Raw genomic sequence first — 72,089 nt, 5'->3', positions numbered from 1 at the left:
ACCTCTGCACCCTGGGTTCCAGGGGGATCTCCTCAAGCTGCTGCAGCCAGGGTTGAGGGTACTCTACCCTCCAGGGGCGAGACCCCTCCACCCTGGGTGATGGAGGAGCTCCGCATGCATGCTGCTGCCATCACATCCAGGCTCCAGGGGACTCCCTCCTCCAGGGGCAGGACCCCTCTACCCTGGGGTCTTGGGTTCGCTCAGCATGCCACTGCAACCAGGATCGAGGGGACTCTCCATTCCAGGGGCGAGATCTTTCCATCCTGGGTCCAGGGGAGCCCTAAACGCCACAGCAGCCATGGTCCAAGGCACTCCAGGCTCCAGTGGCGAGACCTCTCCACCCTGGGTGCCAGGGTGAGCTCTGCACGCCACTGAAGCCAGGGTTGAGGGGACTCCCCACTCCAGAGACCAGACCCCTCCACCCTGGTTACCTGGGGGAGTTCCCCATGCCACTGCAGCCAGGGTCAAGGGGACTCCTTCCTCCAGGTGCAAGAGCCCTCCACCATGGTGCCAGGGGTAGCTCCGCACACCGCTGCAGCCAGGGTCGAGGGGACTCCCCACTCCAGGGGCGAGACCCCTCCACCCGGGTGCTGGTGGTCGCTCTGCATGCCACTTCAGCCAGGGTCGAGGGGACTTCCCCCTCCAGGGCAGGACCCCTCCAACCTAGGTGCCAGCACAAGCTCTGCAAAGGCACTCCCCCCTCCAGGCTTGAGACCCCCTCCACCCTGAGTGCCTGGGGTCGCTCAGCAGCCATTTCAGCAGGGTCGAGGGGACTCCCTTCTCCAGGGGCAGACCTCTCCACCCTGGGTGCCAAGGGGGTGCTCCACAGGCCAAGGCACCCAAGCTAGAAGAGACTCCTCCCTCAAGGGGGGAAAGCCCTCCATCCTTGCTGGGGGAGGCTCCCTTCCTTGCCCCAGCCAGGGTGGAGGACACTTTCTCCTCCAGGGGTGGGACCCTTCCTCTCTAGGTGCAGGGGGGAGCTCTGCAGGACCCCTCCACCCTGGTTGCCTGAAGGAGCTCCACATGCTGCTGCAGCCAAGATCGAGGGCACTCCCCGCTGTATGGGGGAGAACCCTCCAACCTGGGTACCAGGGTGAGCTCCACACCACTGCAGCCAGGATTGAGGGCACTTTACCCTTCAGGGGTTAGACCCCTGCACCTTGGGTGTTAGGGGGAGCTCTGCATGCAGCAGCACCCAGGCTCCAAGGGATTCTCCCCTTCAGGAAGGAGACCCCTCCAACCTGGGTGTCAGGGGGAGCTCCGAATGCTGCTGCAGCCAGGTTCAAAGGGACTCTTCCATCCAGGGCCTGACACCCCAATGCTGAGTTCCAGGAGGAGCTCCTTACTCTGCCCAAGCCAGATTCCAGGGTACTCCCCGTCCCCGCCCTGAGACTGCTCCACCTTGGGTGCCAGGGGTAGCTCTGCACACTGCACACCGCACACCACTGTAGCCAGGGTGGAGGGGACCCCCCACCTAGGTGCAAGACCCCTCCACCCTGCATGCTGAGGGGAGCTCCTTACTCTGCCTTAGCCAGGGTCAAGGGCACTCCCCAATCTAGGGGTGAGACCCCTCCCCCCTGGGTGCCTGGGGTAGCTCCGCACACCACTGCAGCCAGGGTCCAGGGGACTCCCCCATTCAGGAGGTAGAACCATCCAGCCTGTGTGCCCAGAGGAGCTCCTTACTCCACCCCAGTCAGGGTCAAGGGCACTCCCTCCTCCAGGGGCAAGACCCCCTCCACCCTTGGTGCCAGAGGTAGGGAGCTCCACAAGCTGCTGCAGCCAGAGTGGAAGGGACTCCCCTCTCCAGGAGGGAGACCCCTCCACCCTGGGAGAAGGGGGAAGCTATGCATGCTGCTGCAGCCAGGGTCCAGGGCACTCCCTTCTCCAGGGGCCAGAAGACTCCAACCTGTGTGCCAGGGGAAGATCCTCAAGCCTCTGCAGACAGACTCAAGGGGACTCCCATCTCCAGGGGCAGGACCACTCCACCCTGAGTGCCAGGCATAGCTCTGCATGCTGCTGCACTCAGAGTTGAGGGCACTCCCCTCTCCAGGGGACACCCCTCTACCCTGGGTGCCTGGTGGAGCTCCACACACTGCTGCAGCCAGGGTCGAGGAGACTTCCCCCTCTAGGGGTGAAACCCCTCAACCCTGGGTACAGGGGAGATCTCCACACGCTGCTGAACCCTGGCTGGAGGGGACTGCCTTCTCCAAAAATGGGACCCCGCCACCCTGGGTGCCGGGGTGGGGGGAGCTCCACATGATGCTTCATCCAGGCTCCAGGGGACTCCCCCCTCCAAGAGCTAGACCCCTTCACCCTTGGTTCCCGGGGGGGGGGTAGCTCCACAGGCCGCTACTCCCAGTCTCAAGGAAACTCTCCTCTCAAGGGGTGAGTCTCCTCCACCTTGGGTTCCAGGGGTAGCTCCACACTCAGCTTCATCCAGGGTTGAGGGGACTCCCCCCTCCATGGCATGACCCCTCCTCCCTGGGTGCTGGAATGAGCTCCTTACTCTGCCCCAGCCAGGGTCTGGGGCACTCCCCGCTCCAGGGGCGAGACCTCTCCACCCCGGGTGATTGGGGCAGCTCAGCAATCACTGTAGGTGCCTTGAGGAGCTCCTTATTCTTCCCAAGCCAGATTCCAGGGTACCCCCCCACCTCCAGGGGCGAGACCCCTTCACCCTGCTTGCCTGGTTGACCCTTCACCCTGCTTGCCTGGTTGAGCTCCTCAGGCAGCGCAGCCAGGCTGAGGGGACTTTCTCCTCCAGCTGCGAAACCCCTCCAACCTGGGTTGCAGGGTGCGCTCCACAGGCCACTTCACCCAGGCTCTAGAAGACGCCCCCATCAATGGGCGAGACCCCTCCACTCTGGGTTCGAGGGGAGCTCCGCTTGCTGCTGCTGCCAGGGTTATGGGGACTCCCCCTCCAGTGGCAAGACCCCCTCGCTCCGCATGTCACTGCAGCCAGGGTCCAGTGGACTCCCGCATCCAGGGGCGAGACCCCTCAACCCTGAGTGATGGGAGAGCCCTGCACGCCATTGCAGCCAGGGTCCAGGGCACTCCGGCACCAAGGGCAAGATCCCTTCACCAGGTGCCCTAGGGAGCCCCGCACATGCTGAACCAGGCTCCAGGGGACTCCCCCTTCCATGGGCTACACCTCTCCACCTTGGGGGCTAGGGGGAGCTCTGCAAGCTGCTGCAGCCAGACTCCAGGGGACACCCTTCTCCAGGGGCAGGACTCCTCCACCCTGGGTGCCAGGGTAAGCTCAGCACGCTGCTGAAGCCAGGGTCAAGGGCACTCTCTTCTCTAGGTTCAAGACCCTTCTGACCTGGGTCCCAGGAGGAGTTCTACACACCACAGAAGCCAGAGTGCAGGGTACTCCTCCCTCCAGGGGCGGGTCCCCTCCACCCTGGGTGCAGGAAGGAGCTCCACATGCTGCAGTAGCCAGGGTCAAGGGGATTCCCTCCTCCAGTTGAGAAACCCCTCTAACCTGGGTGCCAGGGAGTGCTTCCGCATGCCCCTGCTCCCAGGCTCCAGGGGACTCCCTGTTGCAGGAGTGAGAACCCTCCACCCTGGTTGCCTGAGGGCGCTTCTTACATCATCCAAGCCAGGATGGAGTGAACACCCGAGTCCAGGGACAAGACCCCTTCACACTGGGAGCCAGGGGAGCTCTGCATGCTGCAGCCAGGGTCCATGGCACTTCCCCCTCCAGGGGAGAGACTTCTTCACCCTGGGTGCCAGGGGAAGCTCAGCACGCTGCTACAGCCAGGGTCCAAGGGACTTCCCCCTCCTGGCGTGGGACCCCTCCAACCTATGTACCCAGGGAATCTGTGCATGCTGCCTAGCCAGACTGGAGAAGACTCTCTTCTCCAGGGGCAGGACCTCTCCACCTTGTGTGCCAGAGGGGAGTTCCATATGATTATGCACCCAGGCTCAGTGGACTTCCCCCCTCCAGGGGCAAGACCCCTGAACCCTGGGTGCTGGGGGTTGCTCTGCACGCTGCTGCAGCCAGGGCAAAGGGCCCTCCCTACTCTAGGGGAGATACCCCTCCACCTTGGGTGCAGGGGAAAGCTCCTCAGGCTGCTGCACTCAGGCTCCAGGGGAATCCCCCATCCAAGGGTGAGAATCCTCCACCCTGGGTGCAGGAGGAGCTCCACAGGCAGATGCATCCAGGGTCAGAGGGGACTCCCTCCTCCAATCACTGGACCCCTCCACCGTAGGTGCAATGGGGAGCTCTGCATGCTGCTGCAGACAGACTCCAGGGGACTCCCTTCTCCAGGGGCGGGACCCCTTCACCCTGGGTGCCAAGGGGAGTTCAGCACGCTGCTGCAGCCAGTGTTGAAGGCACTTTCTTCTCCAGGGGTAAGACCCCTCCAACTTGGGTGCCAGATGGAGCTCCACAGGCCACTACATCCAGGGTCCAGAGTACTCCCCCTTCCAAGGGGGAGACCCCTCCAGCTTAGGTGCAGGGGGCGCTCTGCATGAGGTCACAGACAGACTGGAGGAGACTCACCTCTCCAGGGGTAGGACCCCTTCATCCTGGGTGCCAGGCGGGAGCTCCGCAGGATTCTGCACCCAGGGTCAAATAGACTCCCCCCTCCAGGGGCGAGACCTCTCCACCCTGGGTTCCAGGCAGAGCTCTGCATGCTATTGCAGCCGGAGTCTAGGGGACTCCTCTGTCCAGGCAGGACCACTCCACCCTAGGTGCAGGGGGAACTCTTTATGATGCTGCAGCCAGACACCAGGGGACTCCCTTCTTCAGGGGCGGGACCCCTCCAAACTGGGTGCTGGAAGGAGCTCCACATCACGCTGCTGCAGCCAGGATCTAGGTCATTCTCCCTTCCAGGGTAGAGACCCCTCAATCCTCGGTGCCAGGGGGAGCTCCCCACGCCACTGTAGGCAGGGTTGAGGGCACTTTCCCCTCTAGGGGTAAACATCCCCACCCTGGATGTTGGGGGGAGCTTCGAACCCAACTGCAACCAGGTTCGAGTGGACTCCCCATTCCAAAAGGGAGACTCCCCTCCACCCAGGGTGCCTGGGGTCTCTCCAAAAGTCGCTGTAGCCAGGGTTGAGGGGACTCCCCCCTCCAGGGGCAAGACCCCTCCACCCTGAGTGGTGGGGGAGCCCTGCAAGTCCCGCTCCATGGGTGAGACCCCTGGGTGCCAGAGGGAACTTTGCATGCTGCTGCTCCCAGGCTCAAGGAGACTCCCACCTCCACAGGCGAGACCTCTCTATCCTGGGTGCTGGGGCAGGAGCTCTGCATGCTGCTGCAGTCAGACTCCAGGGGATGCTCCTCTCCAGGGGCAGGACTCCTCCACCCTGGGTGCAGGAAGGAGCTCCACATGCTGCAGTAGCCAGGGTCAAGGAGACTCCCTCCTCCAGGTGAGAAAGCCTTCTAACCTGGGTGCCAGGGAGAGCTTCCGCATGCCACTGCACCCAGGCTCCAGGGGACTCCCTGTTCCTTGGGCGAGACCCCTCCACCCTGGTTGCCTGAGGGATCTTATTATGTTATCCCAGCAATGGTGGAGTTTACAGCCCAGTCCAGGAGCAAGACCCCTTCACCCTGGGAGCCAGGGGAGCTCTTCATGCTGCAGCCAGAATCAATGGCACTTCCCCCTCCAGGGTTGAAACCCCTCCACCCTGAATGCCTAGTGAGGTATGCAGGTTGCTGCACCCAGGGTCCAGGACACTCTCTTCTCCAGGTGTAAGATCCCTCCACCCTGGGTGCCTTGGGGAGCTCCAAACACCACTGCAGCCAGGGTTGAAGGGACTCCAATCTCCAGGGGGGAGATTCCTCCAACTTGAGTGCCAGGGGGAGCCCCACACTCTGCTGCAGCCAAGGTGGAGGGGACTCCCCTTCAGGGGCAGTACCCTACCAACCTAGGTGCCAGGGCAAGCTCTGCATGTTGCCACAACCAGGCTCCAGGGGACTCCCCCTCCAGGCTCCAGGCCCCTGTGGGAAACCATTCTCACACCTGACTAGATACCTCCCTGATTGGGTGTGAGGCACTCAGACCAGCTGTGACAGAGCTTTCCCCACCCTTTCCAGGTGCAAGGGCTTGTCCATGTGGGGGTGGGGCTGACCATTGACCTGGAAACCAACACTGACCCTGACTTTGGAATGCTGTCTCCCTTCACCTTCATTGGATGGAATTTTCCCCTGAATTTTTTGTTCCCCAATAAAAGCCCACTCTCTGGTGTGCTTCTTCCTCTCCCCTGCTGGTCTCTTGTGTAAACCTCACTACCGCCAGGTGGCTCCAGGCATGAGCCAGGAGAAGCCATCTCTGAGCTGGGCAAGAAAAAGGTAAATTGAGTTTTGTGTGTCTTTATTTTGATCTTACTAGTTAACTTCTATGTTTGGAACCTCTAGTATGAAGCTAGCGTGCTGGTTGCACAGCAGAGCCCCTCCACCCTGGGTGCCTGGGATCGCTCTGCAGCCACTTCAGCCAGGGTTGAGGGGACTCCATTTTCCAGTGGCAGGACCCATCCACCCTGGTTAGGGGGCTGGGGGAGCTCCGCATGCCTGGGTACCCAGGCTCTGAGACTCACCCCTCAAGGTGCAAAACTCCTCCAACTTGGGTGTGGGTGCAGGGAGGGGGGAGATCCATTCGCTGCCCCAGCAAGGGTGGAGGGCACTTTCTCCTCCAGGGGCGGGACCCCTCCACCCTGGGTGCCTGAAGGAGCTCTGCACACTGCTGCAGTAAGGATCCAGGGCACTTCCCTTCCAGGGGAAAGACTCTTCCAACCTGGGTACAAGGGGGAGCTCTACACACCACTGCAGCTAGGGTTGAGGGCACTTTCCCCTCCAGGGGGTAGACCCCTCCACCCTGGGTGCCTGGGATCTGTCAGTATGCTGCCACTGCACCCAGAGTCCAGGGGAATGCCCCCTCCCAGGAAGGGACCTCTTCACCCTAGGTGCCTGGAATAGCTCCCCATGCAGCTGCAACCAGGCTGGAGGGGACTCACTGCTCCAGACTTGAGACCCCTCCACCCTGGGTGAAGGGGGGAGCTCCACAAGCAGCTTCACCAAGGCTTCAGGGGACTCCCTCCTCCTAGGGCTAGACCCCTCCACCCTGGGTGCCTGGGGTGGCTCCACAGCCACTTCATCCAGGATCCAGTGGACTCCCCCATCTAGGGGTGAAACCCCTTCACCCTAGGTGCCTTGGAGAGCTCTGCATGTTGCCACAGCCAGACTCAAGGGGACTCCCTCTACAAGTGCGGGACCCCTCCACCCTGGGTGCAGGGTGGGAGATCCGCAGGCCTAGGCACCCAGGCTCCAGGAGGTTCCCCCTCAAGGGGCGAGACCCCTCCACCCTGGGTGTCAGGGGGAACTCCGCATGCCGCCCCAGCCAGGGTTGAGGGCATTCCCTCTCCTGGGGCAAGGCCCCTTCACCCTGGGTGCCAGGGGGAGCTTCATATACTGCCCTGCCAGGATGAAGGGCACTTTCTCCTCCAAGAACGAAACCCCTCCACCCTGGGTGCAGGGGAAGTTCCCTATGCTGCCCCAGCCTGGGTGGAGGGCACCCCTCTCCAGGGCGAGACCCTTCCACCCTGGGTGCAGGAGGGAACTCCATACACCTCCCCAGCTAGGGTGGAGAGCACTCCCCCCTCCAGAGGTGAGACCCCTCTACCATGCAAGCCAGGGGAGCTCTACACGCTGCAGCCAGGGTCGAGGGCACTCCCCTTTCAGGGCGACACCCCTCCACCTTGGGTGCTGGGGGAGCTCCGCATGCCTCTGCACCCAGACTCCAGAAGACTCCCCCTTTCAGGAGTGCTGGGGGAATCTCTGAACACGGCTGCACCCAGGCTCCAGGAGACTTCCCACTCCAGGGGCGAGACCCTCCAACCTGGGTGCTAGGGGGAGCTCAGCATCCCACTGCAGCCAGGGTTGAGGGCACTTTCCCCTCTATGGACGAGACCCCTCCAACCTGTGTGCCCAGAAAAGCTGTGCATGCCGCCATATCCAGGGTCAAAGGGACTCCCCCTTCCAAGGGGATATCCCTCCACCCTGCATGCTGTGGGGGGAAGGTCCATATGCCACTGGAGCCAGGGTCCAGGGAACTCCCTTCTCCAGGAGCAGGACCCCTCCACCCTGGGAGCTGGGGGAAGCACCCCACGCTGCTTCAGCCAAGGTCCAGGGCACTCCCCCCTACAGGGGCAAGACCCCTCCACCCTAGGTGCCTGGGGGAGCTCCACACACCGCGCAGCCAGGGTCAAGGGGACACCCCCACCAGGGGCGAGACCCTCCAACTTGAGTGCCAAGGGGAACTCAGCATGCCACTGCAGCCAGGGTTGAGGGCATTTTCCCCTCCAGAGGGGAGACTCCTCCAAACTGGGTACTGGGGTTGGCTCTGCGTGCTGCTTCAGCTAGGATCAAAAGGAATCCCCCTTCCATTGGTGGGACCCCTTCTCCCTAGCTGCCTGGGGAGCTCCATGAGCCACTGATCCCAGACTCCATGGGACTCCCCCCCTCCAGGCTTGAGACCTCTTTACCCTGGAAGCCTAGGAAGCTCTGCATGCTGCTGCAGCCAGGTTGGAGGACACTCCCCCCCTCTAGGAGCTTTCCTGCGTTCCCAAGAAAGCTCTGCAGCCATCAAACCCAGGGTCAAGGGCACTCCCCCCTCCAGTGGAGAGACCCCTCCACCCTGGGAGCCAGGGGAAGCACCCCTCGATGCTGCAGCCAGGGTCTAGGTCACACCCCTCTACAGGGGCTAGACCTCTCCACCCTAGGTGCCTGGGGGAGCTCTACACACCAGGGGACTCTTCCCTCCAGGGGGGAGACTCCTCCACCCTGGGTGCCTGGAGGAGCTCCTTACTCCACCTCAGCCAGGGTCGAGGGCACTCCCTCCTCCATTGGCGAGACCCCTCCACCCTTGATGCCAGGGGGAGCTCCACACGCCTCCACAGTCAGGGTCCAGTGCACTCCCCCCCTGCAGGGGGGAGACCACTCCACCCTGGGTGACATGGGGAGCTCTCCACACTTAGCCTCAGCCAGGGTCCATGGGACTCCCCCACACACAGGGGCGAGACATTTCCACCATAGGTGCTGGGGGTCGCTCTGCATGCCACTGAAGCCAGGGTCAAGGGAACTTCCCCCTACAGGGGCGAGACCTCTCCACCCTAGAAGCCTGGGGGAGCACTGCATGCCACTGCAGCCAGGGTCCAGGAGACTCCCCCCTCCAGGGGGGAGACCCTTCCACCCTGGGTGCAGGAAGGAGCTCTGCATGCTACTGCAGCCTGGTCTAGGGCACTCCCCCCTCAAAGGGAGAGGCCCTTTCAACTTGGGGGAGCTCTGCACGTCACAGCAGCCAGGGTTGAGGGCACTTTCCCCTCAAGGGGGAGACACCTAGACCTGGGTGCTCTGGGAGCTCCCGAGCCGTTGCACCCTTGGTCGAGGTGACTGCCCCCTCCAGAGTTGAGACCCCTCCACCCTTGGTGCTGGAGGGAGCTCCGTACTCCCTGCAGCCAGGGTCCAGGTGACTCCCCCCTCCAGGGGCAATACCCCTCCACAATGGGTGCCTGCAGGAGCTCCTTACTCTGCTCCAGCCAGGGTTGAGGGCACTCCCCCCCTCCAAGTGGGAGATTTCTCCATCCTGGGTGCTGGGGGTTGCTCAGAAAGCCGCTGTAGCCAGGGTCCAGAGGACTCCTCCTCTCCAGGAGGGGGACCCCTCCACCCTAGGGTCCTGGGGGAGCTTCATATATTGCTGCATCCAGGGTCGAGGGGACTCCCCCCTCCAGGGGAGAGACCCCTCCACCCTGGGTGCCTGGAGGAGCTCCTTACTCTGCCGCAGCAGCCAGGGTCGAGGGCACCCCCTTCTCCAGGTGCAGGACCACTCCACCCTGGGTGCCTAGGGGAGCTCCAAACACCACTGCAGCCAGGGTGGAGGGGACTCCCATTTCACTGAGGAGACTCCCCCCTCAAGGGGTGAGACCCCTCCACCCTGGTGCCAGGGGAGCTCCTCAAGAAGCTGCAGCCAGGTTTGAGGGGACTTTCCCCTCCAGGAGTGAGACCCCTCCAACCTGGGTTATGGGGGGAGCTCAGCACGCCTGCAGCCAGGGTGGAGGGCACTCCAACCTTGGTGCTGGGGGAGCTCTGCAGGCTGCTGCAGCCAGTTTCAAGGGCACTCCACCCTCTAGGGACAAGACCCTCCACTCTGGGTGCCAGGGGGAGCTCCGCATACTGCTGCAGCCAGGGTCCAGGACACTCGGTTCTCCAGGGGTGAGACCCCTCCAACCTGGGTACCTGGAGGAGCTCAGCTCCCCTGCAGCCAGGGTGGAGGGCACTCTCCTCTCCAGGGTGGAGACCCCTCCATCCTTGGTACCAGGGGGAACTCTGCATGCCGCCACATCCAGGCTCAACTCCCACCTCCAGGGGTGGGACCCCTTCACCCTGGGTGCCAGGGGAGGCCCTCAAGCCACTTCAGCAAGGGTTGAGGGGTCTTCCCCCTCAATGTCCGAGACCCCTACACCCTGGGTGTGTGGGGGGGGAGCTCCATACGCAGCTTCAGCCAGGGTCAAGGGGACTCTCCCCTTCAGGGGCGAGACTCCTCCACCCATGGTGCCTGGGGTCACTCCACTCTGCATCCCACTGCAGCCAGGGTCCAGGGGAATTCCCCCAGCGGGGGCAAAATCCCTCCACCATAGGTGCCTGGGGGAACTCCCCATGCCTATGCACCCAAGCTCGAGGGGACCCCCCCTCCAGGGGCGAAACCTCTCCACCCTGGGTGCTGGTGGGAGCTCTGCATGTTGCTGCAGCCAGACTCCAGGGGACTTCCTTCTCCAGGGGCGGGACCCCTCCACCCTGGGTGTACGAAGGAGCTCCACATGCTGCTGCAGCCAGTCTCAAGGGGATTCCTACCCCCAGCGGCCACAACCCCTCCACCCTGGGTGCCAGGGCCAGCCCCACATGCCTCCCCAGCCAGGAATGAGGGGAATCCCCCCTCCAGGAGAAAGACCCCTCCACCCTGGGTGTCGTGGGTGTAGTTCGCCATCCAGGGACGGGACCCCTCCAACCTAGGTGCCCAGGGTAGCTCTGAAAGCTGCTGCAGACAGACTAGAGGAGACTCCCTTCTCCATGGGCGAGACCCCTCCAACCTGTGTGCCAGTGGGAGCTCCTCAGGCTGTTGCAGCCAGGCTCCAGGGAACTTCCCTCTTCAGAGGTGAGACTCCTCCACCCTGGGAGCCTGGGGGAGCTACAAACGCTGCAGCAGCCAGGGTCCAGTGCACTTTCTTCTCCAGAAGTGAGACCTCTCGAACCTGGGTGCCAGGGACAGCTCTGCAAGCCCCTGCAGCCAGGGTCGAGGGCACACCCCCCTCCTGATGTGAGACCCCTTCAACCTGCGTGCTGGAGGGAGCTCCGCAGGCTGCTGCAGCCAGGGTCCAGGGCACTTCCCAATCCAGGGGATAGATCCCTGCACCCTGGGTGCCAGGCGGTGGGGGGGGGGAGCTCCACAGGCTGTAGCACCCAGGCTCCAGGGGACCCCCCCTTCCAGGGGGAAACCTCCCCGCCCTGGGTGCTGGCAAGAACTCTGCATGCTGCTGCAGCCAGATTCCAGGGGACTTTCTTCTCCAGAGGCTGGACTCCTCCACCCTTGGTGCCAGGGGGAGCTAAACACACTGCTGCACCCAAGGTCAAGGGCATTCCCTTCTCTAGTAGCGGCACCCCTCCAACCTGGGTGCAGGAAGGAGCTCCACATGCTGGTGCAGCCAGGGTCCAGGGTCGACGGGACTACCCCCACCAGGGGAGAGACCCCTTCAACCTGTGTGCCAGGGAAAGCTCCACATGCCGCTGCACCCAGGCTCAAGGGGACTCCCTCTTCCAGGGGCGAGACCCTTCCATGCTGGGAGCCAGGAGAGCTCTGCATGCTGCACCCAGGGACGAGGGCACTCCCCCATCAAGGGGCAAGACCCCTCCACCCTGGGTGAGCTCAGCAAACTGCAGCAGTCAGGGTCAAGGGGACTCCTCCCTCCAGGGGCGGAAACCCTCCAGCCTAGGTGCATGGGGGAGCTCCCCACACCGCTGCACCCAGGCTGGAGGGGACTCCCCCCTCCAGGCGGGAGACACCTCCACCTAGGATACTGGATGGAGCTCCACACACTGCTGCACCTAGGCTTGAGGAGACTCCCCCCTCCAGGGGCGAGACTCCTCCACTCTGGGTGCCTGGGGTCGCATGGCACCTGCTCAACCAGGATCCAGTGGACTCCCCCTTCTTGGGGCGGTACCCCTCCACCCTAGGTGCCCTGGGAAGTTCTGCATGTTGCCACAGCCAGACTCCAGGGGACTTCCTTCTAGAGGTGTGGGACCCCACCACCCTGGGTGCCAGGGGGAGTTCCGCAGGCCGCAGCACCCAGGCGCAAGGAGACTCCCGCCTAAAGGGGGGAGATACCTCCACCCTGGGTGCAGGGGAGGAGCCCCTTACCCTGCCCAAGCCATGTTCAAGGGTACTACCCGCTCCAGAGGCGACACTCCTCCACCTTGGGTGCCCTGGGGAGATCCGCATGCAGCCCCAGCCAAGCTTGATGGGACTCCGCCCTCCAGAAGCGAGACCCCTCCAACCTGGGTGCCAGGATGAGATCCACAGGGTGCTGCACCCAGGCTCGAGGAGATTCCCCCCTCAAGGGGCTAGAACCCTCCACCCTGGGTGCCAGGGGAGCTCCTCACGCTGCTGTAGCCAGGGTTGAGGAGACTTTCCCCTCCTGGGGCAGGACCCCTCTAACCTGGGTTGCGGGGGAGCTCAGCATGCCTGCAGCCATGGTGGATAGGACTCCTGCATCCAGGGTGGAGACCTCTCCAACCTCGGTGGTGCTGGAAGGAGCTCTGCAAGCTGCTGCAGCCAGGGTCCAGGGCATTCCCTTGTCTAGGAGCGAGATGCCTCCAACCTGGGTACCTGAGGAGCCTCATAAGCCACTGCAGCAAGGGTCCAGTGGTCTTCCCCCTCCATGGGCGAGAACCCTCCACCCTGGGTGTCGAGGGAGCTCAGCACACAGCTGCAGCCAGGGCTGAGGTAACTCACCCCTCCAGGGGTGAGACCCCTCCATCCTGGGTGCCTGGGGTTGCTCCACATGACACTGCAGCCAGGGTCGAGGGGAATCCCCCCATCAAGGGCGAAATCCCTCCACTAGGTGCCTGGAGGAGCTCCCCACGCCGCTGCACCACCCAGACTCGAGGGAACACCCCCCTCAGGCGTGAGACCCCTCTACTCTGGGTGCCTGAGGTCACTCCGCATGCCACTGAAGCCAGGGTCAAGGGGAATAGCAGCTCCAGCGGCAGGACCTCTCCACCCTAGATACCTGGGGGAGCTCCTCATGCTGTCGCACCCAGGTTCCAAGGAATTCCCCCTTCCAGGCGTGAGACCCCTCCATCTAGGGTGCTGGGGGGGGTGGGGGAGCTCCGCATGCCACTGCACCTAGGCTTGACTGGACTCCACCCTCCAAGGGTGAGGCCCCTCCACCCTGGCTGCCTGGGGTTGCTTCTCAGCTGCTCAACCACTTTCCAGTGGACTCCCCTGTCTAGGGGGGCGGGGTACCCCTCCACCCTAGGTGCCCTGGGGAGCTTTGCATCCAAACTCGAGGGGACTCTCTTCTAGAGGTGCGGGACCCTACCACCCTGGGTGCTGGGGGGAGCTCTGCAGGCCTTGGCTTCCAGGATCAAAAAGACTCACTACTCCAGGGTCAAGACCCCTCCACTTTGGGTGTTAGGGGGAGCTTCCCACATTGCTGCAGCCAGGTTCGAGGGGACTCCCCACTCCAGGGGTGAGACCCCTCTTCCCTGGGTGCCAGGGGTAGCTCTGCATACCTCTGAAACCCGACTCCAGGGGACTCCCATCTCCAGGGGCGGGACCCCTCCACCCTGGGTGCCCAGAGGAGCTTCTTACTCTGCCCCAGCCAGGGTCGAGGGCAGTCCCCCCTCCAGAGGCAAGACCCCCGCCATACTGGGTACCAGGGGGATCTCCGCACGCAGCTGCAGCCAGGGTCCAGGGGACTCCCTCCTCCAGGTGCCGGACCCCTCCACCCTGGGTGCCAGAGGGGAGATCCACAGGCCGCTGCTCCCAGGCTCAAGGAGACTCCCCTCTCAAGGGCCGAGTCCCCTCCATCCTGGGAGTCAGGGTGATCTCTGCATGACACTGCAGCCAGGCTTTAGGAAACTCCTGCCTCCAGAGGCGAGAGCCCTGGATCCTGAGTGCCAGGGGGAGCTCCTTATGCCGCCCCAGCAAGGGTGGAAGGCACTTTCTCCTCCAGGTGTGAGACCCCTCCACCCTGGGTTTTAGGGATAGCACCGTCCAGGGCAGGACCCCTTCACCCTAGGTGTGGAGGGGAGCTCTGCACAATGCTGAGGGGGGTGTTCCGCAGGCCGTGGCACCCAGGCTCTATGAGAATCCCCCCTCAAGGTGCGAAATCCCTCCACCCTGGGTGCGGCGGGGGGGGGGGGAGAGCTCCACACGCAGACGCAGCCGGGGTCAAGGGGTCTCAATCCTTCAATGGCAGGATCCCTCCAACCTGGGTGCCAGGGGGAAGTCAGCACGCTGCTGCAGTCAGGGTGGAGGGTACTCCCCCTCCAGGGGCGAGACCCTTCCACCCTAGGTGCCCAAGGGAGCTCTGCAAGCTGCTACAGCCAGACTGGAGGAGAATCCTTTCTCCAGGGGTGGGACCCCTCCACCCTGGCTGCAGGGGGGAGCTACTCAAGATGCTGCACCCAGGCTCAAGTGGACTCCACCCTCCAGGGACTTGACCCCTCCACACTAGGTTACTGGGGAAGCTCTGCAGGATGCAATACCCATGCTCCAGGAGACTTCCCCACTCCAGGATGAGGCCCTTATACCTTGGGTGCTAGGGCAAGCTCCGCATGCTGCTGCAGGTAGGCTTGAAGAGACTCCCCCCTCCAGGGACAAGACCCCTCCACCCTAGGTGCGGCGGGGGTGGGGGGGAGCTCTTCAGGAAGTCTCAGCCAGACTTGAGGGGACTCCCATCTCCAGGGGCGGGACCCCTTCACCCTGGGTTCTGTGAGTAATTCTGCACAACCCTGAAGCCAGGGTCGAGGGGACTCCCGCCTCCAGGGGTAATACCCCTCCACCCTGGGTGCCAGGAGGAGTTCCTTATTCTGCCCTAGCCAGGGGCAAGACTCCTACACCCTGCAAGCCAGAGGGAGCTCCTCACACTGCTGCGGCCAGGGTCATGGGGATTCCCCCTCCAATGACAGGGCCCCTCCACCCTAGGTGCAGGGGGAAGCTCTGCAGGCTGCTGCAGCCAGACTCCAGGGAACTCCCTTCTCCAGGGGCAGGACCCCTCCACCCTGGGAGACAGTAGGAGCTCAGCATGCTGCAGCCGCCAGGGTCAAGGGCACTACCCCCTCCATGGAGGAGACCCCTCCATCCTGGGAGCCAGGAGGAGCTCAACCCCGCTGCTGCAGCCAGGGTTGAGGGCACTCCCCTCCTCCAGAGGAGAGAGAGCTCCAACCTGGTTTCCTGTGGGAGCTCCACAAGCCACTGCAGCCAGGGTTGAGGGCACTTCCCCCTCCGGGCAGGACACCCTTCCAACCTATGTGCCAGGGGAGCTCCACAAGCTGCTGCAACCAGGGTATACAGGACTCCACCCTCAAGGGGCAAGACTCCTCCACCCTTGGTGTCTGAGGGAGCTCAGCAAGCAGCCACAGGCAGGGTTATGGAGACTTTCACCTCCAGGCTGGAGACCCCTCCACCATGGGTGCTGGGAAAGCTCTACAAGCCACTGCAGCCAGGATCCAGAGCAGTCCCCTTTCCAGAGGGGAGACCTGATTAACCTGGAAGCCAGGGGTGGGGGGAGATCTCCATGCTGCTGCAGCCAGGCTGGAGGGGACTCCCCCCTCCAGGGGCAAGACTCCTCCCCATTTTGTGCCTGAGGGAGCTTTGCACACAAAGGCAGCCAGGGTCGAGTGCACTCCCTTCTCCATGGGCAAGACCCCTCCAATCTAGGTGACAGAAGCAGCTCTGCAAGCTCCCAAGCCAGGGTTCAGGGCACATTCCCCTCCAGAAGCGAGACCCCTTCAACCTGGGTGCCAGAGGGAGCTCCAAACGCTGCAGCAGCCAGGCTTGAGGGCACTCCCCACTCCAAGTAGGAGATCCCTCCAACCTGGATGGGAGGGGGGTGCTCCGCAGGACAATGCACCCAGGCTTCAGAGGACCACCCCTCCAGAGGTGAGACTTCTCCACCCTGGGTCCCAGGAAAGCCCCTCACGCTGCTGCAGCCAGAGTCCTGCTGACTCCTTTATCCAGGGGCGAGAACCCTCCACCCTGGGTGCAAGGGGGTGCTTCATATGCCGCCCCAGCCAGGACCCAGGTCACTACCCCCCTAGGGACTAGACACTTCACCCTGGGAGCCTGGTGGAGCTCTGCATGCTGCTGCAGCCAGGGTCAAGGGCACTCCCCACTTTAGGGGCCAAACACCTCCACCCTGAGAGCCAGGGGGAGCTCAACACACTGATGCAGCCAGGGTCAAGGGCACGCCCTGCTCCAGGGGGGAGACCTTTCCACCCTAGGTACCTGGGATAGCTTAGCACGACACTGCAGCCAGGGTAGAGGGAACTTACCTCTCCGAGGGCGAGACCCCTCTGCTGTGGTAGCCAGGGGAGCTCTGCATGCTGCAGCCAGGTTCAAGGGCACTCCACCCCCGCCAGGGGCAGAACCCCTACACCCTAGGGGCAGGGGGGAACTCAGCATGCTGCTGCAGCCAGTCTCCAGAAGACTCCCTTTTCCACAGGCGGGACCCATCCACCCTGGGTTCCAGAAGGAGCTGCACACTCTGCTGCAGTCAGGGTTGAGTGCACTTTTCCCTCTAGGGAAGGGACCCCTCTAACCTGGGTGCCTGGGGGAGCTCCTAAGCCGCTGCACCCAGTGTCTAGGGCACTCCCCACTCCCGGGGCGAGACCCCTTCATGAGTGCCAGGCGGAGCTCTGAACTCTGCTGCAGACAGAGTCTAGGGTACTCTTCCATCCAAGGGCAGGACCCCTCCACCCTAGGTGCAGGAGGGAGCGCTATATGCTGCTTTATCTAGACTCCACAAGACTCCCTTCTCTAAGGGCAAGATCCCTTCACCCTGGGTGCCAGGGGGAGCTCTGTACTCTGCTGCACCCAGGTTCGAGGGGACTCCCCCGCTCCATGGGCTAAACCTCTCCATCCTGGGTGCTGGGGGGAGCTCTGCATGCTGCTGCAGCCAGACTCCAGGGTATGCCCTTCTTCAGGGGAGAGACTCCTCCACCTGGGTTCCAGGGGGAGCTCAGCAGGCTGCTGAAGCCAAGGTCGAGGGCACTCCCTTCTCCAGGGCGAGACCCCTCCAACCTGGGTCCCAGGGGGAGATACACAAGCCACAGAAGCCAGGTTCCAGGGTACTCCTCTCTCCAGGGGCGTCCCCTCCAGCCTACGTGCAGCAAGGAGCTCCACAGGCTACAGCATCCAGGGTCAAGGGACTCCCCACTCCAGGTGAGATACCCCTCCAAACTGGGTGTCTGGGAGAGCTTCTCATGCCGCTGCCCCCAGGCTCAAGGGGACTCCCTCTTCCAGGGGCTAGACCTCTCCACCCTGTGTGCCTGAGGGAGCACTCCGCCAAGGTGGAGTGCACTCTCCCCTCCAGGGGGTGAGACCCCTCCACCCTGAATACCAGGTGAGGAACTGCAGGCTGCTACACCCAGGGTCGAGGGCACTCCCCATATCCAGGGGCGAGACCCCTCGACCCTGGGTGCCAGGGGTAGCTCAGCACTCTGCTGCAGCCAGGGCCAAAGGGACTTCCCCCTCAAGGGGCGGTATCCCTTCATCCTAGGTGCCAGGGGGAGCTCTGCATGCTGCTATAGCCAGAATCCAGGAGATTCCCTTCTACAGGGGCGGGACCTCTCCACCCTGGGTGCCAGGGGGAGCTCCTCAGGAAGTGGCACACAGGCTCAAGGAGATACCTCCCTCAAGGGGCGAGATCCCTTCACCCTGGGTGTCAGGGGAAGCTCCAAACTCCTGTGCAGCCAGAGTTGAGTGGACTCCTGCCTCCAGGGGCCAGACCCCTCCAACCTGGGTGCCAGGGGGAGATCCACATGCCCCTGCAGCCAAGGGCGAGGGGACTTCACCCTCCAAGCGTGGTACCCCTTCAACCTAAGTGTCCAGGGAATCTGTGTATGCTGCCCTAGCCAGACTGGAGGAGACTCCCTTCTCCAGGGGCGTAACCCTTCCACCCTGGGTGAGTGGGGGAGCTTCTAGGACACTGCACCCAGCCTCCAGGAGACTTCCCTACTCCAGGGGCGAGGCCCCTATACCCTGGATGCCAGGGCGAGCTCCGCATGCTGCTGCAGACAGGCTCAAGGGGACTTTTTCCTCCAGGGGCAGACCCCTCCACCCTGGGTGCCAGGCAGAGCTCTACAGGCTGCTGCAGTCCTGGTCTAGGGAACTTCTCCAACAAGGGGCAGGACTCCTCCACCCTAGGTGCAGGGAGGAGCTCTGTATGCTGCTGCAGCAGCCAGACTCCAGGGGACTCCCTTCTCAAGGGGCTGGACCCTGCCACCCTGCCAGAAGGAGCTCTGCAACAAGCTGCTGCAGCCAGGATCTAGGGCATTCCCCCATCCAGGGGGGAGACCCCTTAAGCCTAGGTACCAGGGGGAGCTTTACATGCCACTGCAGGCATGGTTGAATGCACTTTCCCCTCCAGGGGGGAGACACCCCCACCCTGGGTGTAGGGGGTGCTCCGCACTCAGCCAGGATCGATCAAGAGGACTCCCCCCTCCAGGGGCAAGACCCCTCCACCACCCTGGGTGGTGGGGGAGCCCTGCACACCACAGCAGCCAGGCTGGAGGGCACTTCCTACTCCAGGAGCCAGAACCCTTCACCCTGGTGCCAGGGAAATCTCCGCAAGCCGCTGCACCCAGGTTCGACTGGACTCCCACCTCCATGGGCAAAACCTCTTGATCCTGGGTGCTGGGGAAAACTCTACATGCTGCTGCAGCCAGACTCCAGGGGACGCCCTTCTCCAGGGGTGGGGCTCCTCTACCTGGGTGCCAGGGAGAGCTCAGGAAGCTGCTGAAGCCAGGGTCAGGTCGAGGGCACCCCCTTCTCCAGGGGCGAGACCCCCTCAACCTGGATCCCAGGAGGAGTTCTACAAGCCACAGAAGCCAGGGTCCAGGGTATTCCTCTCTCCAGGGGCGGGTCCCCTCTACCCTAGGTGCAGGAAGGAGCTCCACATGCTGCAGCAGCCAGGGTCAAGGGGACTCCCCCGTCCAGGTGAGATAACCCTCCAACCTGGGGGCCAGGGAGAGCTCCACATGCCACTGCATCCAGGCATGAGGGGATTCCCTCTTTTAGGGGCAAGACCCCTCCACCCTGAGTGCCTGAGGGAGCTTCTTATGCCGCCCCAGCCAGGGTGGAGTGCACTCCACTCTCCAGGGGCTAGACCCCTCCATCCTGAATGCCAGGTGAGGTCTGCAGGCTGATGCACCCAGTGTCCAGGTCACTCCCCCCTCCAGGGGCAAGGCCCCTCCACCATGGGTGCCAGGGGGAGCTCAGCATGCTGCCTCAGCCAGGGTGGAAGGGACTTCCCCTCCAGGGGCAGACCCCTTCACCCTAGGTGCCCTGGGGAACTCTGCATCCTGCAGCAGCCAGACTCCAGGAGACTACCTTCTACAGGGGTGGGACCCCTCCACCCTGGGTGGCAGGGGGAGTTCCTCAGGCTGTGGCACACAGGCTCGAGGAGACTCCTTCCTCAAGGGGCGAGATCCCTTCACCCTGTGTGTCGGGGGATGCTCCAAATGCCACTGCAGCCAGGGTTGAGGAGACTCCTGCCTCTAGGAGTGAGTGCCAGAGGGAGCTCTGCACACTGCTGCAGCCAGGTAGAGGGGACATCCTCCTCCAGGTGTGGGACCCCTCCAACATAAGTGCCTAGGGAATCTCTCCATGCTGCCCTAACCAGACTGGAGGAGACTCTGTCCTTCAGGGACAGGAACCCTCCACCCTTGGTGCCAGGGGAGAGTTCTGCATGATTCTGCACCCTGGCTCAGTGGACTCCCCCTTCCATGGATGACAGCCCTCACCCTGGGTGACTGAGGGAGCTCCACAGGCCACTGCACCCAGCCTCCAGGAGACTTTCCCACTCCAGGCGCGAGTCCCCTATACCCTGGGTGCCAGGGCGAGCTCCTCATGCTGCTGCAGCCAGACTCCATGGGACGCCTTTCTCCAGGGGCAGGACTCCTCCACCCTGAGTATCAGGGGGAGCTCAGCACACTGCTGAACCAGGGTCGAGGGCACTCCCTTCTTCAGGGGCGAGACCCCTCCAACCTGGGTCCCAGGGGGTGTTCCACAGGCCACAGAATCCAGGGTCGAGGGTACTCCTCCCTCCAGGGTCGGGTCCTCTCCACCCTGGGTGCATCAGGGTCGATGGCACTTCCTCCTCCAGTGGCGAGACCCCATTCACCCTGAATGCCAGGTGAGGTCTCCATGCTGCTGCACCCAGGGTCGAGGGCAATCCACCCTCCATGGGTGAAACCTGTACATGCCCAGAAAATCTGTGCATGCTGGGGTAGCCAGACTGGAGGAGACTCCCTTCTCCAGGGGCTAGACCCCTCCATCCTGGGTGCCGGAGGAGGGGGGGAGTTATGCATGATTCTGCACCCAGGCTCAGTGGACTCCCCCCTCCAGGGATGAGACCCCTCCATCCTGGGTGATTGGGGGAGCTCCGCAGGCCACTGCACCCAGCCTCCAGGAGACTTCCCCACTCCAGGAGGGAGGCCCCTAAACCCTGGGTGCCAGGGCAAGCTCTGCTTGCTGCTTCAGACAGGCTCCAGGGGCGAGGGGTTGCCAGAGCCAGGTCCGCATGCTGCTTCAGCATGTTTCAAGGGGACTCCCCTCTCCAGGTGGGAGGCCTCTCCACCCTGGGTTTCAGGGGTAGCTCCCTCCAGGGTGGGACCCCTCTACCCTAGGGGCGGGGGTGAGGGAGCTCCACTTGCTGCCGCAGCCAAGGTCTAGGGGACTCCCCCTTCAATGGCAGGACCCCCTCCAACCTGGGTGCCAGGGGAAGCTCAGCATGCTGCTGCAGCCAGACTCCAGGGGACTGTCTTTTCCAGAGGTAGGATCCCTCCATGCTGGGTGCCAGGGGTAGCATACCAAGCTGCCACAGCCAGGCTCAAGGGCACTCCCTTCTCAGTGGTGAGACTCTCCCTATCTGGGTGACCAGGGGAGCTCTACACGCAGCTAAAGCCAGGGCCAAGTATACTCCACCCTCTAGGAGAGTGATACCTCAACCTGGGTTCCAGAGGGAGCTCCCCACGCCACTGCAGCCACGCTCAGTGCGCTACTCCCTCCAAAATGGAGACCCCTCCAACCTGGGTGCCAGGGTGTGCTCCATAGGCCACCTCCACCTCACCCAGGCTCGAGGGGACTCCCCCCTCCAGGGGGAGACCCCTCCACCCAGGGTCCCCGTGGGAGCTCCGCAAACCACTGCAGCCAATGTCGAGGTGATTCCTTCCTCCCGGGGCGAGACCCCTCCACCCTGGGTGCCAGGGGGAGCTCCTCATGCTGCTGCAGCCAGGGTTGAGTGGACTCCCCATACAGGGGTGGGACTCCTTTACCCTGTGTACCTGGGGAGCTCTGCATGCCACACCGCAGGCAGGGTTGAGGGGTCTCCTCCCTCCAGGGGTCAGACCCCTCCACCCTGGGTACCTGGGGAGCTCTGCACACCACTGCAGCCAGGGTCAAGGGGACTCCCTCCTCCAGGGCGACCCCTCCACCCTGGGTGCTCACCCTGCTGCAGCCAAGGTCGAGAGGACTCCCCCCTCCAGGGTGGGAAGCCTCCATCCTGGTTGCCAGGAAGAGGTCCATATGCCGCCCCAGGCAGGGTCAAGGATACTCCCTCTCCAGGGGAGAGATCCCTCCAACCTGTGTGTCTGAGGGAGCTCTACACACCTCCTCACAAGGATGGAGGGGACTCCTCCCTACAGTCGCAAGCCCCCCACCCCCGGCACCTTGGGTACCAGTGGGAACTCCGCACACCCTAACACCGCTGCAACCACCAACCTGGGTGCCAGGGGGAGTTCAACACACCTCTTCAGCCAGGGTTGATCTGAGCTCCCTTCTCCAGGGGCAATACCCCTCTAACCTGGGTGCCTGAGGCAACTCTGCAAGCCGCCTCAGCCAGGGTTCAGGGCACTCCCCCTCCCAGTGGGGAGACTCCTCCAACCTGGGTGCCAGGGGAGCTCCACACATGGCTTCACACAGACTCCAGGAAACTCCTTCCTCCAGGGAGGAGACCCATCAACACTGGGTGCCAGGGGGAACTCCACACGCCGCTGCAGCCAGTGTGGAGGGCAATTCCCACGCCGGGGGGAGACCGCTCCAACCTGGGTACCTGAGGGAGCTCCACAAGCCACCGCAGCCAGGGTGAAGGGCACTCTCCCATCCAGGGGTGACCCCTGCAACCTGGGTGCAGGTGGGAGCTCTGCACACCACCACAGCCAAAGTCGAGGGTACTCCCCCCTGCAGGGGGGAGACTCCCCCAACCTGGGTGCCCATGGGATCTCCGTAAGCCTCCACAGCCAGGGTGTAGGAGACTCCCTGCTCCAGGTTTGGGACCCCTCAAGTTTGGGTGCCAGGAGGAGCTCCTTATGCCACCCCAGCCAGGATTGAGGGCATTCTCCCCTCAAGGGGAGAGACCCCTCCACCCTGGGTGCCAGGGAGAGCTACATACACCTCCGTAGCCCGGTGGAGGATGCTCCCTTCTCCAGGAGGGAGACCCCTAAAACCTGGGTGCAAGGGGCAGCTCTGCACACACCCACCCCATGCAACCAGGGTCAAGAGGGCTCCTTTCTCCAGGAGTGGGCCTCTCCACCCTGGGTGCTGTTGGGGGAGCTCCAGAAGAAGATGCATTTAGGCTCCATGGGACTCCCGCCTCCAGGGGTGAAACCTCTGCACCTTGGGTGACTGGGAGAGCTCCAATGCTGCTGCAGCCAGGGTCCAGAGGACTCCCCCCTCCAGGGGCGGGACTAGAGTGCAGGGATTTTTCATTGGTTGGGTGTACATTTTCAAAGCATGAGTGCTGTTTTTGTATGCAAGCACTTCTGCCTGGACTAGTAGACTGTCAGTTTGGAGCCCAGGAGCATGTTTGCTCCTTGTATTGGTGCTATCTTGTAAGAAATCCTTGCCTTGTGATAGGAGGAGTCCTGGCAGTTGTTAAGAGAAAACAACATGGGGAAAGTACAAATCATGTACAGTAACAAGTTAAAGAAAGGCCCTGGGAGTTTGCCTTTACCTTTGCAGAGATTCCCCAACAGTTTCATTCTTTATCTAGTTTATCCTCAGACATATTAGGAGAAGGCATCCAGGCTTTAATGATGTATCTGGGTTTGAGGTCCATAAGATTGCTTGAGAGGGTGAGCAACACCCTCTCAAGGAACACACACCACACTTTTAATGGCAGACAGGCTGTAAGTTAAGGTCCTGGGTGTGCCTTTCCTCTAGCTGGGGTGGAGGGCTGGGGTTGGGTCTGACTGTCTCATTTCCCCTCTCATAGTTCCTACTCTCTTAGTCTTAAGGGGGTGTGTTTTTCATGGGGATTCCCAACTGTCTCTGGGACACACTGGAAGGGAGCAGACCTGGAAGGGAGCCAATGATATTTGGGGAAATCCCTTCAGGAATTGCACAACACAGATGCTTGACATCATTGCTGACAGGAAACTACTTCTTTGGGTCTGTTTGGAAGGTCCAGCTTACTCCTTTGAAAGTTTATTTAAAGACTGTTGATGCTCTGTTTCTGAGCACATCCATCCTGAGACCTAAGCTCTTGGTTGCTTGAACCATTATTAAGTCAAGTGAGCAAATTTGTGTGGCAGGAAAGGAAGATCGATATTATGTGCTCTTTTTTTGTGAGAAAATAGCACACAGCTAGAATGAGATGACTGAGTTTGTATTGCTAGAGTCCTAGAGCAGAGCTTCAACTCTGGGAGTCCCAACAAATGAGGTGTGATCACTTGCCCCCAAAATCAAATGGAAAAATTAATTATTAAAAGCAGGAAAGGAACTTTAATCAGTGCAGCTACATGAGAAAGACAAAGGGGACCAGTGTCTCCAGCATTGTCTTCGGGATATTGACAAGAACTTCTAGGATCTACAGACAAGTGGATCAGAAAAAAGCATAGTCCATCTGTCTTGATCCAAATGTGGCCTGGATGATCATTAGGTCAGGACTAATCGGGTGGAGTCTTGTTGGAGACAGTAAAGTTGCTGTTGCCTGGGTGGCAGTTCTTATTCTCCACAAGATGTTTATCCATCAGACATGTTGGTCCTAGAATCCAAGTTGACTCAGAACAAAGGAGAAAGATGAAAAAAGGAGGCAGAGAATACATTTTTTTAAAAAAAATCCTATGTTTTGTTACCCATTGGGTATTTGTAGGTTCCAGTGAAGTCTGGGTCCTTGTTACATTTGTAACACCTGCCAGTTTCACTTGAAAGTCAGCATGAAATACAAACTGACAATTAAAGGTTTGTGGGATGCCTTTTCAGAAAATGATGTGGTGGTGCAACTGACTCTGGGTCTTGTCGTGTGTTAGGTGTGTCTTGGTTCAGGTAAAACCTTACCTGTGTCCAAACATAGGGTTGATATTGGATGGACAAAAACTTACTGAGCATGGGCGTTACTATGGATGGAAGAGAAATTCATTAACATTATTTGAAAAGTATTGACAAATGTATTCTGTCTTTTACTTATTCCCAAGACACAAAGTTTCTCCATAAGTTTGGATGATTTGCTGAAGAGTTAGTGAGCTCCTGTTTGTAATTTTTCTGTGAATAGTTGTGAATATTGAGTTTTAATAACTAACTTTAAAAATTAACCAGCTTATTACAATGCACATTGAAATCAGTACTAAAAAACACAAATGATACAGAAAAATATAAGACAAATATTCAGGTTCTGAATTTCTAAAAGTATAAATAAGCATCCCCGATTTTCTAATCTGACAAAAGACTTCCCCCTGATAAATTCTGACATAATGATCCCCCAGACCACAGCTTTCCCAAGACTCCTGCTCTCCCTTTGTCTACTTGTGATCTGAAGGCTCATAGTTAATACACCCAAAGACAATGCTGAAGTGTGGTCTCCTTTGTTTCTTGGTATAGCTGTACTGATTGAGGTATAACTTTAATCAGTGCAGTCCAGTTGGGGTCCAAGTTCTTCATGTCCTGAACAAAGAACTGAGCAACACACACAGGAGTAGCAGGCAAAGCACAGATTTGTTGAGGTGAGGGTGGAAATGGCACTCTGTAAGGTAGAGTGGAGTGGACACAGCAAAAGAGGGAAGCTCAAGACCCGAGTGAGTAAAAATTAGTGTCTTGCATACTGAGCTGTGGGGCATTGTTTTCCTTACCCCATTTGCTTCTATTGGTTATTTTATAACCACCGATTAGAATAGTGTTCAATATTACTTTAGAAAACCTAATTAGAACACTGTCCACCTTACTCCCATTGGTTGTTTTAGAAGACCAATCCTGTGACATAAGTTTTCATGGCCATAAGACCTCCGTGGTGGGAGATGGCATGATAATTGGACTTATAAATAGGGACAAGATGCCTCATCTCCCTGTATTGTCCCCCAGTGGCATTTTTCTTATACTCTGCCTCCATAATCTTGGTGTCCCTAAATTCCTTCCTAATACCTGCTTTTTGCTATTACTTTTTTCTGTTTGGTTTTTGAGGCAAGTGCCCAGACTTGATTGATTGGGACACAAAGTCAGTCAGTTGTCAGATTTAGGATTCTGACAAGAAAAATTGCAACTACAATAAACCGTCTTAAGAAGCTCACTTAGATCATTCAGTGTTTTATGCATTATAGGATAGCACCGAGGATGTTCCCATTATGGTTACTCAGTTTCCTCTATGTTCCCATGTGACACACACAAGATGTCTTCAAAAGTTAGTGCCAGAAGTGTCTAGAAAGTTAATAAGGCTTTGAATCTCCCTCTGGGTCCATTGGAAGTTAGTGACTTACAAAGAAAGAGAAAGGACTACCCAGGCCTGGTGGTGCATACTGGTAATCTTAGCTATTCAAGATAGAAGCAGCCTGATTTCACGTTCAAGGACAGCCTGAGCAATTTAGTAAGACTCTGTCTCAAAATAAAAACAAATGGCGGGAGAGCCTAGCATTTGTGAGTCCTTGGTTTCAATTCCCAGTAGAAAAAAAAAATGAGGAAATATAGGAAGACAGTCTGAGAGATACCCAAACTTATCATATCTTCAGCTAGAGGTCAATTCCTTCTGCTTCCCTTTTCCAACAGCACTACCTCAATCATGCCCACCTTGCTTGTACTTTAGGGTGGGGAGAAGGGATGGCAGAATACTGAGAAGGAAGAAGAAAACATTATACTTTACCTTACCCTTTCCATGAGTTTGATATGACTTAAGATCTTTAGATCTTATATTGGCCAAATAATATTGTTATATTGCTTTCATGTATGGATACATAACAAAACCCCACCATTATGTATTACTATAATGTACCAATAAAAATGTGGAAAATTTTTCAAAAAAAATTCTTTAAGTCTTTCGCATAATAGAAGGAAGTGGCCATTAATGAGCAACTGAATGCTACTGTGTGCATTTGTCATTTATAATCATTCCCATGTTCACTCTTAGCTTCCAGGTAAGAATTTTAGTCATCACATATGTATAGGAGGAATTTGAGAATTCCTAGGGTCACTCAAAGCTGGGACAAGTTAGGAGATAAAGGCAGAGCTCAGTGGTAGAGCACATGCTCAGTATATACGTTGCCCTGGTTCTGTCCCTACCTTGTCTGTGTGCATGTGTGTGTGTGTACCCCCTTCCCCCCCACACACACATACAGCTTGGGTAAAGCTTTTCCTGGTAGGTGTTATGGTGCAGTATTAATAGATAAGGAAGGTGAGAGTTCATTGGTAACAAAATACTGCTGAACTTTGTTAATGTGCACCATGTCTGTCTGTCCATCTCTATGTCTTTATTCTTCCATGTCTCACTTTGTTCCTATCACCCTCTTTTATTTTCTTCCTTCCTTCTCTTCTTCCCTTGCCCTAACCTGGTAGTGAGTTTATATCTCCCCTAGTTGTTCATAGAGCAGCTCATGTTGAAGGCCAACAAGGAGGAGGAAACTATAAGCTTCCTGCTCTGTGTCCTTTCTCAGTGTGCCAGAGACATCTCCACAAGCCTGATTTCTAGAGGAATCTTATTGTTCATGTCATTTGAATATCAGTTAATTACAAACATGCCATATTAACCAGGAAGGGAGATTTTTGCTATGTCATTCTTCACAAAACAATGTTTCATAGAATAAGCTTTGACTGGGCTGTATAGATTTTGATAAGGAAAACTTCAGGAACAATGATGGTAGATTAAGTCCAATACTACACTTCTAATACAAATATTGAAAAATGTTACTTGTTTTATATTTAATTTTATTTTATTAAGGAGGTGGTACCAGAGATTGAACTCAGGAAAGCTAATCACTGAGCCACATACCCAGCCCATTTTATTTACTTAAAAAAATTATGTATGACAGCAGAATGCATTACAATTCTTATTACACATATAGAGCACAATTTTTCTCATCTCTGGTTGTATACACAGTATATTCACACCAATTCATGTCTGCATACCTGTACTTTGGATAATAATGATTATCACATTCCACCATCATTAATAACTCCATGCCCCCTCCCTTCCCCTCCAGCCCCTCTACCCTATCTAGAGTTCCTCTATTCCTCCAATGCTTTTTCTCCCTATCGCACTATAAATCAGCCTCCTATACCAAAGAAAATATTCAGCATTTGTTTTTTTGGAATTGGCTAACTTCACTTAGCATTACTTCTCTAACTCTATCCATTTACCTGCAAATGCCATGATTTTATTCTCTTTTATTGCTGAGGAATATTCCATTGTGTATATAAGCCACATATTTTTATCCATTCATCTGTTGAAGGGCATCTAAGTTGGTTCCATATTTAGCTATTGTGAATTGTGCTGCTATAAACATTGATGTAACTGTGTCCCTATATCATGCTGTTTTTAAAGACTTTGGGGATATAGACCAAGGAGAAGGATAGCTGGGTCAACCATTTTATCTCCTTTTTAAAAAACAGAGCCTCATTAAGTTACTCAAAGCCTCACTATGTGGCCGAGTTTATTTAATTTTGAAATAATTTTTGACTTAATGAAAAGTTTAAAAAAGTGGAAAATCTTCATAACATCTTGCATAATTAGAGTACAATCATCAAAACTAATAAATATCCATTGCAGACTACTATAGTATTATTAATTAGATTCATATCACTAATTAAATTATTTGTAATACATTAGTTACATACTTTATTCCAAGATTTATTGTCCCTCTACTACCCTTTTTCTCTTCAGGATCCAATCCAGTTTTTCACATTATAGTTCACTGCTATAGATCTAGTTTTCTCCTCCCTATAATAATTTTTAGCCTTTTTTTCCCCTAAGATCTTGATACTGTTGAAGATACCAATTAGTTTATGGGTAGAAGCACCACATTTTATTTGTTTGATGTTTTCTCATGATAACCTTGAGGTCCTGCCTTCTGAGAAAAATACCACAGCAGTGAATGGCCTTCCCAGGCATCATATCAGGGGTGTGTGATGTTGGTGCCTCTCATTGCTAATGATGTCAGCCTTGGTGGAGGTGATGTTGGCCAGGAGTCATCATCTTCCCCTTGTAATGAAGACATATCTTGGGAGAAAAACTTGTGTTATGTAAATATCCTGTTTGTTCTTAAACTTCCACTGATGAATTTTGGCATCTACTTTTGGAACATGTTGTAAATGATATTATGCCAATCTCAGGATGGGTTTTTAAAAAATGGTTCATTTCTTCTACACTTTTATATTTTCCTGTAAGGAAGAATTTCCCCTTTCCTTCTTTTATTCAAATTTATATTAGTATTGACTCATGGGTATTTATTTTGTTTTATGGGTTGCAATCCATTATTACCTTTATTCGATTTGCTGTTCACATTGCATCGGCTTTTGCCACTAAAACCTCTTCTTTCAGACTTGCCCTGTGACATTTGTGTGTAATAGATTTGTGACTACTAAGTACATCACCCCTCTCTGCTGTTGGTCATCTTGTCACAGTGCCAGATTGGTGAGGCCAACCTTGGGAAAGGAAAAGAGAAAGAGTGATCATGACGGATAACCGATGTGAGTGGTGGAAACATGGGGTTCAGGGGGCAATTCTATAAACTGTGTTGACCCCCACATGCTTTGTTTTTGAAAGCAATTTACCTGAAGCTCTGTCTGGCTGGTATTACCTTAAATTTTATCCACTACATAGGACCTGATTGTAGTTGGCAATTTGGATTCAGCCTTTTAAGGGTAAGGAGATCAATTTGCTAGCACTTTGGAATTTTTAAAATTTCCCAGCTTATCTCAAATGATGACTTGTAAGTGTTAACAGAACAATCAGTGTACACATGAGCTGTTTATTTGTCACTAGTAAGAAGCCCAGAACATTTTATTAGCTTACAAGCTTGATTAAACTTCATCTTGACTAATAATTGACTGTATGTGAAGGGAAGATATAAAAAAAAACATCCTGTTCTTGAGATGTTTAAAATATTCTCAAATGAATTATGATATTTACTCCCTCTCTGTCTTATTGGGGCAAGCCTGTGAGTCTGGGTCCTCATTCCAGAAATAAAGATTTTAGGCAATAGTTTTTGGCTCCCATGCTCTTCTTGCATGCTCAAAATACCCCTTAATATCCAAAACATTTGGGATACTACCTCTATTTTAGTTTTAATTTCAGTATCTGCTGACTGAATACACAGTGATAAATGAACTCAGTTAAAATTTAAATCCATATTTATTTTAGCCATAAGAGCACTGATGTTATTGATACTAGCAATTCTAGTCCTGCACACATAATGAGACACACATAATCCTTGCAGACCAGATTAGGCTGCTTACTCTTTTATAAAAGGCAAGTGATGTAAAAAGAAAAAAAAAATGTATTTTATGCACTTTGATCAAACTGTGGAGAAGTAGCTATATTTCTTTTCTGCTGGTGCCAAAAGAGGTTAACATTTATAGAAAAGATAGGTAAGCGATATAAGTATAACTAGGCTGTGTTTAACCAGAGACTGTGTCAGTTTTAATTTTCTTGACATCTATCTTCAGCCTGTGCAAGTTTTTATTCTCATGTGAAATTTAGGAGCTCTCTGTTTCAGAAGGACTGGGTTTAGATCCTGTGATGTAAAGCTTCTGGTAAATTCTAACTCAAGTATTCAGCTTGATCTTAGCCTATTCCTCTTGTTTTCCCCTTGGATCTCCTGATTCTACAAATTTCTAATCATCCCTCTTTGCTGTTGGTCATCTTGTTACAGTGCAGATTAGTGAGGCCAACCTTAGTAAAGGAGAAGAGAAAGGAGAAGAGAAGATGATGATGGATAACAGATGTGAGTGGTGGAAACATGGGGTTCAGGGGGGCAATTCTATAAACTGTGCTAACCCCCACGTGCTTTCTTGACTAAGATTCATCAGTAAACAACATTTTATCTGCTGGAGAAATGCAGGGCCAAAGACTCCTTCCTGTTAATAAAAAGAACACAAGTTCTCTGAAGGAGGGATTTTGTGACTTTTATACAGGGCAGATTCCAGGACTCAATGAGACAGAATAATGGAGTATTACACAGCCATAAAGAAGAATGAAATTTTGGCATTTGCAGGTAAATGGATGGAACTGGAGAATATCATACTAAGTTAAATAAGCCAGTCTCTCCAAACCCAAGGCCAAACATTCTCTCTGATATGTGGATATTAATCCATAACAAGGGAGAATGGGGAAGGGAATAATAGAAATCCATTGATTAGACAATGGAAAATGAAGGGAAGGGTGTAGGGAGGGAAATATCAAGGACAATAGAATTAATGAGACATACTTTCTTAGCCTTTTATTTGAATACACAATCACGGTAACTCCACATCATGTTCAACCTCAAGAATAGGATCCTAATTAGAATAAGTTATAGTCCCTGTATGTATAATATGCCAAAGTACATTCTTTGTTATGTTTATATAAAAAGAACAAATAAATTAAAAAAAAAATAAAATGTGATCTTAAATGACACTTCTTTAAAAAAAGAGACAGAAAAATTAAAAGCAAAGCACACTATCAATAAAATTTGTAAGAACAAGTTCTAATTAAAACTGGACAGCATGGGCCAAAGTGACTCAGAGTTGCTTTGGATTTTTAACATATTGTTATAATATTAAAATATCTTCTCATGGCAAAAGACCATTTGCAGTGGTGACTTGATAGTCTAATACAATTCTTCTATCAGTGAGAAGTCAAGAGGTGGACCTGGTGTGACTCTGGAAACTTCCCTGGATCCCCAATAAAACTAGAGGTCAGGAGGGCTTCACCTTCCCTCTCTTCTTTGAGAAGATACATTGTCTCCTTTTTTCCCTGTCTCTTCTAATAAACTCATGCCTTAGCTATTCTGAGCAACTCCTCTGAAATCTTTCCAGCATGATCACAAAGAACAAGTGACCAAAGACATCTAGAGGAATTTTGGCTCCATAGATGGCCTTGATCTCTAACAATGACTTTCCCTGGGGGTTTCATAAAAAGAGTGAAAAGAGGTGGGATTTGAGTTTGTTGAAGATCTTTCCTATTCCCAGAAAATATATGGATATTCCTCGTTTTTAGTAACCTGTCCCCCTTCCTCATTATTTGTATCCTATATTTGTAACCTCTAGAGTCCAGAAACTGATTTATGAGTAATTATTCCCCTTCTTTATTTTTTGAACTCTGAATAAAACCATCTCTTAAACATTGATTTTCCATGGGATGAGCTTCCATACCTAGGAAGAAAAACACTACAATAATCTATCATCCCTAGAGAAGTTCTACAAATCTAATTCTTAAGGTGATTGCTCCTGACTTCTTGCTAGTGACTATAGTAGCTGTAGTTCATTGTGGTCATAGTAGTTGTGGTTCATTAGTCTTTTATTCTATATGAATCTTTGAGAATAGGGTGTGAGGAGATCCAAAGGGCTGAAATAACTAGATATTATGATATTAAGTGAAAATTCAATTTTCAAATGCAATTAATTTTCAAATACAAATATGATTTTTAGAAATTGTGGTTTTGCAATAAAAAGCTAAAGGAGATATTTCTGTTAATATTATTATTTTATTTACTTTAAATAGAGGAGACAGGCTAGAGCAAAGAGGCAAAAGTTCATACTCTATGACTGAACTCAAAGACCATTTTAATGCTAAATGGAATCATAATGTAAATACTGGCATACATGCTTAGGAATCTTTGGGACTTTTCTAGGAAAGGCCTAAGGGTGGGAATTCCTGGAAAGGTTATAGGTATTGGAATTGTTCTTGTTTTGTCTTCTTTTTTTCTTTATCTACCATTGCTATTGGAAATTTGGAATACAAAAATATGAAACTCACTTCAGGAATGAAGATGTTATGTTTTGATGAAAAATAATGTGAATTATCTTTAGAGATCAGATTTAATTCTTTGGATGAATCTCTTTTGTTTTGCTTGAAGAAATGGATTGCATTTAGCTAATAGAAGGCAGTAGGAGCATTTTCTTTTAGATTTTTCCCACACTTTCTAATTTTGCACATTTAATATTTTCAAACTGAAGTACACACCATTTTTGTTACCAGTACTGCAGGTTCCTGTGTTCCCCCAAAGTAAAATCAGGCAGGAATACTGTTTGGCAGGAACAAGGCTTTGATTCTTAAGCTCTAATATAGGGAAGGCAGCAGGTGGGAATGGGATTAACAGTCATTCAATAAGAAAGAGAAATACACAGTTTGTTGTTGGTTTTTTTTTTTTGTGTGTGTGTTTAATTGCATATATAGGCAGGCAGAAACTCAGTGATGTCATTTCATATAGAGATGCAGTCTTAGAGCCCACCTGGGCTCTTTGCATCATAGAAGAAGTAGTCTTCATGTGCTACCTGTCTTATTATCATATTAGGTCTCTGTTCTGTGATATAACTTTAATATGCTAGTAAGGAAATGGTTATCATGGTTTATTCCAGTGGCTAGTTTCCACATGCCTTTCTCCTCTTTAATTTAGGAAAGCCCTTAGCACTGTGTTAGAGGAAAGTACAATATTAATATGTATGCCTGTGCATCATTGATAGTTAGCTTTATAACTTTGCTTTTCTCAGTCTTCTGTTTCCTGATGTTTGCTGACCCCATAGTCTTAAGGACTGAGTGTGCTACCTCTTTTTCCTACTTAATTCTTTTTTAGAATTTTGTTATTTTTGAAAAAATTAGGGGCAGAGAGAAATTTCTTCATGGATGACATTGGCTTTTCAAAAACAAAGCTAGGTTTGTTGCAGGTAACATTTCAAACCTCTTGCACAAGACCAGTTCGAATTAATGTCTTACTCTAATTAAATATTTTAATGGGCCTTTGCAACTTATTTAGTGAAATGTTGTAAATCTACTTTATGAATGTGATATTCAGTTTTTGCTTTAAAGTATGGAGCTTCTTAACTCTTGGCTTGATTTACTTAATAATTTTCATAGTTAATTTAAAATTTTGCTAGAATTTAAATGACCATTAAGGAAATGATTTGCCATTGTGAAAAATTATGATGAAGTTTACTTTCTCAGCTGATTGAAGGTTCATAACAACCAGTAATATAAAGTATAGAATTATAAATTCAGAGAGCTTTCTTCTGTGCTTGACTGCTTGACTAAGGTTGTATTCATAATAACAATGTTATAAACTAAAAAAAAAATGTGGCACATGATGATGGTGTAGGCTATCCCTCAATGTAAGTTGTGTCATACTATGTTTTCAAATACTATGCCAGGCACTTAAAACTCTCACCTGTCTTTTCCCTCCATTATGAGTTTTGGGTACTTTTTAATTATCAGGAAATTATTTGGCATCTAATTTTGAGTGTTTCATCTAATTGAGGATTCAAAGTTGTTTTTCCTTCCATTATGGGTTCAAAGATTGTTCTCATCATAGTGATGTGGGCTGACTATTAGAAAGGAATCTAGTGCAGCACACTAGATTTAAAACAGAATTGATTTAAATATAGTAGCAAGGGTTTACAATCACATTTATATGGACTATCAACTTACATTGTTTCCCCTTCTACAGAAAGGCAGAATATGTCAAAATGTCTTCCAGTAATGTCCAGGATTATATTCCATTTTTACAAAGAAACAACCGTGACCTCCCTGAGATGACCTCCAGTGATCTGAAGACATTTCCTGAAGGGGCTGTGTTAAGTTTCCATAACATCTGCTATCAGGAAAAAGTGAAGGGTGGCTTTCTATTTTGTAGGGAAACAGTTGAGAAAAAAATTACTATCAAATATCAAGTATGTATATGAACTTTTTAAAAGACCACTTTTAATGACCTATCTCAGGCATCACAGGCTTTGCCTAATACCAATAAGTTACTGTGAGCATTTGTGTTTCAGTCTTTGTGCTGGTGTATAGACACATGCTTTCATTCCTTTTGACTAAACTAGGACTAAAATGATTCCATTTAGTGAATTAAAATTGACTCATTAAAATTGATTCATGAAATGCTGACAAGATTCTTTGTAGAAAGTAATGTCATTGACCACATGCATATTGAATAGTTGTTCAAACATACTGTGGGTATGTATATTTACCTTGCCCTTCACTTTATCCTTCCCCTCCCCCCTTTTTTTTTTTTTTTTTGTTGGAGCGTGGAGGAGTGTGGATTACAGACTTTACCCAGGGCTTTGTGCTCCCTGGGTCATCATTCTCCCCCTGAGCTACACTTCCAATTCCTCTTGCTTATCTTTTTTTACCTGGTAGACTACTGACTCAATATACTAAGGGTCTCCTCTATTCAAGAGTTCACACTGAGTTTATGGCTTAGTGGTCTGCATCTCTACAAAGGAGGAGGCCATTGTTTTGTGCTTTGTTAGGCTTATAAAATGTAGTAAGTTTTGAAGCTCTTATTTTGTTTTTACTGTTACAAACATAGCAAGCATTGGTTTTCATGCTTATTCACATTTCTGGTTTTTTATTCATGAGAAGGTCATATTTTTCTGGCTGCAATGTTTCCAAACTTTCTCCTATCTGCTGGACTCAAATAATCTCTGATGTGTGAAGGGTCACTCTCATTATCTTATTTTTGGTTTGTGTTGGATAACACTATCATTATTGAAAATGATGACAATATTTCAAGAAAAGGTCATGAGAATCTTGGTTTTTCTTTGGATTTTTGCTTTTCTGTTCATTGTTTAAGAAGACAATAAGACAAAAATTGATCATGAGAATTTATTAATTTTCCCTACTTTCTTAGAATTTTATTTTGCTTAGTTTTTATCCATATCTAGCATTTGAGCTTTCTCTTACCAATGCTAAAATTATCAAAAAAGGGCTGAGTATGTAGCTCAATGGTAGAGTGCTTGCCTTGCATGCATGAGGCACTGGGATCAATTCTCAGCACTAAATATAAATCAGTAAAGAATAAAGGTCCATTGGCCACTAAAAAAAAAATATTATGAAAAAAAATTCTCCATTCCAGCAGATGTGTGGATATCCTATAATTGTGAGGAAAATTCTTCACCCTGTTTGAGAGATTGGTCTGGTTATCTATTTTGAAATAATTTGAGATGTAAAGCTGCATATGCATAACCCTTTCACCAGATTTCTTAACTGTCCACACTGCACTGTTTGCTCCCATCACTGTGTCTCATTTGTGTCCATTGTTACTACTGATTTTTGTGAGTCACTTGAGAGCACACTATCCACATGATACACCTTTATCCCTAGTTCTTTTAGTACTACTTTCTAGAAAGATGATTCCTGTCCTGTATAATCACTCAATTGTTTTCTGGTAGCAACCAAGAAATGATGTATCCTCAGAGTGAAGGCAGGAGAGGTCCTGAGGATCACTCTTCACTGTGTTCCTCACATAAGTGACTAACCACCACATCGTGTCTCTGCAGTCTTGTCCATCCTGGTACTTTCTAGTCCCATCCCACTCCAGGTGATGTTAAAACTGATCACCTGGTTATGTTGCTGTCTGTCAAACTTCACCATCAGATCACCATTTTCCTCTTTGTACTTGATTAATATGAATGGTGATACTCTGATATTACTCCAGAATCTTGTTGTTTATTAAACTTGAGTTTCATTCCACTGTGGTGACTCCTGTGTGGATCAGCAACCACTATGATCGTTGATAAAGGGTGAGTTCCTATTTTCATTGTCTCATAATTTGCATTCCAATTATAGGAAAAATCTTCATTCATCATTTCTCCTTTTAGTTACTGTATAGACTCATGGATTGTATTTTTTTTTAGGTTCCTTTACTGGGGACTGAACTAAGAGTTACTATACCACTAAGCTACTTCCCCAGTCCTTTTATATTTTGATTTGAGACAGTATCTTGCTAAATTTTCCAGGCTGGCTTCGAACTTGCAATCCTCCTGCATCTGCATAAGGAGTCTTTGGATTACAATAGTGCACCACAGTGTCTAGTATGGATTTGTATTCTATACAATAACACTCAATTGTAATGCTTCATTAGTGTTATTTATCTTCATACTCCTATTGATGCTGATTTAGTCAGTAGGACATTTTTCAAGACAGGTTAATTTTTTTATTTTTTAACTCATCCCACCAATCTTAATTCTTTGGCATAGCAAGAAGTTCCAAATTTATTGTATACTTGCCTTCCCAGTCCTGGAATCCTCCAGTGTTCATTTTTGGAGAATGATATTGAGAAAACATGATCTGGGTGATTTGAACACTCGTTGCTATTCGGGTGTCATTGCTCCTGTGCCTTCTAAATGGACAGACCTAGGAGTGTATGTATGCAGGTACCTACACACATTGAATATGTCTGTTGCATTTGGTAGTATAGCCATTTGGACAATATTAATTCTGCCTATCCAAGAATATGGGATGTCTTTCTATTTTCTAAGTTCTTCAGTTTCTTTATTCAACATTGTGTAGTTATCATTGTAGAGGTCTCTCCCCTCCTTGGTTAATTTAATTCCCAGTACTTTATTTTATTTTTGAGGTTATTGTAAATGGAATAGTTGTCCAAAAAGGATCATGGTTTAAAGAATAATTGAAATGAATTTAGAGGGACCTGATCCATCTTTCTTATAAATATTGACTAATAATAACATCCTTCATAGACTAGACTTCTGTTAACCAATAAGTCTTTTTTCTTTGATTTGGTGCTTGTTTTCTGTCTGCAATTTCTTCAGTCTTCCTTGAGTGTATCATTGCAGAGTCTAAATAAATAGTACTGCATCTAAAGTAGAACGATAAATCATCATGCTTTTGTGTTTACAATGGAATCATGAAACCTGGTCTCAATGCTATTCTGGCACACCAAAGTAGAGGGAAATCTTTGTGAGTATAACAGAAAATATGTCTCAACCACTTCTGTGTAGTTGTTGTGTGATTTTTAAAGATGACTTTTTAAAGTTTACTAGGGCATAACTAAACAATTGATATGGTGATGTTGGCCATATTAGAAGTGATTGGAGAGGGGAGAAAGGGAATAATGATAAAAGTGGGAGGATGGAGCTGAAAGAATAATTGAAGACAAGAATCCTTTTTTTTTTTTTTTTTTTTTTTTTTTGGTAAAGAAGCACATTGCCTGAGCTGGATCCACCAAATTCAGACAGCTAGAAACTCATTTGGGAAGACTGTGCTGGATCAGCCAACATGGCTTCGCTTATATACCTTTGGGTTTTCTTGTAACAACAACAACAACAACAAAAAGATGATGATAATTTAAACATATAAATAATTTTAGTTAAACCTCATATTTCTGGAGTAGTAAATTTTCTAAGTTTAGCAGAATATGAGAGATATGGCCTATAATGGAGGAGAGAAATCTGTAACATACATGTCCTTTTATAGGTTGCTAAATATCTTAGCTGCAAGGAGAGATACATCTGGATTATCTGGAGATGTTTTGATCAATGGAGCACCTCAATCTGATAATTTCAAATGTAATTTGGGTTATGTGGTTCAGGTAAGAATTCGTAAAATTGCCTTTTTTGTTTCATCTGTATGAGCATACTCTTTACTTACAGCTTATTATGCTTCTAGTTGTTTATGTGACATGCTCACATAACCAATATTCATTCCACCAGCTTTCATAATCTTCCATCTCAACAGTTAAATGGAAAAGCAACAAGGACTTGGAAAATGATCCTGTTGGACAATGTTATCAATTCTGGCTTGTGTATAATTTACAAGTGTCCACAGTTGTCCTTTTTACCCTTCTAGCATTTTTTCCTTTCCCTAGAAGATGTGTTTGCAAATCCTTGTACAAAGCAACCTGGCTGTATCTGGTTCTAGTGGGCATGATTACCTGGGCTCAAACGTGGTGTGCGGATTGAGAATGAAAATGACTTCCTTGGACTCTGCAGCTATCTTTATGTGGGTCACTGCAATTGGTATAGTTAAAAGTTTACTATTAGCTTGAACTTTACCTTGATAATGTTATTTTTATAGATCATGGATTAAGTTACATATACTGAAATATGACTGAGGAGATTAAAATGAGACAGAAGAAGACACATGTACAGGGAAAATTACACTCAACTTAGAAAATTAGTGAAAAAAATTCCCAGAGAGAAGTCAGTCCAGCCTGGAGCAGATTTATGATTAAGCATCTAAAATCATTACAGAGTAAAGAAACAAGTATGAAATAGGGAAAACTGAATGGAAATCTAATGATATTAATTATTATCACTAACAAATTTTAGGTATGATAATCATATTGTGGTTACGTTTTATATACACATAGAACTATGTACTATGATGTCTGGAATTTTCTTCAAATTATAGATGAGACAACACTGATAATGAGTTTATAATTACTGAAATTGAATTTTGAAGATGTGGAGTTTATTATATTATTCTGTCTATTTTTTTAATATGTTTGGCAATTTCCTAATGGAAAGTAAAAATAAAACATTTTTTGGTAAAAGGAAAATGTTGATTCCTGATTTCAAAAATAAAAAAAAAATTGCATTTAGGATGATATCGTGATGGGCACCCTGACAGTGAGAGAAAACTTACTGTTCTCAGCGGCTCTTCGGCTTACAACGGCTATGACAAATCATGAAAAAAATGAAAGGATCAATAAAGTCATTGAAGATTTAGACCTGGATAAAGTAGCAAATTCCAAGGTAGTGTGAAAAAACCTGATAGTATCATATCCATGAAAGATGCCCTCCTGTGTAGATGCTATGATCTAAATGTGTGTTCCCCAAAATGTGTGGGGTCAAAAGTGGCTGCTTTCTGTAATGATGAGAACAATGACTACTTACATACTATGAAGGTGGAAATTAAGTGGAAAAATACTCTTAATAATGGTTGTATCCTAGGAATGGAGTGTGGTCTGGTGTGGGGAGTGTTCCTCCCAGGACCCTTTCCACCCTCATTGTTAAGTCATGGCTCATTTGATGTGTTTGAACTAACCCTTCTTCTTCCTGTTTCTCTTCCTGCTATTAACTGCTGTTTTCTTTCTCTTCCTCCTGGGACCTTTGTTCCATGACTTTTTTGAGGTGAATTTCTGGAATCAATAAATGACAAGAATCCAAGGATTATTGCTTTGTATGTTTAATTTTTCTTTCAAAATTGTATTTTTTTCAAATTATAATTTACTTTTAATTCATATAGTCACCAAGAATTTTTGGAGCCTTTCTTTGTCAGTTTTCTTATCCCCACCTCACTCTCTCCTTTCTTTCCTTTCCTTTGCCAGTCCTATTTCCAGATCTATATTCCAGGCTTCTTTAGGTTTGAGAGGTACAGTTGTGAACAGTGTGACAAAGAGTGAAGTGTGACAAACAGTTAATGCCTACTTAGGCATCAGAGAGAAAAATTGAGTGGAATGCATCAACTTAACACTATTGAACAGTTGAACAGTCTGTAGGCAGGGATTGCTGAGCAGACATTTGAAGCTGTGTGTGATAATGAGCTACTTAGACTGTAAATGGTTCACCTCCTTAAGAACTCCCCGACTTAGAAGCAATGAAAGTTGGGGTTCTACTGGCTGATGCTTCCTGTATTATTGTGGATATTCTTGCATGTGAAATATATTTGTTATGGAAGAATAACCCTAGGATGACACTATTTACCATTTATTTTTTGTGTACTTAGTGATTGAGTTGTCTTTGCTTTTCATCTGTTTATTGACTTGACTTTTGAGTTTCTTCTGTGGGATTCTAAACTTTTCTTTAACATCAAGCACTCGCAGCCTTAAATTTCTTGCTTATGTTTGCTGGAAAAATATGCAGAGGTAGTCACTGACTGCCTATATTCAAATAATCTAATTGAATTCCATAGTTCAATTTTTTTTTTACTTTTGGCATTTGCAGATAAATGGATAGAGTTAGAGAAGATAATGCTAAGTGAAGTTATCCAATCCCCTCAAAACAAAAGCCAAATGTTTTATCTGATATAAGGAGGCTGATTCATAATGGGGTAGGGAGGGGAAGCATGGGAGGAATAGACAAACTCCAGATAGGGCAGAGGGGTGGGAGGGGAAGGAAGGGGGAATGGGGTTAGAAATGATGGTGGAATGTGATAGACATTATTATCCAAAGTACATGTATAAAGACACAAATTGGTGTGAATATACTTTGTATACAACCAGAGATATGAAAAATTGTGCTCTCTATGTTTAAGAAGAATTTTAATGCATTCTGCTGTATATATATATATATATATATATATATATATATATATATATATATTTTAAAAAGTTAATTAAAAACAGAAAAGATAGTCTCCTTACTATAATGTGATCATTGAATCATTAATAGAAGAGTAAATTTCTAATTCCATTCCCTTAGATTTCTCAGTTGTTAATATCTTCTTCCTTAGTTACTATAGCTATTTCTTACTGAAGTATTTTATATAAATTATATATATATATATATATATATATATATATATATATATATATATATATATATATATATAATATTTTACCTCTTGTTATGCATCTCCAACAAACCAGAACGTTGCCTTCCTTGTTTTAATACCATTATCAACTAACACAATGAGTAATGTATTTACATCATCATCTATATGGAGTTCATATTAATTTGGACACATTTTCTAAATTGTCTCCAAATGTCTTTTATGGTTCAATTGTCAATAGCACCCTTGTTTGAATCCTGTTAAGAGACTCTTTGGGAACTCTGAATTTCATAATTGCTTCTAACTTTCTGCCTACCTAAAACCTTCCTTCTCTACTCACACACAGAATGACATTGACTCATTCAAATGAGTGAGCCTGTTGCCCTGTTGAATAACCTGTCTTCTTTTAAGTCTGAAAAGGTAAAGTAGAAATTCTGCATTCAGTTAGGGCATGGACAATGTCAGTATGGAAAACCTTGTAGAAACTGAAAAGGTGCCAGTGTGGTATGGTATATAGTGAACATTTCTGGCTCTAAATGTTCCTATTTTTGGTAAGTCCACTTGGGGACTTTTGGTGAAAACAGTGTGGGAAGTTGTTAGAAGTCTAATAAATCACCATAAAGTTTTCCCCTTTTCCTCTCCTATTTTTCTCTCCCATTTTAGGCTATAATTTCACTATGTCAGGGCAATGACTCTTCATGTTCTAATAGACTATCTTAAACCTAAATATACTTAAAAACATGCAGGACTGTTCAAAGCATGAGCTTCATATCCAGTCTCGGCACTTACTTAGCAGCTCTGCTCTGACCCTCAGTTTATTCACTTTTAAGAGAAACTTCTTTCTTCTCCCCCATGTTCATTTATTTGTTGCTCACAATAATTAGGATAATGAGATAAAGTATTTCTGTCAGGACTGTTCAACAATCATACTGACTGTGCCATTCTTGCTGATAATGTAATAATCTGTGCTTTAGGTTTTATCTAGGGGAGAAAGAAAAAGGACCAGGATAGCAATGGAGCTGATCACAGATCCTCCCATCTTGTTTTTGGATAAACCAACAACTGGTTTAGATTTGAGCACTACAAGTGCTGTTTTTTTGCTCCTGAAAAGGTAAAGTTCTTTTATTTATTCAATATATGATTACTTCTGTTTACCATATATTCTTGGTTCAGGGAAATCAGAATACATCGCAGGCTTTCTTACTTCTTTGTTAGAGGGAAATTATAAACAAACAAAGAAATGTTATAGAGATTGATGAAATAAGAATGTAGGGAAGGAAAGTGGTAATGGGGTTGGGAAGCTGTTTTAAATAGTAGGAGGGTCAGGGAAGACCACAAGCATGTGACAGGTGAGCTGGAGTGAGACCTGATGTATTTGCAGAAAAGAGTTCTGGGTGGAAGGAGCAGCCAGTGGCCCTGAGCAAGAGCATTCCTGGTGTGTGTGGAACATCAGAGAGACCACAGAGACAGAACCTAGTAGATAAGGGGAAAGGAAACTGGGTGATTTTGGTGTAAAAACAGAATACCACAGACTGGAGGCAAACAACAGAAATTAATTTCCTTCTAGTTCTAGAGGCTGAAAGTTGATATCAAGATGTTCCACAAGGTTGTTTTTCCAAGGCCTCTCTTAATGGCTTGTAGATGATCATCTTCTCCCTCTGTGCCAGTTTCTAATCTCCTCTTAACTGGACACCAGTGAGTGAGGACCTTCAAGGTTCTCATGCAATCATAATGACCAATTTGAAGACACTTATCTCCAAAAGTAGCCACATTCTGAGAAACTGGGGGTTAGGACTTTAACATGTGAGTTTTGGGGAAGCCAGAATTCATCCATTCACAGTTAGAAATGATGTGAGATGAAGTTGGGCTGGCCTAGCTCTCCTAGGCCAGTGTTAAATATATGGCTTTCTATTCTTTTTGCTAGGGACATGGGGTCATTTTTTGTCTTATTAAAGATACAATAAGCTTTCATTTGCCATTCTAGAATTGGGAACAATGAATGCTCAATGAACTGAGCAAAGGGGGTTGGCTTTATAGGAAGAAAAGGGCAGAAGAAAGAAGAGAACATATAGCAGAGAGGTTATTAGAAAGTTACTTTCCTTAAGGGGTTAAACAGAGGGGCCTTCCTTGTAATGCAACTCAGGTAATATAGAGCTCTTATGATTGGTTACTGAGAATCTGAGTTTGGAAAACAGACCCATTTAAATCTAGTTTGATTACCTTTCACTTAACACAAAAGACTCATGGAAGCATTTTGAGCATATTAGAGCAGGGCAATGGCTATAGGGAAGGCTGTGAAGTTTGGATAGGATGAGTGAAGGACTCTAAGAAGGAACTGTTGAGGCAGGATGGGGTCTGGACTAAGGTGCCCATGCTGCAGTGGTGAGGAGCACAGGTTCTGAATCTGTTTGAGGCTGGAAAAAACAATCAGTTTGGGAAGTGGACCTGGGCTTTGAGAATTGAGAGAATGATGCCTGAGATTTGGGGCCTATTAAGAGGAAGAATTAAGCAAAAGAAATGACAATAGCTTTTATTAAGAAGTAAGAACTGGGGCTGGGGATGTGGCTCAAGCGGCAGCGCGCTCACCTGGCATGTGTGCGGCCCGGGTTCGATCCTCAGCACCACATACAAACAAAGATGTTGTGTCCGCCGAGAACTAATAAATAAATATTGAAATTCTCTCTCTCTCTCTCTCTCTCTCTCTCTCTCTTTAAAAAAAAAAGAAGAGAGAACTGTGGAGCTGGGCATGGTGGCATATGTCTGTAATCCCAACAGCTTGGATGCTGAGGCAGGAGGGCCATGAGTTCAAAGCCAACCTCAGCAATTTAGTGAGGCTCTAAGCAACTCAGTGAGACCTGTCTCTAAATATAATACAAAAAGGGACTAGGGATGTGGCTCAGTGGTTAAGTGCCCTTGAGTTCAATTCCCAATAACAAAAAGAAAAAAAAAATGCAAGACTGTGAAAGGAAAGTTTATAGGAAACAACATTTCAAAAGTTAACTTTTAAATTCATTTGAAAGTATAAAAAATAATTTCAAAATTATAAGATGGCTCCAAGAATATTACAAATAAAATCCACTCTTCTCCCCTAGACTCTCCAATTGTTACATTTTACTGCATTTTCTTGCCCTCCATGTCTCTGCTCACCATTACATAGATTTTTTTACTTTACATCATCCTCTATCACTACTTAATACTCCTTAGTTTAAACTCCAAGATATAAAGACACTATACCATATCAACCTCCCAGTGAGGAACTTAACAATGACAGCTTCACAATTATTGAGTCCTTCAACTCCAGTCAGATGTCACAGGCTCACCCTGCTTTCTTTCTCTCTCAGGATTCTGAAGAAACACATATTTCCTGTATGTTTCATTTTTTCCCCTCTAATCTGGAAGAGATGCTCAGTCTTTCTCTGGCTCTCATGTGGTTGAGTTAGGACATTTCATGAGTGACCTTCAGATGGTCTATTACAGTTGTTTAGGCTGACTCAGGCATGAAACCATGCTGAGTTCCCAGTATAACACACCTGAGCTTCACCCACCACAGCTGGTGTATACCTCCATCATCTGATCACATTGGTGTCTGCTGGACTTCTCTTCTGATAAATTACTGTTTTCCCCACACTGGAATAGATTAGTATATTATTGGGAAATAAAATAGACTATTTAGTGCCAAATTCTATTCCTCATCAAATGTCCCCCACCAATTGTAGATGCACCCAAATCTCCTGCTCTTGTGGTAGCTGCCTAACATGTAATTGTTGACAGCATATCTAAGAAAGAGGTGTTTCATCTTCCCTATTCATTTCCCATATGATTCAGTGAGTCAGAATCTCTATCACTCCCTGTTTTAGTGATCAAGTTGATCCTGATTGGGCCTATTAGAGTTCATTCAATGTGGCTTTTGTGTTCCTTTGACTTCTCCCTAATCATTTGTCCAGCATTTCTTTCCTTTGTGGTCATTATGATGTTCCATGCTCATGTTGTACTATATCAGCCATTTGTAGAAGGTGCCCTTGGTTAGAAACCAAGATCTGGTTGTTTAGTGCACTTACTACTATTGGAATGGCTTAGCTTCTAGTGGCATTGCCTTTAGTAGACAAATCTAGGAAATATACATGTGTAAGTGTGTGTGTGTACACACATATAAAGTAGAAATCTGATTCTATATTTTATTTGTTCAGATAATAATTATAAATATACTTACATGTGCATTTATGAGTCTCTGTGTGATTTGCACATTGTATGTACCCAATCTGCCACTGAGCAACATTACCAACACCTACATGTGAATTTCTGATAGTCACAAATAAACATACATCTGCAAATGTTGATATTTCTTTTAGCATTTAATGTTATCATTAAAATCCCATGAATTCATAATAATATTCCTAATTCCAATCTAACAATTCAGTGTATTTTAAAATATTTTTTTAGTTGTAGATGGACAGCTATACTTTATTTTATTTATTTATTTTTATGTGGTGCTAAGGATCAAACCCAGTGCCTCACTCATGCTGGGCAAGTGCTCTGCCACAGAGCTACAGCCCTAGCCCCCTTCAGTGTTATTTTAAATTTTGTCCTTTCAATCTTTGCAAGTCACTTTAGACAGTGAGAAATATGGCCCATTATCTCAATATATTTGCTTATTTTCTCAGTTAAGTAATTTAATTGTTTAATGCAATCAGTATCCCAGTTGCTTTGGTCTACCACCTCTGGAACCCCTCTGCCTCATATATTAACCTGCCAGACGCACCACCTTCATGGCTCACCCTCTCTATCACTATGTCACTTCCTCTGGTGCCCATGCCCCCATAAGCAAGGTTCTGTGCTAGCAGATAAGAAACAGAAAGATGCAAAGATGGATAATTAAACATGTTCATTTTGAAATGTAAAGTGCACATACAAGTGTAGATGCCAAGTTATGGGTCTAGCCTTCTGGTACCATTTCAGAATATACCCAAGATATTTTTATTATTTAGAAATATGTTAATGATGTTTATTAGCAAATGATGGATTGATACAAAATATATAACTGCTTTCTTTATGTTTTGCACTACGTAGCACACAAGCATGCTGCCTACTTCAGGGAGCTCCAATTGGTCATTCTAAATGACTTATGTGTATTCTTATCATCAATGGTCTAGTTATAATGCATATTCTATTTCTTTAGTCTGAGATACAGCCTAAGATTCTCCACAGGAGAATCAAACAGGGGATTCTGATAACATTGCCACTGGTCCTCAGACAACATTTTGGGAAGCATGGCTGTCATGCAATTATGCTTCCTGCTTCTAGTCCAGCTCCCTATTACCTGCTGGCTACAGTTGTGTTTTTTGAGTGAAGACTTAATCATCCCTTTTTGGGGGGATCTCTTTAGTTATTTTCTTCATCCAACATCTAATATCTCACTATCAAACACATACACACACATAAGTCCTGCTTTGTAAAAAAAAAAAAAAAAGAGCTTCTTTTAGTTTCCAAAATAAGCATTTTTTTTTTAAATTTCATGCTTTGTTTATTTTTTTCTCCAAGAATGAGCTGTCTTATATTCTTAGATCACTCCTGTTGAGACTTTTGATGTTCTACTAGTATTATCTTCATAATGGGATGTAAGTCTCCTATTTTGCTTAAATGGAACCCTCATCTAATTCTATTTCCCATTGTACTGAAATTATTGGCCTACTGGCCTGATTATCTTTGAGGTAAAGCATCTTTCCACACACAGTTAACATATACTAGGTGCTTCTCAAGTATGCATATTCAAGCTGTCTTCTCATAATTTTTTTTATTGTTGGTCGTTCAAAACATTACATAGTTCTTAATATATCATATTTCACAGTTTGATTCAAGTGGGTTATGAACTCCCATTTTTACCCCATATACAGATTGCTGTAGCACATCAGTTACACTTCCATTGATTTACATATTGCCATTCTAGTGTCTGATGTATTCTGCTGTCTATCCTATTCTCTACTATCCCCCCTCCCCTCCCCTCCCTTTTTCTCTCTCTACCTCCTCTACTGTAAATCATTTCTTCCACTTGTATTATTCTTCTCTTACCCCTCCTTTCCTCTTATATGTAATTTTGTAAAACCCTGAGGATCACCTTCCATTTCCATGTGATTTCCCTTCTCACTCCCTTTCCCTCCCACCTCTCATCCCTGTTTAATGTTAATCTTCATCTCAAGCTCTTCGTCCCTACCCTGTCCTTGGTTACTCCCCTTATATCAAAGCAGTCATTTGGCATTTGTTTTTTAAGGATTGGCTAGCTTCACTTAGCATAATCTGCTCTAATGCCATCATTTCCCTCCAAATTCTATGATTTTGTCATTTTTTAATGCAGAGTAATACTCCATTGTGTATAAATGCCACATTTTTTTATCCATTCATCTATTGAAGGGCATCTAGGTTGGTTCCACAATCTTGCTATCGTGAATTGTGCTGCTATGAACATCGATGTAGCAGTGTCCCTGTAGCATGCTCTTATTAGGTCTTTAGGGAATAGACCGAGAAGTGGAATAGCTGGGTCAAATGGTGGTTCCAGTCCCAGCTTTCCAAGAAATCTCCATACTGCTTTCCAAATTGGCTGAATGCTAAGCAGGAAGTGTGAATCAGGTGGTATAGAGATACCAGACTTCAAACTATACTACAGAGCAATAGTAACAAAAACAGCATGGTACTGGTACCAAAACAGGCGGGTGGACCAATGGTACAGAATAGAGGACACAGTAACCAATCCACAAAACTAAAACTATCTTATATTTGATAAAGGGGCTAAAAGCATGCAATGGAGGAAGGATAGCATCTTCAACAAATGGTGCTGGGAAAACTGGAAATCCTTTGCATCAAAATGAAACTGAATCCCTTTCTCTCGCCATGCACAAAAGTTAACTCAAAATGGATCAAGGAGCTTGATATTAAATCAGAGACATGGTGTCTGATAGAAGAAAAAGTTGGTTATGATCTACATACAGTGGGGTAGGGCTCCAAATTCCTCAATAGGACACCCATAGCGCAAGAGTTAACAACTAGAATCAACAAATGGGACTTACTCAAACTAAAAAGTTTTTTTCTCAGCAAAAGAAACAATAAGAGAGGTAAACAGGGAGCCTACATTCTGGGAACAAATCTTTACTCCACACACTTCAGATAGAGCCCTAATATCCAGAGTATACAAAGAACTCAAAAAATTAGATAATAAGATAACAAATAACCCAATCAACAAATGGGCCAAGGACCTGAACAGACACTTCTCAGAGGAGGACATACAATCAATCAATAAGTACATGAAAAAATGCTCACCATCGCTAGCAGTCAGAGAAATGCAAATCAAAACCATCCTAAGATGCCATCTCACTCCAGTAAGATTGGCAGCCATATGAAGTCCAACAACAACAAGTGCTGGAGAGGATGCTGGGAAAGGGTACACTTGTTCATTGTTGGTGGGACTGCAAATTGGTGCAGCCAATTTGGAAAGCAGTATGGAGATTTCTTGGAAAGCTGGGAATGGAACCACCATTCTCATAATTTTTTTTAGTACTAAAGTTTGAACCTTGGGGTGCTCTACCACTGAACTATATATCTCCAGTTCTTTTAATTTTTTGTTTTCTTTTTTTTTTAAAGACAGGATCTCACTCAATTTCCCAGGTTTGCCTCAAATTTGCAATCCTCCTTCCTTACCCTCCCTGAATACCTAGGTTTAAAAGCATGCACCTTTATGCCCGGTCCCTAAAGTATTTCAAATATAGTTTTTCAACAGTGATTTTGTCATTGTGTCTTCTACCCATAAGCTATAACTCCTTTTTAAAGGAAGTTTAGCACTGCTTATACTGTAGAATTAAACCAGAAATCAAACTCAAAGTTTTCCCTAGTATTTGATGACCCTTTGATCATCTGCTTGAACGTTAAGCCTGAAATGTAAAAAGAAGAAAATAATTATATCAGAACTGCCTTATAACAATATTGTGAACATGAAAACATGGCTGTTTCTAAAGCATTTAGCAAACACATAGTAATGTTAATTGTTTTATCAGGTTAGAAGAATGAAAATTAAACCTAAAAGATATAATTGATCAAGGAGAATTTACCATATGACACCTTTAATAATATTTACTCTATAACTCGTTTTCAAACTCAAGTGTACTTACAGATTACCTGGGATGCTTCTGAAAAATATGGACTCCTGCCAGGTGCAGTGGCCCATGCCTGCAATCCCAGCAGCTCGGTGGCTGAAGCAGGAGGATAACAATTCAACACCAGCCTCAGCAACTTAGCAAGGCCCAAAACAACTTAATAAGACCCTGTCTCTAAATACAAAATAAAAGAGGGCTAAGTGGTTAAGCACCCCTGGATTCAATCCCAGGTACAAAAAAAAAATAAAAAATAAAAATTAATCCCTGTACCCACCCTAGATCTTAATTCAAAATCTGGGAAGACTATCCAGGAATCTTTATAGTAGATTCCAGACTGTTGATTCACAATCCTTTAAGAAGTCCAGTTTTTTTTTTTTTGAGAGAGAGAGAGAGAGAGAGAGAGAGAGAGAATTTTAATATTTATTTTTTTGTTTTTCGGTGGACAGAACATCTTTATTTTTTTGTGGTGCTGAGGTTCGAACCCAGCACCCTGCACATGCCAGGTGAGCTACCACTTGAGCCACATCCCCAGCCCATGTCCTAGTGTTTTTAATAAAAATATTGAATTTCATTTCCCCAGTAATCATGTAGATAATATAAAATGAGATGAGAACTCCATAAGAGAAAATCAAGTGGAACTGGGAACAAATGGTCTAATAGCAAGAATAAAATATTTTACCAAGAAGTTCAGGATTCATATATTTAATGATTCATTGTTTTCCCTTTTAACTTAGGATTTCTCAGCAGGGACGGACGGTTATCTTCTCTATTCATAGACCTCACTATTTCATCTTCAAGCTGTTTGACAGCCTCACCATCTTGGCTTCAGGAAAATTAATGTACCATGGTCCTGCACAGAAGGCTTTGGAATACTTCTCATCAGCAGGTGTAGTAGACTTTTTGCATGTGCTTGATCCTTCATTCATCCTATGTTGGGAGAGAGCAGAGAAGTCCACAGGAGTGCTGTTTGATAATATAGAGGTACCTGGGATTCCACCTCCCTAAAACATCTTTGGTTACTTTGGTGCCAGAATTTTTCTTCATTTTGGGCAGTGCTTGTTTGTTTTTTAGGTCTCTTTCTTTTTCCTCTCCTATCTGAGTATGCATGTGTGTGTGCATCTGAGTATTTTTACTGGACCTGTCTGTTATGATTCTCAGTTATCATTGATGGGTAGTCAGATTTCCATTGTTGTGACAAAACACCTGAGAAAAACAACTTATAAAAGGATAATTTATTTTGGCTCACATCTTCAGAGACTTCTGTCCATGGTCAGCTGGCTCCATTGCTTTGGAACTCAGCTGAGACAAGGAAGAATCTCATGAGGAAGAATATGGTAGAGGAAAGTTGCTCAGTTCATGGCTGCTAGGAAGCAGAAAGGGAGAGAGAAAGAGGGAGAGAGAGAAAGGGAGAGGGAGAGGGAGAGGAAGAGGGAGAGAGAAAGGGAGAGGGAGAGGGAGAGGAAGAGGGAGAGAGAAAGGGAGAGGGAGAAGGAGAGGGAGAGGGAGAGGGAGAGGGAGAAGGAAGAGGAGGAGGGAGGAGGAAAAGGAAGAGGGGGAGGAGGAGGGGGGATAATGATGACTAGAGAGGAGGGGAGAGGTGGGGAGGGGAGGGGAAGGGAATGGAATTTCAAATCCTCCCATGGCATGTTCCAGTGACCTATTTCCTCCAACTGGGTCCCACCTCCCAGTAGGAATAATTGGAATTATTAATACATCAAATGGATTAATCCACATGAAGTTAGAACTTTTATATCCAATTGTTTATTTTTTTTTTAATTTTTTTTTAATTTTTATTTTTTAGTTCTCGGCGGACACAACATCTTTGTTGGTATGTGGTGCTGAGGATCGAACCCGGGCCGCACGCATGCCAGGCAAGCGCGCTACCGCTTGAGCCACATCCCCAGCCCCTCCAATTGTTTCTTAAAAGCCCCACCTCTGGACATTTTTCCACTGAGGACCAAGCCTTGTACACAGGAATCTTTGTGGGACACTTCATATGCCAACCATAAATTTCTACCCTGGTTCCAAGAAACTCATGCCTATCTCATAATGCAAAATGCATTCAATCCCAAGAATCCCTATAGCCTTAACAGTTCTACCAGGTCTCAAAAGTCTAATTTCAATATCTCCTCTAAGATTCAAGACAAAACCTTAGCTGTACACTCTTATATATATAAAAAAAAGTTCTATGCTTCCAACATATAATGACAGAGTAAACCTTCCCATTCTAAAAGGGAGAAATAGGCACATAGAATAAAGGGATTGGACCAAAGCAGTGAAAACATTAAATTCTGTAGGTCCACGTTTAGCTTCTGAGACAATGGTAGCAAGATCTGGGCTCTTAGGGCTGGGGAAGCCCCTCCACCTCTGTCCTTACTGGTTGTAACCCCTGTGGCTCCTTCTTCTGGTTCTGCTCCTAGTCTGCAGCTTTCCTTGGGAGACATTCTACATTCAAGGGATCTCTTAATTCCTGGAATTCCACTGCATCATTTGCTTCACTCTCAAAGTTTCACACTTTGTCTTCTCAGGGTTCACCTTCAGGGATTCCAACTCTGAAACACATTATCTGGCTCTCAGGCCTTCATTTGAACTCTCTGTTGAAGTCTGAGAGACTTCTCTAACTCTAGCATCCTGCATTCCTGCAAAACCAGCATCATGTGGATGATAGCAAACTGTACAGCCAGCCACAGCTCTCTTCTGGACCTCTTGAACCATGGTTGCAGCAGTTCTGAATGCATGCGCAGCTAAGCAGGGTGTTTTAGTTAGCTTTTTCACCACTGCAACTAAAAGACCTAATCAGCACAATTGTAGAGGAGGAAAAGTTTATTTTGGACTCACAGTTTCAGAGGTCTCAATGGATAGACAGCAGGCTCCTTTCCTCCGGGCTCAAGATGAGGCAGAACATCAGAAGAGTGTGGCAGAGGGAACCAGTTCACATGATGATCAGTAAGCGGATACAGGTCTTCACATGCCAGATAGAAAAGCCACGCCTCCAGTTCCCACCTCTTCCAGCAACTCCCTACCACTTCACTTACTCTCAGTTAATCCCTATCAGGGGATTAATCACTGATTGAGTTAACACTCTTACAACCCAACATTTCTCCTCTGAATCTTGTTGCATTATCTCACATGTGAGCCTTTGGGGGATACCTCACATCCAAACCATAACACAGGGTGAAAGGAATCCTAGGGAAAGAACTTCTTAGGCACCCCTAAGAAGGACTCTTCTTAAAGTCTTTCAAGGACTCTTCTTAAAGTCTTTCAACATGTTTTTATTTTTACATCCTTGAGCCTGTTATGCAGGTTGGTCAATTCCTGAATGCCCTCAAGGCATCTCTCCTATTGTCTCTATGAGAAATACTTGTTTTGCTTTTAGTCATGCTAAATTCTGGCCAAACTACAAAATTTTCAAAATCTTTCTGCTCTGATATTTAGTCCTGATTTTTTATTATAAAGATGGTCAAACAGATCAAAATGTTGTGCTGCACTGAAATTTCCTCCACCAGATTAATTAATCCATCACATTTAAATTCAACTTCATACAAAGCCTAAGGACATGGAAAAGTGTACATATGTTCTTTTCCAGGATGTATTACTAATGGCCTCCAGTCTGGTTCCCCAAAGAGTCCTCACTTCCATCTGAAACTCATGAATATAATCTTTACTGTCTGCATTCCTATGGTCATTCTAGTCTTCTGACCTCCCACCAGAATTGTTCAATAAGCTCTGTTTAAAATACCTTAAGGCTACTATAGCTGTCATCACCAAACCTTTCCAGATTTCTCCTGCAAATCACTTCCAAAGGCTTCTTAACCACATGGGTAGGCACAGTCACAGCAATGACTCCTCTTCTTGGTACATATTTTCTGATAATCGACTTTTCATCACTGTGATAAATACATGAGGAAATCAACTTTGATGAGGAAAGATTTATTTTGACTAATGATTCCAGAGGTTTCAGTTCACCTTCAGTTGGTTCCATTACTTTGGGACTGTGATAAGGCAGAACCTCATGGCAGAAGGACATGGCACAGGAAAGCTGCTTAGCTCAAGACATCCAGGAAGTAGAATGAGAGAGGGGGGGCAAGGGAAACATAAAACCTTTAAGGAGATGTCCCACTCACCAACTTCCTCCATCTAGGTCCCATCTCCCAGTAATTTATTCATATTTTTAATTAATCACATGTATTAATTCACTAAGGAGATTATAGTCCTCATGAGCCAATCATTTTCTAAAAGTCCCACCTCCCAACATTGCTACATTGGGGACCAAGTTCTAAACATATGAATCTGGGGAAGGAGATACTTCAAATCCAAACCATTACAGTGCTCTTTTCCTGAAAGTTCATTATTTAACTGGTTGTACTGTCATCTAGTTATTTTGTCATTTCAATATTTTTGGAAAGTACCAGTATTACTTTCTTCTTGATCATAGAATCAATTGTGGTTTTTCTATGTTGACTTGGCAGTGATCTTGCTCTGCCTTGATAAGGGCTCATGAAGATGCTACACCACTTTCTAGGAACATTATATTTGATTTTTATGAATTGAATGGGTGTGAATAATAGTCAATAGAATGTGTGGTTCTAAATTCATTTTTAATAAACCAATGTTTCTGAGCTGCCTGGTTCTATTTCATATTGAAGTATGTGTTTTTTAAAAATGGCTCCAAAAATCTACTTAAAGACATTTGGAGATGATCATACGTGTTTCTCCATGACTCCAAATGCAGTACTGAATACTCACTAGCTAATTTTTTATTTGTTTATTTTAATCTCTGTCATTTAAATATAACCTGGGCTTAGGTTGTGGCTCAGTGGTAGAGTGTGTTAGGCACGGAGTTCAATTCTCAGCATCATAAGTAAATGAATAAATAAAATAAAAGTCCATCAACAACTAACAAACTATTTGAAAAATAAAATAAAATAAATCTAACCAAGCATGTATGAGTCTGGAGAGTCCAGTGGAGATGAATTTGAAAGTCAGACTTCAGGCTCTCTTCAGATGATTGTGCCAAAAGAAGCTGAGGTGGCAGTTCAGGTATAACCTGCTGGTCATGTTCTCAAGAATGCTGCTCCATATTTGGAATATGGCAGCATGTGAGGTTATCATTTGCACCTCCAAATTCAGTAGGCAGAGAAGCAGTCATTGCTGCATGCACAGAGAAGTTTCAGCAGTCCCTACGTGAACTCAGAAACATACTGTACCCAGGCCTTTAATACTTTTTTTCTGGACCTAGTTTTAGTACTTTTTTTCTGGACCTAGTTTTAGTACTGGGAAGTACTAAAGTTTAGTACTGGGAAGTACTAAGTTTACTGGGAAGTACTAAGCTTAGTATTGGGAAGCACCAGAGCATATTGATAGCTGTTCGAGTTTCATGATTTATGATACCCACACATGTATTGCTGGCAGATAGAATATTGTTGAAAGTCTGCATGAATGAATAGGATGAAAGAAAGTACAAATTTGTGAGGTGAGAAGAGAGCAAGAAGAGGAGGGAGAAATATTAAGATTCTGTCTTCCCTCCATCACCATCTGGAAATGAGACCTGTTTACATTCCAAGACCATCACGCTGAGTTCTTGGGGTATCTCCTTTTACAGGTTATTCCTGTGAGCCCCACAATGACCCTGCTGACTTCTTCCTGGACGTCATTTATGGAATTACCTCTGCTGTGGTATTAAACAGAGAGGAAGAAGACAATGAAGGTATATGAATCTTTTAGATTCACAGATATTTGCCTAATTGGTTTGACCAAAGCTTAGCAATGTAGTGGCTCATTAAAACTTAGCTTTGTGAATTCACGTTTATGCCATGTTCTGATGCCAGCCAATAGATAGACTTTATTGTCAATGAGTGTTGTGTTTTATATTCAATTTATGAATGAGCAATTATATGATGCTGTTATTGTAAGAGGAAAATTCACTAAAAATAAATTTGCTTATTATTTATTGTACTTTTATAATAAAAATTTGGTACTTTATGTATTTTCTCCTAGTAGAAAATAAGGACAAGATTTTATACTAAGAAATATAACTCTTTTTGGTAAGAAGTCTATTTCAAGAACTGAGATCCAAATTGTTAGGGTTAGGGTTAGGGTTAGGGTTAGGGTTAGGGTCAAGTGAGTTTTTTCTATCCATATGATTATGGCAGAATCTGGCCAATTAGCTGTGTTTACTAATGTTTACATCAATGACAACACTCATGATAGCTTTAGAATAAAATTGTTGTCTCATAAATGAGTCAGAGAAAATTGGGTTAAGTCAGTTCTTGTCTGCTAATAATATTTCCCTTCTTTATCTATTTTTCTTCTAAAGTCAGCCACAATGAAGAACTTCCTAAGAGAAAAAAAAAACAGTTACAAAAACATTAGCTGAGTTTTATGCTAACTCATCCCTGTACAAAGACACAAAAGCTGAATTAGAAGAACTCTCAGGTGGTCTTAAGAAGAGGAGACCAGCCTTCATGGAAACCACCTATGTCACCTCCTTCTGTCACCAACTCAGATGGATTTCCTGGTGTTCATTCAAAAACTTGCTGCCTAATTACAGGACCTCTATAGAGAGGGTAATCTGAAAGATTCTTTTCATTTTGCTGTGAGATTCTTATGTGGGAGCAATTGGGTCTGATATAGTCTACTTAAGAATTATGAGTATTTTTTTTCTTTTTCTTATTTCTAATGTAAGAATTTTCACTTGAAACTTCTTAAAGAATAAAATAGTTGCCTAATATGTTGGTACATGGCTGTATTCCCAGCTACTCAGGAGGCTGAGGTAGGAGGATCAAAAGTTAGAGACAAACCTGGGCAATGTAGCAAGACCCTATGCAAAACAAAAAGTGCTGGGGATGTGGCTCAGTATGAGCATATTTGCCTTGCATATGTGAGATCCTGGTTGCAATCCTGATTATGGGAAATGGGCAGGTGGAAAATATGCATGTTTCCTGGCAGAAGAGTTGAGAGCTCAGTTGAAGTCATCCCTCTTAGCTGCATGGTCTTTAATTTGTTCCCAGATCAACTTTGCCAGGTGCCTGCATTGCTTTGCTACTATGTTGTAGGACATTCATGGGTCCCGCTCCTGAACTGGGCCCTGAACTGGGAATACTTGGTAGACACTGAGAGGAATCTTGGCCATTCCAATAATCTGCTCTGTTATTCCCTCAATACAACAAAAACAGGTTAGTGTTCAACTTAATTTAGAAAGTAGTGTAATAGTGTGCACTGTATTCTGATTCTCTCAGAGACTTTGGCCAAGCCATGTAAATTGTTTATCTCAGTGGTGAAATCTGATTATAAAGCTGTATATTTTATCATAAATGGTGTACATTTTTCACTTCTAATTGAAACTATTTCCTTTATCTTTTTCATTTTCCTTTTTTAAAAAGATCATTACCACAATCATAGGTGGACTGGTTACAAGTTCTATTCTCCTTCACCTAAAAAATGATTGCACTGAAATCCAGATTAAGTAAGTAAATTTGAATCAATGCTGTTATTTTTTTCAAGCTTGGAAAAATCCATTTCATATTTTTTTGAGTATAAGTATTGAGTAAACATTATATTCATTGTGGGTAGGATGTGTTCATGCATTGAAAAATGAGTGGAAAATTAATTTTATTTTTCATATATATTTGTATCTATTTATTGTTGAACTGGATACATCATAAATTTTACCCTTTTAATCCTTTTTGAATGTACAGTTACTGTTCAGTGCATCAAGCACCTGCTCATTGTGCAACTATAGCCAATATCCAACCCCAGAATGATTTTTTTTTTTACTTCCCACACAGAATTTCTATACCCTACACTGGGAGAGACCTCATGGGGTCATTCTTCCTCTCTCTTTTAACCAGAATAGTAATTTTTCTTCTTCCTTTCTTTCTTTTTTTATGGAAAAAAAACTATGGTTCTTTTGTTTCTGTTCTGTCCTGGCAGGACCTGGACACTCTGTCTGCTAATTGGCTTTCAGTGTTTACCCAACGTGTCAGCAAAGGAGACCTTTGCACTTGAGAAGAAGCTCTTTATGTGAATAGATCTCTATTTTAGGAAGGAGCTTGATGTCTGTTGACTAAATTGGTGATATCCATAATTGGACCAAGGATCTTATTGGGAGAATATCAGTATTTTTCTTTTCTTTCATATGTTGATTTGTTTAAAGGATGAATACAAATCATATATACCTATTATATACAGTATGAGCTTTCAAAGTATGTGCAGAGATAACCAGTATTAACTAAAAAAAATGAACAGGGTAGAAAGTCAAGTGTATGGGGCCTCTTGCCAAAGGAAGAGTGAGTTTTGGGGTGAGGTGTAGTCAGCAAATTCCAGTGCTGCAGAGAAAGCAAGTAATAGAGGGGCTGAAATTATCTTTTTGTTTCTAGAAAATAACAAATCAAGATGACTCTAGCAAGAACATTTTGAGGAGCTAGGTAGAATTGTAGTGGTGGGTTAATCAGCAAATTAGCAGTAGTAGTAAAGCTGACAAAGAATTGAAGGTGTGCAGCCTTCAGTGGATTTAAGAATGGAAGGAATCAAAGGAAAAGAAGAAAAGGTTCAGTTTTTCTCTTGAGATTTTCAAATATAAAGGAGATTTGCCCATGCTTACATATGCACCAAGGATAGCAATCATCGGAGAGGGAAGGAATGAAGATACTGGTGGAACAGTTTGAAAATACAGGAAATCCATGTGAAGAAGAGGAAAGATGAAGATTTAGTATCTGAAAGGGTGTATTGTTGATAGACATGATCATTGAAGGAAAAAGTCTTTTTTCTTCTTTTTTTATTATGAGAGTAGCAAAAGTAAAAGGAGAGGGCTGGGATTGTAGCTCAGTGCTAGAGCACTCTCCTAGCACATGCCAGGCCCTGGGTTCCATCCTCAGCACCACATAAAAATGAATAAATAAAATAAAGGTAATGTGTCCAACTACAACTAAAAAAATTAAAATTAAAAATAAATAAAGTAAAAGGAGTTTAGGAAACTGCACCTGCTTGTAGGGCCTTGAAGAATAATAAAGCCACCTTTGTCACAATCATAAGTGGGAAGAAGAAAAGCCTCTGTTATCACTTAGATTAGCCCAACATTTTGCTCTTCAAGCAGAGCACAGCTCAGAGGAGAAATATAGCCTCTGAGGAAAGTGAGGAGATGCAGACTCTGTCCCTGGAGGGGTGATGTGGGCCAGAGTGGGCAGCACAGGAGGAGTGCTGTCATGAGAGGATCCTGGCAAGAGCTTTGGTGGGCTGATGCTCCAGGGAGGCTGCACCTGAAGTGGAGAATGACGTGGGGGTGGGGGTCAGCCTACAAACCTTGGACATCTACAGTGTCAGACCTGGTGGCAGCAGGAGTCTGCACAGCAGAGTCTCCTCTGGGCTGTGCCTTCCTGGACTAATCTGGGATGTATGGTATGTGTTTTTGTTCTGCAGACAAGAGTACATCAGTGGATACTACAGAGTGTCTTCTTACTTCTTTGGAAAACTGTTATCTGATTTTCTACCCAGGAGTTTGTTAACAATTATTCTATTTACTGGTACAGTATACTTCATGTTAGGTAAGTAACAAGATAAAGAGGATGTGTCCGTAGTCTTACAAATGAAAGGAAACTAATTTCGCTTTGTAAACATATTTATGGTTTCCAAAACAAAAGATCAAGTCATAAGCCAGGAGAGCAAGTATTCATTCCTCACTTTCTAAAATGGTAGTTCAGTTGTCAATACTGTTCTACACAAATTCTTTTATTTTTATTTGTTACTTGTGTGTGTGTGCAGTTCTGAGGATTGAACCTGGAGCCACTCACATGCTATACAAGTGGTCTACCATTGAGTTACATCTCCAGCCCTATTTTACACTTCTATTTTGAGATAGGGTTTTGCTAATTTGCTCAGGCTTTCCTTAAGCTTGGATTCCTCCTTTCTCGGTCAACCCAATTCCTGGGATAACAGGTGTATGGCACCGTACTGGACTCAACTGAACTTTCAAAGCTATAAATACATTTTATGTCAGTAAAATGCTGTGATTCATACAAAAACATGGAAAGAATCCCTTCATATTTGAGATTATGCTGGAGATAATGGGATATTTATTGCTTTTCAATTTTTCTCTGAGTCTCTGTACATATACCTCTACATAAAGATAAAATATAAATGGAAAAACTATAAATAGGTATTAGAGATACAAAGAGAGAGCTAAAAAATCAACATACACACATACACATATGCGCACACGTATGCATGCGTACACACACACACACACACACATACACATATTTATTCTCCTTCTCCTTTTCCCTATTTAAAGAAAGATGATGACTTTTGGATTCAGGGCTTTAACAAGAATACTTGTTTAATGGCTATAGACACATTCATTCGTGCATTATGCTCAGACTTCTTCCCAGGCTCATGCTGTAAGAATGTAAATGTATTTCTTTCTCTCTCTCATGCACTCACATGCACACATACACACATCACAGAAATATCTATTTTTGACAATACACTGCAGAGTAAGAACCACTGAGAAAGTGTAAACCTTCCAGTTTAGAAATAAAAGTTGTTTCATAAAAAATTAATTATGTAATCTAACCCCTCCCCCACAGTCCTGATTGGTGTTCCTGCAGCAATTGCAACATTGTAAGACTGATGGTGAGCATTAACTCATTAGAGTTCATAAGGTGGTCGAAGAAACTTCATTTGGCTCCAATCTGAATCAGAGTAATAGGATTTGTCTAGGGGGATTCAGCGTATGGATTCTTTATCTTTCCTTCCCATATATTAAAACCATTGTTATAGAATTGTGATCCCAGGTTTTTTTTTTTTTTTTCTGACAAATGCATTATAGCAGACAGTGAGTAATGTAGAGATGTCTGGGTACATGGATGTGCTGTTGATGAGTTTCCTTTAATAGGAGAAGGCAGTATAATTTGGCTAGATATGTTGCCTGTGTCCACCTCACCAATTCTGAATTGTTCAAAATTACACATAGGGCAACATCAGTGTTATATGGGAAAATGCTTTGGTAGAAAGTGTAATAAATCTGTGTGGTAACGTTATACAGTGGTGAACACGATGCAATTAATGTCCCTGGGTATTTCGGTCTTGGATGACAACTTTTCATCTTATTTTTCAGAGTATTATACTGTCATTTGTGCACAGGTGTATATACACACAAACACACACACACACACACACACACACACACACACACACATACACACACAAAAGTGTCAAATACATGGGAACCTAGGCAGGTTGACTGACCCTTTCTTTTCTTTCAAAGGATTGAAACCAGGGGTGAAGGCTTTCTTCATAACGATGCTTACCATTTTGATGGTGGCTTATTCAACTTGTTCCCTGATCCTTGCTATTGGAGTTCACAGTATTTTTTTCACAGCAGCAATTCTGGGATTATATTTTCTATTGATGATGGTGAGTGTGAACTGTGATTGTCTGAGAGGGAATTTTTCCCCTTGTTCCTTCCCACTCTTTCACCTGTCCTTTAAAACCTGCTTTGAGGATTCTGTGCATAGACCTAAGATGCCTTCAGGAGGCCATGGACTAAGATCCTGTTTATATTAGAGAATGTACCACTTTCCTCCTGGCACTTATAAAAACACTGGAAATCCCAAACTCATAGTACAAGGTCACCCTATTAATGGGTTCCTGATGCTTTTTATATCAATATTTTTCTGCTTACTTTTGCTTTTAATGATTCCTTAGTTTTAATCTTTAATGCCTTTAATTTTGCACTCACAATGATGAATCAGCAGAAACTAGTTACCAACCTTTGCCACACAATGACATCAAATAGGAGTGGTTCTCCTATTAATACACACATCCTTTCTTCTATAGTAGGAGGAGTTGTCTTTCAAAGATACATAATTAGCATAAGCTCTTGCCAAAGTTTAATTCTTTCATGTATAAATTTGGCAAAAATCAATGTATATCACTGAGAAAGCAATGTCTTGTTTATAGTTTCTACACTGTCATACAACAAATAAAAGATACGATTAATTATTATGTAAGGTTTTCTACTTAGAAATTTAAAAATCAGTCCCAGGACCACATTTTACTCGGAGATGCTGACTTATATACTAAGCAGTTGGTTAGGTCCAGTTTTAAAACATGCAGACAAAACCACAACATTGTCATTGTTCTGAATATCCCAGGGTACCTCACGCCAGTTAGGACAAGCATTATGTGCACCTCTCAGCTGTCTCTTGTGTGTCTCCAGCAGTCCTTCCTGGCATCTTCATTGCCACACTGCTTTCTGGTAGCTTTAAATGGAGGGATTGACTATGTTTCCTGCTGTATTTCACCACACTATGTTGTTTATCAGGTCTAGGGTTTGGGTTTTCTAAGGCCTCCTTTCTGAGCTCCAGGTGATTCCTAATGTAATGGATATATAGTGTCGACCCTTGTGAATAACAAATTACCTGTTGTATGAAAGTAGAAAAGGGCATGTGATGCTTAGGATTGTTCTTAGACTGTCAGGTTCCTTACTGGGTACATATGATTTAGTATAATTTGAATAGTCAGTAAAATCAGTTCTTCATGTCCATGGGATCCGCATTCAAAGATCCAAACAACTGCAGATCAATACTATGCAAAGCAAAGATTTTGTCTACAATGAGTATATGTGCTTATTTCTTTGTCATTTTGCTCTATTTATATGAACTATTTGCATAGTATTTATGTTGTATTAGGCATCAAGAAATATTAAAATGATTTTAAAAACACATTATATTTTTATTTATGCATAAAGAATGTATGTGGGTTACATGAAAATATTATGCCATTTTAAAAATAAGGGACTTGAGCATCTGCAGATTTTTGGTATCTGTGGACTAGATATCCTGGAACCAATACCGTTGGGCTACCAAAGGATAACTGTACTTCTTGGTATTCTTTTATGTGCAGTTACAGAAAAATTAGAGGACTTAGTCTTGATAATTACAAATCTTCCAAATAAGTGGAAAATATAATATAGATAATTTTGTCCTGAATCTCCCAAATAAATAAATGTATAATACAGACTATAGGTATGCTAAGAACCACAGCCAAGTAATATGATGCATGGCATTTTTGGTTGAAAGGTGATGCCAGCTAGCCATTGAGATGATATGATTATGTTAAGATTTGCATTCATATGGATATTGGACTCCTGCTGTTCACCTTGGCCTGCTACTGGACTCCTGGAGAGTTCCCATTGGTTGGGGAAGTGCAGTAGGAGGGAATTCCAGGGGAGGAACTTCCTCTGGGGTTCTGAGAACTCCGCGGGAGTGGGTCGGCAAGCTTCCTGGGCGGTATGGGGGGCATTGGCTGCAGTTTTAAAAAAATAAAGTTTGTTCCTGCTTGAGTGGCTCATGATTTTGTGCGCAGCCAGACTGTGGCATAGGTATATTGTCCTTACTTTAATATATAAACTATCTTAGCTGTGTGGAGGTATAGATATGCAAGGGATGAAGGATGAAGCTTACTGTCTAGAATAAGTTGAAGAAATTTTAAGAAAGAGTTGGTCCTAGCAGAAGTGTATAGAAAATTCTTGAGTTCTTGGAGAGACTTATCTAGAATTTCTCGTAAAATCACTGGACTTGGTCCGATTCATGGTTTTTGCTTTTTTTTTTTTTTTTTTTTTGTAGATTTTGATAAATTTTTCACTGGATTTTGGAAACTTTTCCCCTTGGCTGTCATGGATTCAGTACTTAAGTATCCCTCACTATGGTTATATGGTAAGTTGTCCTCATCTGTCATAGGAAATGTATTCTCAAGCTGGATGCAACAAAAACAATGCCTATCCATATTGCTTTGACCATGAGCAGTGAAGGAGTCCTATCCAGGAGTTACCTTTCATGACTGAGAATCTCCTATTAGCCTCAGTTAGTACAAACGCCAGGAGTCACATGGGATTTTCCCCAATCACCTCATTGTTTGAGGAAGATGAAGGTTGTAGAGAAATTAGGGAAAGTAGAAGAAGCAAAAATAAGACCATAATACACTCTTAACTGTATTGGCTTCAGCAAGCCAATCAACTCCAAAGTGACTGTCCATCCATGTATAACCAAATTTCTAACTCACATAATTACTACTAGTTTTGAGGAAAAAATAATTATCATAAATCAACATTACCTTTGATCACCACTGTATTATTTTAGTTGTAGTGTTTATGGGACTATAAAATTGGGAAGAGATGAAGGAATGACTTCTTGGCCAATGGGAAGAAACATCCCAAGCTTAGGCCTCTTGATTTCCAGGGAAAATAAGGCATTTTGTGGGAAATAGACTGTGAATATGAGACTTTAGCATGTTGTAAATACAAAATTAAGATTAGAATTCACATCATTGGGATAATTTCTGGGAAACTTTTGGAATCCAGGTCTGTTTCACTTCTGTTCCCCCTTGTTGTAGGCTTTGCAGTATAATGAATTTTGGGGACAAAACTTCTGTCCAAGACTCAATACAACAAAAAGCAGTGGCTGTTCCACCTATGTGATGTAAGTTTGTGTTCAATGTCACAAAGGGTTTGATTACTCCTATGATGTGATTAAGAAAGGCCCCCAGGTTTAAAGCTGATTTGAGTCCTTTCAAGGCTAACAAAACTTCCTGATTCTAAGTTGTATCACTTGAAATATAAGTCTTTGTACAGTAATATATATGAACACAATACAATTCCTGTATTGAACATAAAATTGTGTTTAAGTTTAATGTGGAGACATATTTGTTTTGAGACTTTTGAGAAATTGTTTTGATGTTTTAGTTGTGGGATTCAGTTCTTATTTTTTCAGAACTACTGATTTTGAAATTAATTGCTTTGACAGTTTAGTGAAGGATAATAGTCTCTGATGACTTGGAGTCTGTGCTACCAGTGAGCCCATCCCTTGGAGATTAGTAATAGCTCAAAGAGCAGCAGTAGCATAAAAGTGGTTAGCGTTGCTTTGTTGAGATCCCGGCCCTTCTCTTTGTTCACACTTATGGGAAATCAAAGCCTGCATAGTTGTGTGTGTGTTTGTGTGTGTATATGTCTATACATTGACTCAGTATACTCCTTATCAAAGGCTATATCCTCTAGAGAAAGAAATACATATTTCAGTTTGTTGACAAGAAAATTTATTTTTGCATAATGTCATTAAAACTGAAGTGCAAATTTCAATCAATTTAGAACATCTCATTTTTAATTTTTAATACTACTTTTGTTTTCTATGATTGCTGTTTTCTTTGACTTTAACAGATAAATTACCAAGGGAAAAGAGAATCTGGCATGTTCAATCTCTCCTAGATTTTTCAAATATATAGAATTTAGTCTTTGTAAAAACACAAACCCTATTGTTAATGATTGATAAAGCCTCTACTAAGAGGAGTTTTCCTTACCCACTCTTTTTGTTTTGAGCTGGGCATAGTCTTTGTGACAAAAAGTTAGTGCCAGGTTATTAGTTAGGATAAAATGGATGGGAAACATTAGACCACATAAGGAGAAGCTACCACAGGCTTCATGCTCACAGAAGCCTCCTTCACATAAGAGAAAATAAGAAGCTCCTCTAATAGCACAGAGAGGTCAAGGATATTTTTGAAATGGCTGAATTCCAAGAGATGCACAAGAATGGCAGCAGGCAATAATTATGACTGCACAAAGTGTTTTTTATTAAGAGCCACTTTTCTACCATGTGGCAGGAATGCTCCATCTTGCTCTGTTCCAGGTACTACCTAAGTCTGATTCCTGGGTATCTTTCTGTAGTGGAGTATCTGTGATGATTATTACCATCATGGTACAAGAGCTGACAGATCCTGACTGCCTAGAAGCATTTTTTTCCTCTATCTGTAGTTGTAGAATTCTTGCCTGTGTTTTTTGGATAACTATTCTGTGGGTGAGCCAAACCAGAAGGAACTTCTGATGCTCTCAGTAGGGTCTATAGGTGTCATCAATTAAAGCTGAGCTTTTACCCACTAGGAGTGGTGAAAAGTTCCTTCATCAATACTTCCTTTGAGAAGAGTAGCATTATAAATTTGAAATGGAATGAATCTGAGGAGACTAGAACTTGGTTCATTGTGTGACTGTAAACTTGGCCAACTTCATTAATCCTTATTAATGAATCCTCCTCTTTGAAATATGTGTAATACCTATACCCCCTTGGGTTATTTTAGGAATTCCTTAACTTACTAGGTGCAAGGTGCTTAGCACAATATTTAGAAAAATTTTAAGCACTCCATGATAAGTATTATATATGAAGTGATGATTTCATACGATTTGGTTACTTATTGGCTTCTAAGAAAGAAATAGTGAATATATTGAGTAAACCTTGACAGATGCTACAAATGTAATCAGAAATTTTGTGTTGAATTTTAGATGTACTGGTGAAGAATACTTGACACTCCAAGGCATTGATCCATCTCTGTGGAGCTTGTGGAAGAATCACCTGGCTTTGGCTTGTATAACTACTGTCCTTCTTGAAATTACCTACCGAAAATTGTTACTTCTTAAAAAAAAGATTCTTAAAATCCCCTTTAATTTACCATGAATTACCCTAATATTAAAAAGGAACACTGTAATTTATTTCACCAATGCAGATATTTTTGCCTTTGCTCAGTAGCCTGCATACTGTTGTTCAGAAAAAAATATATTTTTTAATAGAAAATATTCACAAAAATCACAACAAACTGAATTACACATGAAAGAACCCAAGCCAAAACAACTGACCTGTTATATTAGCTCATCTCATCAAACAGTAAAGAAGTCCAGTCTAATTTATTGATCTGAAAAGTAGAATTAAATTACTGAAACGCTTAGAAAGTTAATAATATCTCTAGTATGAGTTTTCTCACCTTCAAAATGCATGGGAGGTTAGTAGACCTCTAGTTTTAATAGATGATGAGTCCATGATCTGCCATTCTACAATAAATAACATATATATATATATATATATATATATATATATATGCTGTATTAAAATATTAAATCTAAAATGTGTTGTAATAACCTGTGTTATTTCTAGGGGACAAAAATCTATGATGATATAAAAACACATCTTGATGAGGTTATTGATGATGTTGGAAGTTAGTGATACTTCTCTAGTGAAATTGTAAAACCTCAGGAGTCTCAGCTGGGGGCTTTGGGTCATAGTTAGAATAGAGACCAATGGTTCGGGGATGTAACTCCTGTGCCATTTCTGAGACACTCTACTCAGAAGTCACTTTACTTCCCTGGTTGAGTCAGTGGTATATGCATCAGATTCTCCTGAGAGCTCTTGTTAAGACACAGATGCCTGACCCTGCTTGTCACACCACAGCAACACATGCAGAGCCAACTCCCTGAAAAACACCAGGGCTGGATTTGGTCATTTACAAGGTCCTTCCAGCTCAGAAAACTTTGGAATTGTGATTCAATGACTGTTATATCTGGGCCTACACAGGATTCCCCTATATACCTCATTGATTTCCACATACCATCTTCATTCTACCAATAATGTCATATTCTTTTTACTATGTGAACATCAAGGCCAATGAATTTTTTGGGTGTTGACTACAATTCCAGCTTTTTATGTAACTATGTTTTACTAAGTACAGACCTCCTTATTATACAGAGAAATGCATATCTATACCTTGTGCTCAAAATATAACTTCCAGAAGAAAGAGAACAGTCAAAATTACTAACATATACATTTTAATAAGAATTTAATAGCATCTACAAATAAATTATTATGTTTATCACCCTTTTGCATTATTATTGACTTTTTGTATAGTGTTTCATTGTGATAAGAAACATATAACATAAAATTTATCATCTCTATATTTTAATTATGGTGCATTTTTAAATTATGAATTTATTTTTCTATGAAGTAGAAAGAAAAATGTTAGTTTAAATATTTAAGAATATGACTATAATCTTTATAAAATGTTTTTTTGTTCTTGGATGTCAGAATTAATCTATAATGGATAGGACCAATTAATTTGGTTTAAACTAAAAGGAACCATGGAAATAAATGTATTTCTGTTTCTATTTATACTCCAATTACTTTTTCAGACAGTCAACAAAGATTATAAAAAGCCTGTGGCTATGGAAGGCTACTTGGTAAGTTGGGGAGGGAGGAAAAAAGGGGAGAAAAAGTGAGTAGTTTGGAGAGGGATGTTAAAGAAGAATATATTCTTCTTCTCCTGCCTTTGAAGTCATCCTATATTGTGGTGAGCCGTTTCTGTGGACTGTGGTCGCCATTACAAGATGGCGCTGGCTCCACTGTGGTCTGTAACAAACAACTCCTTATTTGGGAGAGTTGGCGCATGGTTTTTTAACACCCTATGAGAAAGCTCCACGTGGCAGCTTCGCATTGGGGCTTGAGATGCTTTATTAAGGCTGGGAGAGGCATCCGAGGAGAGAAGAAGAAATATCAAGGACCTGAATAAACGGCTGAAAGAAGATTCCTGTTGTTGCGTCTTCCTTGCGGGCAAGGGGGTCGCGACAAGTGGTGCCGAAACCCGGGAACCAGAACTTTCAGTCGTCAGGGGTGGTGCACCGGATAGTCCCAGGTAAGTGGGACCCGCGACCAAAGCGGGGATAGTCCCAGTAAGTGGGATCCGCGACCAAAGCGGGGTCAGCTCCTCTACAAAGAAAGAGAGAGCCTCATATTTTATTGCAGCTGCAATGTGTACTTTCACTTTTGTTTTCTGTGTTTCTTTTGTCGTCTGTGTCTTTTGTTTTCTGTGTTTCTTTTGTTGTTGTGTCATGGGTGCCGCATCTTCAAGTCCGCTTCTCCTGGCCCTAGATGGCCTGTTACGTTCCAAGGGCCTGGAAGTGAAGCATCGTACTTTACAGAGATTTTTACAGAAGATAGATATTGCTGCACCGTGGTTTGCATTTTCGGGCAGCCTTACCATACCTAGTTGGGATAAATTAGGCAAAGATCTTGACTCTGCTTCTGAGCAGGGCATATTAGAGGGCGGGGTGATACCACTTTGGAGAATAGTCCGTAGTTGCCTCACAGAGGACAGATGTCATGACGCACTTACTAAAGGACAGGAAGTTCTAGAACAATTACATGAGGAGAAATCAGAGACGGCAGGAAGTGAGGTATCTCGGGAGGATGGAAGTGTGCGGAGCGTGAAACAGGGGAAGAGGCGATTGTATCCAGATCTCAGTGCGCTGCGCACACCTCCATGTGAAAGTGGGTCAGAGGAAGAGGAGAATGAGGAGGAGGAGCTTGGGAGGCTGTCTCGCCAGCTAGGGAGTTTAGCTGTAGGAGAAGGGAGCAAAGATAAGCAGGGGCTCAAGAAATGTGATCCTCCGGATCCACCGCCGTATGGTGGGGGTGTTTCGGGGAGAGCTTTCCATGCTCAAACATGGAAGGCTGTTCACGCTGAGATGGGTCTTGCTTATCCAGTTTTTCAGGATGATAATAGGGGAAGATTCCATGAGCCTTTAGATTTTAAAATTGTGAAGACCCTGGCGGAGTCTGTGCGCACTTATGGGGTGGATGCCGCCTTCACACTAACTCAGGTGGAGAGTCTGTCTAGATACTGTATGACTCCCTCTGATTGGGCTAGCCTTATTCGGGCTTGTGTTTCCCCAGGTAAATATTTGGACTGGAGAACATTTGTGTTAGAGGGCGCAATAGAACAGGCCGCCCAAAACCATGCGGTGGGACATCCTCATTGGGATAAGGACATGCTTTTGGGGCAAGGTAGATTTGCTAATCAACAGACAGGATTCCCTCTTGAGGTATATGATCAAATTAATAACATTTGCATTCGGGCATGGAAGTCACTTCCAAACAGAGGAGAGGTATCTGGTAATTTGACCAAGATTATACAAGGCCCTACAGAACCCTTTTCAGACTTTGTAGCAAGGATGGTGGATGCCGCTGGAAAGATTTTTGGGGATCCTGATAGAGCCATGCCCCTTGTTAAGCAATTGGTCTTTGAGCAATGCACCAAGGAATGTAAAGCAGCAATCGCTCCTTATAAGAACAAAGGCATAGAAGCATGGATGAAGGTGTGTAGAGAGATTGGAGGACCTTTAACTAATGCAGGTCTTGCAGCTGCTGTCCTTCGGATTGCAAAAGGGGGCGGTCCTGCCGCCGGAACGTGCTTCCATTGTGGTCAACCCGGTCATGTCAGACGTGAATGTCCCAAAAAAGACAATTTTACTGGACCTCCTCACGGTGGCCCTTCCAATGGCTTTCGTCTACCGGGGTTGTGTCCAAGATGCAAAAAGGGGAAGCATTGGGCAAAAGAGTGTAGATCAGTGAGGGACATTCATGGACAACCTATTTCAGCTGGGCCAAAAAATGGCCGACGGGGCCCTCGACCCCAGGGCCCACAAATATATGGGGCAGTGGAGAATGTTACACCCGAACCCGAGACATGGCCATCTCTACGCCATCCCATGAAACGCGGAGAGCCACTACAGGTGCCGCGGGATTGGACCTCTGTTCCACCTCCAGACTCGTATTAACACCTAAGATGGGAGTCCAATTGGTGGAAACTGAGTTCAAAGGGCCTTTACCACCTGGCACTGTAGGTTTGCTAATTGGACGTGCATCCTCTATTTTACAAGGTCTTCGTGTTTTCCCCGGAGTCATAAGTCCTGATACTGTAGGGATAGTAAAGGTTATGGTGGAAGCTCCAGGGGGCATTGTGTCCATCTCCCCAGGGGATCGGATTGCTCAATTACTAATTTTGCCTAGTTTACATAATCACTTCCCTGCTGACTCAAGGTCACGGACAGGAAATGAGATTGGTGCCACCGGAGGGAATTGTGCTTGTTTGTCACTAGATATGAGCAATCGCCCTACTTTGGAATTAAGCATAGAAGGTAAATCTATTGTGGGATTACTTGATACAGGATTATTGGCTGCTAAATTAGAGCAGACAATTCATGAGGCCTATAAAGACCTAGTGAAGTTGTTAGCTCAATATGGACTGCATATTGCACCTGAAAAGGTTCAAACAGGGGATTCTATTAAGTATTTGGGAGCAACAATTGGGTATGGCAAATTACGACCACAAAAAATCACCATACGAACTCAGGATCTCCAAACTCTAAATGATTATCAAAAACTGCTGGGAGATATTAATTGGATACGAGGATATTTACATATTTCTAATGTTATGCTACAGCCTTTGTATGCTACTCTTAGGGGTGATCCAGATCTTACTTCCCCTCGTAGCCTCACTAAAGAGGCTAGAGCGGCCCTTATGACAGTAGAAGAAGCTATACAACATGCTACTTTATGCAGGCTCCAAAGTGATAAACCTTTCCAATTATGTGTGCTTGCCACTATGCGGCAGCCTACTGTTGAGCGTGCTCATCGCACCTTAAAGGAAACTTTACAAAAACAAAAGGGGGGAATAGGAGCTGAATATACTCCTAAAGAACGCCTGTCCTTAGCTCTCTTTACCATTAATTTTTTGAATTTGGATATTCACGGTCGCTCTGCGGCCGATAGACATGTGTCCCCTCAGCCCTCTGTGATTGGCTATGTTAAGTGGAAAGATGTTCTTACGGGCCAATGGAACGGCCCCGACCCCGTGCTGACATGGGCACGAGGATCTGTATGTGTTTTTCCCCAGGATCGCACGGAACCATTGTGGGTCCCTGAACGCCTGACAAGAAGAGTCTTGACGCCAGCTACTCAGCAACAAGAAATACCACAGCAATCCCGTGATGAGGATCTTCATTCTGCTGAGCGCTCTGGCTCTGGTGCTGGTGCCGATGACATGGACGACACCAATGCAGTGGTGGGCAGCGGCACGGGCTTGGCCAATGCCGATGCCGGTTCATGATTTAATGATTCCAGGAATGCCTCCCGTATCATTGGCGAATACTTGGCCAGAAATTGGTCCAGATAAAGCTATGATCATACAAGCTCTTGCAGCTTTAGAAAATGGCATCTCACCTCAAGTCTGGCTTGTGCAGATTAAACAGTAAATCTTTGACATGGTCGTTGCACCCCAAGTTTTATGAACATTGCACTGGGATCGACATGTCTTTCTTTGTTATTCTCTTAGTGTTGGAAAGCCCTTGCACTCTGCCGGCTTTACTGCCATTGCACGCAGATGGGTTTCCACACTAGTGCTTTTCTATCGCCTTAAGACCCGTGCCTTTCTTTTAGGGTGTTGCCAACTTGTTTGTCGTCGTATTTCTATACAGCCACAGTTCAGCCTCAGCCATCCCCCTTCGTCCACCATCATCACGATACAGGATGCGAGGCAAGGCACTGCACTTGAGTGATCCTTGAAGTGGACCTCAAGGAGAGCATGTCCTATTGCATGCGGGTTAGACGCGTCCACGCCCCGTCCCACGAAAAAAGGCGTCGGCTGATATGGCCTCAGATCTGGGGAAGGGCCCTCCTTGGGGCTGAGCCATACTATGCAGCCACTTCTGCACAGTGGGATAGGACCTCTACTCTCGCCTGTATTGTTTTTGGAAAACAAAAGGGGGAACTGTGGTGAGCCGTTTCTGCGGACTGTGGTCGCCATTACAAGATGGCGCTGGCTCTGCTGTGGTCTGTAACAAACAACTCCTTATTTGGGAGAGTTGGCGCATGGTTTTTTAACACCCTATGAGAAAGCTCCACGTGGCAGCTTCGCATTGGGGCTTGAGATGCTTTATTAAGGCTGGGAGAGGCATCCGAGGAGAGAAGAAGAAATATCAAGGACCTGAATAAACGGCTGAAAGAAGATTCCTGTTGTTGCGTCTTCCTTGCGGGCAAGGGGGTCGCGACACTATATATATTTAGATTTGAATTTTATTAACATCCATAGCAAATATACATTGGAAAAGTGGGATAACTCATTTATGAAATGTTTTTCACTATTCCAGTGCTTGCTCAGTAGGCATTAGAAGAAAATCTTCAAGGTGGCAGGAATGGAGCTCTCAACTGGTCCTACAACAGCTGGGGCTGTCACAAAGGCTGAGGTACTGACAGCACTGCTGGTGCTAGAGCTGTCAGCAGCAGGAGCTGATGCTGGGCTCTTGGTATGTTTATGACATTGTAGGAGAGCAGATGATTCAGCAAATGGGTGTCAAGATGATAGTGTGCAATAGTTGAGTGATCGTCCCTAACATAAGTGGTG

General features: G+C 46.1%; 1 protein-coding gene across 1 annotated transcript; it reads left to right on the top strand.

Moving 5' to 3' along the window:
- Positions 1 to 12,730: 12,730 nt before the first annotated feature.
- LOC308632483 (broad substrate specificity ATP-binding cassette transporter ABCG2-like) lies at positions 12,731 to 54,758 on the top strand (the record flags this gene model as incomplete). Its single annotated transcript, XM_081264577.1, has 7 exons — positions 12,731 to 12,874; positions 37,280 to 37,371; positions 37,888 to 38,002; positions 39,015 to 39,170; positions 41,880 to 42,016; positions 49,778 to 49,929; positions 54,646 to 54,758. The coding sequence occupies 7 exons, from the start codon at positions 12,731 to 12,733 to the stop codon at positions 54,756 to 54,758; spliced, it is 909 nt and encodes a 302-aa protein (XP_081120703.1).
- Between the last annotated feature and the right edge of the window lie 17,331 nt (positions 54,759 to 72,089).

The sequence above is a fragment of the Spermophilus citellus genome (assembly GCF_964194105.1).
Source record: "Spermophilus citellus genome assembly, chromosome: 13".
Taxonomy (NCBI): domain Eukaryota; kingdom Metazoa; phylum Chordata; class Mammalia; order Rodentia; family Sciuridae; genus Spermophilus; species Spermophilus citellus.
Note: the sequence above shows the minus strand (reverse complement) of the source record. Positions and strands in the feature narration are given on the sequence as shown.